Source organism: Apodemus sylvaticus, chromosome 20, assembly GCF_947179515.1.
Source record: "Apodemus sylvaticus chromosome 20, mApoSyl1.1, whole genome shotgun sequence".
NCBI classification, from domain to species: domain Eukaryota; kingdom Metazoa; phylum Chordata; class Mammalia; order Rodentia; family Muridae; genus Apodemus; species Apodemus sylvaticus.
In genome coordinates, this window is record NC_067491.1 from 52,946,538 (window position 1) to 53,018,626 (window position 72,089).

A 72,089-nucleotide genomic window follows, 5' to 3' on the forward strand; every position below is an offset into this window, starting at 1 on the left:
TCTGAGAGCTCCCAGTTCCACTGTCCAACCTCTTGGTTTCTTCAGGACCTTTGCATCCCTTTCTTGTCAGTATCAGCAACTACTTTTGTAGAAGCCGGGAATCCAGAAAGCAAGGGGTGGGGTTTTCTTACATTATCTTGACACATGTTTGGTCTTCTGTCTTCCATCTCCACTTTCAACATTAATTGTACCCCATCTCTCCAAAGGTGACGCCTGAACTAGTGTGCTGGAACATTGAGGAGGTGGGAACAAGTTTCAAATGAGTGAAGGTCAAGATCTGTCTTTTATCAGAGACTCTGAGTGAGACCACTGATGCCCTGGGAAACAACTGGCTTCTCAGTGGGATCTTGATCTGCTGTAAATAACCAACAATAAGGAACACTATTCCTCTGCCATGATGAAAACCAGGTAGACAGTGAGTCCACATAAGAAAATGGGTCTGAGGTTTACCACCTTAAAGCTTCTAATTCTGTCTTCTAGGGATCACTAACGAATCTGCATAGTCCTCCCTCTCAGAGAGTGATTCAAGGTGTTGCAGTTAGTATGACTGGTGACATGAGGCACTGAGAGGTTCACCACAAATCTGAAAGACAATATTCAGATGGTCTTTGCAGTCTTCCTTTGTCTCCTCTTAGAGACAGAACTGAAATTCACAGTGGACCTCATGTTTGACAAGCAGGTAAGATGATCACCTTAGATCCCCTGGATTTTGATGCTAAGACACTGAGATTCCCAAAAGCTATGAGAGGGGAAGGCACAAAGTACAGCTCAGTTCCCAACTCATAACACGGATAGCTGATGGACTGGGTTCCTGTTCTCAGGGGGCAGCATGGGGAAATATCTGTTTCCTGTAACAGGAAACTCCCAAGCAGTCTCAGATCTCTGTACCTAGAGCAGAGGCTTTTTGTTTGTTTGTTTGTTTCCTCTTTCCTTTTATTTTATTGTATTTATTTTTTTACCGATATATTTTTTATTTACATTTCAAATGATTTCCCCTTTTCTAGCCCCGCACTCCCTGAAAGTCTCGTAAGCCCTCTTCTCTCCCCCAGTCCTCCCACCCACCCCTTCCCACTTCCCCGTTCTGGTTTTGCTGAATACTGCTTCACTGAGTCTTTCCAGAACAAGGGGCCACTCCTCCTTTCTTCTTTTTTTTTTTTTTTATCTAGTAATTACTTGTAATCTTCAGTTTGAAATGGCAATTCTTTTTTATTATTATTATTCGATATAATTTATTTACATTTCAAATGATTTCCCCTTTTCTAGCCCCCCCACTCCCCGAAAGTCCTGCAAGCCCCCTTCTATTCCCCTGTCCTCCCACCCACCCCTTCCCACTTCCCCGTTCTGGTTTTGCTGAATACTGTTTCACTGAGTCTTTCCAGAACCAGGGGCCACTCCTCCTTTCTTCTTGTACCTCATTTGATGTGTGGATTATGTTTTGGGTATTCCAGTTTTCTAGGTTAATATCCACTTATTAGTGAGTGCATACCATGATTCACCTTTTGAGTCTGGGTTATCTCACTTAGTATGATGTTCTCTAGCTCCATCCATTTGCCTAAGAATTTCATGAATTCATTGTTTGTAATGGCTGAATAGTACTCCATTGTGTAGATATACCACATTTTTTGCATCCACTCTTCTGTTGAGGGATACCTGGGTTCTTTCCAGCATCTGGCAATTATAAATAGGGCTGCTGTGAACATAGTAGAGCATGTATCCTTATTACATGGTGGGGAATCCTCTGGGTATATGCCCAGGAGTGGTATAGCAGGATCTTCTGGAAGTGAGGTGCCCAGTTTTCAGAGGAACCGCCAGACTGATTTCCAGAGTGGTTGTACCAATTTGCAACCCCACCAGCAGTGGAGGAGTGTTCCTCTTTCTCCACACCCTCTCCAAAACCTGCTGTCTCCTGAGCAGAGGCTTTGAAAGCACCACATTCTAAAACAAGTGAGGCTAGAAATATGGTTGCATATGACAAGCACTACTATACTTGCTGCAACTGATGTAAGGGATGATCCCCATTCATGTTTATCCAATGCTATTCAAGCATGAGTGTGATACTTTTGCTAGAATAACAACTGAGTGTTTCAAGTTTGTTGATATATAGAAGGAAAGGGTATTAATTGTGTTTTGGTAAAACTACCCATGTCTGTCCATGACTGAGATAAATATACACTGTGTCCTTGTGAGAAAGGGGAAAGAAGGCTGAGGAAGTTCTCTCCTTAGGACGACTGTCCTGACAACATGGAAACCCATCAAGGCTCACAGAAAAGATCCGCATTTGAAGCCCTGCTTGACAGGCCATAGACCCAGAATCTCTCCTTTCTCCTTGCTTTCTTTGTAAAATATTCTCTGCCTCAGACACACACATTTCAGTCATTCTCACAGCTGTCACCTGGTCACATAGTCTGCATTCCATCCACCTCTTATACCTCTCCCTTTGTGTAACATGGAAAGATGGTGGTCATGTCCAGTGTCCTAAGAGCTCTAGACTCAGCCTGCCTTACTGCACATATAGACCTACCATAGCAGGCTGTGTTCTTGTGTAACATGGGCATATGTTGGACATGTCCAGTATCCTGACAGCTATAGAATGAGCCCACTTCCTTACACAAGTAGGCGGGTCACAGCAGGCTTTTCTGTGAACCATTTAGGCATCTTTATCCTTTGTATGCTTTCCTTGTAAAGTAGACCTAGGGGATATCTGAGGACATCCTTCTATCTTGTAAGTCTTCATAGCTCCTCCATCATGCCCTTGGCCTTTTTGGTGAATCAAGGCTCCAATTCCACCCCTTGCCAATGGCAGCCAAACCACACCCCATTCATTCCTCACCTGGTCCTGATCTCATCTCCAAACTACTCAGAGGACATAATCCAACTGTCAATTCTCTGAGGTCCAGATGATGAGCTGACACTTGGAGGGAAAGCAGAGGTGAAATATGATCTCTGGCATCCTTAGAGAGTTTTAGCACTTCAAAATCACATAAAGGAAGACCATGACATCATGGCCTTTGTAAACACCATATCGGACATGAAACAATGACATTGTGAGTCCTCTAAAGTGGCAGTAGCCCATAGTCTCAGAGCAGAGTGCTGTGTCTTTTTAAATCATAGGGGAGTGATAGTCTCCTTCTTCCACAGATATGAGCTGGGTTTAGTGCAGGTCATGCTGGGCAATGAGCATGTTCAATCAGAAGGTAGCATTTTTCTTCTGGCCCAACATGGAGCCATGGATCACCTGTCTGATTCTTTCTGCTGCCTGGAAATGCCAGACTCTTTTGAGCTGAACATAGGCAGCCACTGGGCTATAGGCCAGTGGGATCTCTGATGCAGAAGTTCCTCCACTTCCTGCACATTCTACCCACATACCAACCATGCTCTCTTCATTCCCAGAATGCTATAGTATCCTTTAAGACTTCCCAGTCTCTCTAGACTACTCACTCTGGCTAGTTATTAGCACTTCCTATGGAGGATGCCAATGAAAAACCACGTGTTTTTTTTGAATTGTCATTGCACACTTTTACTCTTCTGTTTGGTATTAAGTGAACATCCTTGAAAATCTACTTAAAAGTCCACATACAAGATGTTTTCAGGAGCATGTCAGTGCTGCTGCCCCAAGCTGTTATTACCCCAAGCCCTTGCTCCACCCTGAGAAGTTATCTCATCCCCGAGATTTGCTCAGTCTTTCTAGTATTTGCTCAGTTGTACCCGCCCCATGGTTCCTGGGAATGTTTCCTTCTGGTTTCTAGCATTCTGCTTTTAACTGGCAGACTACCTCATTTTTCTACGGTGATTGGTGAGTAAACCATCTCCCTTGTCTTATCTCCTGTGAAGTTACAATTATGAAACAACTTGCAAGAGAGAGGTGAAAAGACCACATGCAATGTTGTATTTATGGGCATAATTGTCAAGGTTACTCATAGACATGAGACTGCGGTGGGTCAAGAGAAACATAGTAAGGTTCTAACTCCTGTCAAATTCCCAGTGATGTGTTCAAATGTGTGATGCTTAAACTTTGGAGAACACATTTGATACTTGGGAGCCTAAATAATCCTTTTCAAAGAGCTAGGCTAGGGCCTTGCCATGCAGAATCCAAAGAATTCTACTTCACGTTTTAGGTTTACCCAGGCCTGAAAGACAAATCTACTAATAGCCTTTGGCATTTCCAAAAACATCTAGTAAAACCAGATGCTATTACTAGATGCCATGAATGAAACTTTTCTTGTAGTTTGCCACCCTTTGGCCTTTTACCTTCCTTTCTTATCATGTGTGCTTGCTGCCTCTTGGATAATACCATGCTCCCTTTTCTGCAGTACCAGCCTTCCCCAACAATCTGGGCGATTATAAAGGCTGGATGATGTTGCAATGAGGGATCTACTGGCATATGCCCTAAATAGAAGCTGAGTGAGTTGTGGGGTTTTCCCAAGTTCAGACTACTTGTGCAGAGTGAGGAGGACAGGTACCCACTTGAATCAGTGGTCATGCTTTATCCATACAGTGCTCTACTCTGGACAACCGTGCAGGATAGGAACATGACACTTAGTTGGATTTCCCCTCACTACATTCTTGCAGCTTTTCAACTTGGACTAACCTTTGTCCTGGTCACAGATGCAGTCTAGTGTGTTTTAAGTTCCAATCTATTGGTTGGTGGATGAGTTAGGATACTCGATGGATACTGTATTTTAGACCATTCTGTGCCTTCCTTGTGATCCTTGCCTTTGATATCACCATGTTATGTGATCCCTCCAGCATTCATCCCAACATTTATCATCATGAGTAAACCTTCTAACAATCTTTGAAAATTCATTTCCCAGAAAATATAATGTCTTCGGCTGGCAATAACATCTCTGTGCTCTGATAAGCCAATCCTGGTGTATGGTGGAGCTCTGTCAATCGTTGGAACAATGAGTTTAAGCTGGTCCCTGATGTACAGATGCCAGGCACCTTTGATCAAAATGTAAGGAGATAATCTCAAACCTTTGATTATTAAGTAAGTATTCAAAATTCTTCATGGACACCCCATTTGTACAAAGGAGGTAAGAAGTCTACTGAAGTCTCTTGGGGCTTTTGGATCCTGCCTGTGTGCTTCCCAAGGTCCTGGTCCGGGAGTACTTCTCTGGACAGTGGCATATCTGCATTGTCTCACCATTTCTCCATGATGCTCCTAAGAGACTGGGGAATAGAGAGGACACAGGCAAAGTAAAATGAAATTTCTGGTATATGAATTTGGGGCTGTGTACAGTACAGAGTGTGTACTCATTAGAAGTAACATGTGGACATTTTTTCAGCTATGGAAGAAGAACCATGTGGTCATCACCTTCATACCTGGATGTGTTTATATTTGCATCCTAATCTTTGAGATTTTGAGTCTCCAGAGGAAATCTTCTGCGGGGGTTGCTGCAGGATCTATGTGCGAGTCTCTTTGCTTGCCTTCTATACATGGATAAAACAGGTGATGTTTTATATAATTGGGCATGTGATCCCAGAAGGAGTAGTTGTGTCTTTTGCTCCCCTCAGAGTACTCAGGGTCTTTATATTCTCTGTGGGCACTTACACCATTCTTGAAGGTCTTGCACACCTGCTCACCAGTCATGGTCTGACCACAAGTGATTAGACTTTTGATGTGTCCAGGAGGACATCCCTGACTGCATGTTTCCATTCTTAGCCCCATTGTAGAGAGGTGAACAAAGGCATGAAGATGTCATGCTGTTCACCAGATGAGACAGTGCAGAAGAAGGGCAGGTATCCAACATCAGAACTTCTGAGTGCTAGAGCCTATCGCTTTCTAGGATACTTCTGGACAGGCAGTATGGCAGAAGTTAACTCTTTGCAAAAGAGCCTGACAGACATAGTGGAGAGTGATCCCACCAAGCCCCCGCCTCAGTCTCATTCAGCTCTTGCATATCTCCTTGGCTAACACCAGAGAGCTTCTAAATCTCCTGACAGGAGAACTCAATCAAAAACTTAGACTTTAGGTTAGGAAAACAAGTCTAGCAATGAGGGTTTCATATGCATTGGGGTTGTGCTAGGATATCTAGGATATGCAAAGCCTGGTGGGAAGGAGATGGGAACATATCTTCTGCAAGAAAACCATTCTTCTCTCAACTTACACAAGTTCCTTCATTTTGTTCTCCATATTCAGTCTCTTGATACTGAACAGACTGTTCTAGCTGATAAGCCCAGGCTTAGAAGATACTCTACAGTCAAGAAGCCTGGCCACCATAAGAACAAGTCACATCTTGTGGAAATATTGAAAAGCACTTATGCACAGGAGAAATGTGAAAGGATTAAAGGCTCATCAGACATTCCAATGTAAGAGAGTCTGACAGATTCGGATGAGAGGTCACCTTTGAAACCTAGATTAGGAAGAAGGCCCCACCTCGCAGAAGAAGCCTTTTGCTGATGCTGATGCACCCTGGACTATGATTGTGAAACTTGTTTCTTTGTGGATACCGGTGCCAGGAATCTTGGGCCCAGGTATCCACAGTCCTCCTTGCATACCTCATTTTGTGGAACTTTGCAAGTCCTGACATCATGATTTTCAAGTGCTGATGGTATCCCACGTGAAACACAGGCTCAAAAAGATTTTTATCCATTTAAAGAGCTGGAAATAGGCTGGACACACTTGATTAAAGATGCATTTCTCTACCCCGTGGCTATTGACCATTTTCAAACTTGTTTGACTGGGAACACGGCTCAGAGCCTGAAATTTTAAGATCCATCACTATGAAATTAAGAATCCCACAACTCAAAAGAGGCTTGTGGAATGAATCCAAAGACAAAGTGTCTGGTATAGGAATTTTACAGATTTATTTTTAGTTCTGGGACTTAGCAACATGAACCCTAGAGAGAATCATTCAGGGATTTCAACTTTAGAAATTGAGAGATGCCATAAAAGTAAATTGTCCATGGGAGGCTCACATAGCCACATCCTTGGTTCTGGGACCCATAGTGCTATGATGGCCATGTTTTCTGTCACCCTCAAAATGAGATCACCAGTTACAGAATAATAGTGCAGGGCAGCAGAGCAATGCAGTGTCCCTAGGGTGGTGCAGTGGGTGGATCCAGGAGATACTGCCATCACTCCATCCTCCACAATTAGGATGGAAGCAAGAGTTGAAAATGGGAGGGATGCTGTGAGGCTGAGATTTGTGGCACAAATGCAGCCTAGGTGTCAGCTACCAGGCTGGAAGAGCACAGCTGCCTCTGTATGGAGGATTTAGGTCAAGAATGTCACCAGGGACAGAGGAGTCAATGTTCTCTCTAGGAATGTACTGTACCTAACATCTTTCACCTATGACAAAACAAACACAGGATAGCTTGCCAATACAGGGACTGGCACACGACTGTCATAGGGGAATTCCTAGACTAGGGACTAGGGACAGGAGGATGTCAGATCCATAGGCACAATCTTCTGATAATTCCCATAGAGCATCAGGGAAATGTTTTAACCTTGATTTTCCTGCGCTTAGAAGCCAAATTTAACCTGTCAGTCCAGCTGACTTATCAAGGATGATACTCTAAGAGTCAACTAAACCAGACCTTACTCTCAACCCTCTCTGCTGCTATTTCCTGGTCACTCACTGCCTATGTGACAGTTGTAATGTCAAGGACCTCAAAATCAAACTAATACTCAATACTTGTGTTCACACAGGTGAGGGGCATTTAAGATTGATCTTTGAGCTACTCAAGAGTACACACTTGGGCCTCACCACAAAGAAAAATAGATCTAAGCTGACCTAGGCTATGGAGTTTGGACTCTGAGTCAAAAGTGCTTGCCCTGTGAGTATTTAACACACCCATGAATATGGGACCCCCAGGACCAGATTCAGAGTCCATAATTGAGTGGTACTATATGGTGCACAATTAATACGCAAAGGAATCTTTAGTGGCAAGCCAATCAGCTACAGGGAAAACTCTAACACAGCCTGCTGTGTGAGGCCAAGTTCCAGTTAGGAAACCTTCCAAAAGGAAACTGTCCCCAAGAGAATTACAGCTGACTAACATGGATGCTCTCAGATGATTCTTAGTGAAATTACTCATGCATTTTTTCCCTTGTGAACAGGGAACCTATATAAAATATGGGGTGAGGTGGGAACCAGGGAAGGATGGTCCTGGCTCACTCAATCTGAGAAATTACAATGTTTTCTCTGCATGGGCGTGGCCCTCAGGTGTTATCCTTAAGTGACATGATCCTCTTAGTTGAATGTCATGTTCACTTAGCCAGAATTGGAACTAATGCCTACTGTTCTCCATTCTGAGAATTCGTGAGAATTTTTTAAACATACTTCAACCTTGCAAGGTCTTCTGTCTGGTGGCAGGCTCCACTGCTCCACATAAAACTGCTCAAAAATCTATGTCATCTAATAAGTACATGGGGTAGAAAAATAAAGAGATAGTCCTCAAATAAGACATGCAAAAGCAGATACCTCTAGAAGCGTTCAGCATAATGATCATGCTGGAAATGGAATTAAAAGTGTTTTAGGTGACCTGTGCCCCCTCCTCCATGACTGGTAACAAGGAAACCAAAGACAACAAATGATGGTCAGGACAGGAAGAATCATGGATACTAACACACTGATAATAGAAAGTGAAACTAGGGCAGCCACCCTGGCTGCAAGCATGAAAGTCCCTCAGAACAAGGAAAATAGTACTGTCTGATCCACCATTATGATGCAGGGACACTCAGACATCCATGTTCACCTTTGCACTGTTTACTAAAGTTCAGAAAAGGAACCAGTCAGGAGGTATTCCAACACATGATTGGGAATAAGAAATAAGGGACAAGGAACACTGACACATCATTCGTGTTCTGTTTAGAGACTGTATGTCTGTGTGTGTCCGTGTCCATGTGTGTGTGTGTTTGCATGTGCAAGATTGTACAATTGTACATGTGTACTTGTGCTTGTAATATAATTTATTTATATTCTCTTCCCAGGGGGTCTGTTTACTTTCCCGACACTGATTTGTGGATTTCTTTCCATTCTTCACTCATACTATTTACATATTATGCCTCTGTCTCCTTGCCCACAATATCTCTTGTCTTCCCCTCTCAGAACTGATCTACTCTTTTCTTTAGGATGTGTCCCACTGCACTCTGCATATAACAAGTGGTCTGGGCTTTGTGTTCGGACAGTATTTGATTGCAGTTAGTATATGATTACATAGTTTCTGATCCTTTTCTTCACAGATATAGCAAGATTCTTCTTCCAGGAGGAACATACAATTATTAAAATAACAAAAATCGATGTCATTATGACATGGAGTATGAGTATTGAATTCAGATGCTGTTACTTTTGGAAAGCAGTAATATCAAAGCAAATGTAGTAAAAAACGCTTCTCTTTGCTTTCCAGGGTACTAGTAGTATGACTGTCAGGTCCCTGTAAGGCATGGGTAAGGTAATGTTACAAAGTCAAGCCCACAAAACTATGCTTACTCCTGAGGCTTCTCTTTTGAAGAGGCTGGCCATGAAGTGAGGTTTAGTACTTTCCTTGATGTCTGCTGACATATTCAGGGAAAATCCCAACTCATGGATTAGAAACTAAATCAAGATAGGTACATAGGACCCCTTTGGTTGCAAAAAATCAGCCCCCTGGACTATAGGGACAAAACCACAGCCCAGACCACAGACTTACATATCCGGTGCTGCATTTTCACTTATAATTTCCTCACCAATGCTCCATATGAACAAGAAATGACCAGTGCCCCTCTTACCATAGCTCCAAGTGACTGTTTCGACTTTTGCCTTCAGGGCATTTTTCTTCCTTCTAACAATGTTAAGGATCTATTTAGGGGTTTGAATGATTCTGGTTCTCATAGGATCTTGTGCTTTGGTATTTTGTTCTTTGTTGGTACATCTGTCTCATTAGGATAAAGCTATGCTTCATGGGGGAAGAGATTTATCCCTGGGGTTAGATTTACAGGTTTCAAAATTCCAAGCCACTCTCATTGATTCCCCTTCTACGTCCTAAGTGTAACCCAAGTGAGCTCTCAGCTGTTTTCTTCACTATGCCTTTGCGCTACCACAGTGGACTCCTATAAACATGAGTTTGAATTATACATAATCTTTTATAAATTTGTTGCCTTGGTCATGGAATCTTATTAAAACCAAAGAAAGGACACTAAAGACCTTAGAAGCTCTTGCATTAGTGAATCAAATTGACCCATGTTTACTCATTCAAAAGTCTAAGCCTGTAGATACTTCAGTGTCCTTTTATGTTGTGTGGATCATGTCATTTGAGACTGCTAAGGCGTAGTTTGTTGAAGAGAGGCAGTCCTCAGTCCTACCCACTTGGGATGCCTATGATCCAAATAATGACCAGCATGTCCAAATATCCAGTTGTTAGGAGCTCCAGAAATGCAGATTTTCTAAGGAGAAGCCCATCCTGGGTCAGGCATTCGGAAATCAACAGGCCTTGACTGACCCCTTTCTATAATTGACAACACATGCATACATCAGCAATGAACTCCTGTGAACCCACTGGTTGAATAAGCTGGACCTAGGTAGAATAATTCTGTGGTCTGCTGCTGGGGACCAGCTTCAACATGGGATCATTGCTCTCAACTGGAAGCAGGGATATATTGAAGATATGAAAGGCACAGACAGGCTGTGCTCCACTCTTTGTCCCTGCATTTCTTTAGAGAGGAAAAGTTGTGAGTTAATATTTTTGAGATCAGTGGGTGGCCTCATCCCTCAACCAGGGGCTATGTCTAACTTCCTGATATGGTCTCTGCAGGTTCTCTGTCCCTTTGTAGGGTACTTCAGCTAATATCATCCCTATTGGTTCCTGGGAGACTTTTGCTTTCCTCACATCTGGTACTTTTACTGGCTACCTGAGTTCCGTATCCCCCACTGCTACATACCTCCCTTCACATTCCTGATCCTCTGTACTTCTGACCATATTCCAGCCACACCATTACCTTCCCCCTTTTCTCCCTACCCTTCTTCTTCCCTCCCCTTCCAAGTTCCCTCCAGAACTCCCTCTACAATCCATGATTATTTTGTTCCCCCTTCTAAGTAGGACTGAAGCATCCACACTTTGATCTTCCTTCTCCTTAAGCTTCATATGGTCTGTGAGTTGTATTGTGGGCATTCTGAACTTTTTTCCTAATATCCACTTACCAGTAAATACATACCATGTGTGTTCTTTTGCGACTGAGTTATCTCAATCAGGGTGATGTTTTCTAGTTCCATCCATTTGCCTGTGAATTTCCTGAAGTGAATTTTTAATAGCCTGAGTAGTACTACATTGTGCAAATGTACAACATTTTCTGTATCCAATCCTCTGTTGAGGGACATCCGGGTTGTTTCTAAGATTCCCTAGAAAATTTCTGAGCATATTTCTCTTGCTTATTTTAGGGAGATAGCCTTATCTGGCTCTACTTGAAAGTTATCCTTGCCCTCTGGAGGTTGTGACTCAAATAAAGACACCAGATATCTCCTAATGAGTCTCTGGCTCTAGATACTCTTGGAACATCTGCCTTGTACTTACTCAGTTACAAGATAATCATAACAAAGTAAACTGTAAAAAGTAAACAAGATTCAGTGGGCTAAAAATGTTGGCAGCAGATCAGGTTAAAATCTTCCTACTATACATGAGGGCAATTATGTGGCATATAAGATTGGGGTCTGCATATACTATGCCTCTCCAAGGAAAGATAGAGGGACAAAGTTATACTGGCTATAGTTCTGTCCAGTTTATACTGATGGACAAATAATGGCTTGAAGAAATGATAAATGGGAGCCGTATTAGGACCTCCCTTTCTAGGAAATTTATCACATACAAGGCCATTGGAAACCTTATATGTGAAAGAGGAGCCTTAATGTCCACTCTTCAAATTAGGACATGAGAAAAGCCACTAAGTGTTGACTCTATTATATAAGCTCAAAAAAAAAAGTCACTGTTCTTGGCAAAGAAGCATTCTGGGGGACCTAGATCACTTGTTTGTTATACTGTTAAAATGGATATCCACATACAATTTGACAGTTGTAGTATGGACAATTTGAAGTGTATTACTATAACCTGCATGTTTATGATGATCTGCAGAAGAATCAGATTTTAAAAGGGAAAAATTGAGGAAACACTCATATAAACCAAATCCTTTTTGGTTTGATAAGTAGGAAAGGTTTAAGCATCTAGAAATGACACTTTGCCTTTTAGGAAGTGTTAGCCAATGACGGAGCTCAGTGGTGATGCAATGCCTGGGGCCTGCGCTCCATTGGTTAAGTGTACTGATTTTCTAGATTCACTGAGTTGTGGAGTCAGAACAGAAGGATTAATCATTATTCTCTTCTCCCCCTCCCAGCTCTCCTCTCCCCCCATCCCTCATATCCCCCCTCATATCCCTCCTCTCTTGAGTGTGAAGCAATAGCAAAGCTCAGGACACTGTTGGAATTTGCTTTCCAATAAAAGCCATCTTCGCCTCCTGCCTCCATCCCTAGTACAGCACATGTCCCAGTAGTACTACAGAGGAGGATCTAGGAGGGGGTTGGGAAGTGCGGGAGAAGAGGGAAGAGGAGGAGTTGTTCTTTACATGAAAGAGACCAACCTTGCAGGGCTGTAGCCTCTCCATGCCATCTGGGATGGGCACAGGTTCACATGACTCCAATGAATTGTTTAACAGCCACCTGCTTCTGACCATTGTTCAACCTGGGGGTTGAGCCCAAGGAGCTGGAAAAGGGAGGGGTCTGGGAACTGAATAGGAACCATCTGGGAACGGGGAAGCAACAGACCTAGGTTGGGTGTCAGGGACCAGCTCTGGCCAGCGACTGCCACTGGCCTGCTGTGTGATCTCAGGAAGGCAGAACTCCCTTTCTGAGTCTGTTTGACACATGGTTCTGGCAGGGGCTGTCAGGCACTGAGCTCAGGAGGAGCTGAGAACAGACTTGTCCTTGGGGTAGCTTTCTGTCAAACATTCCCTAAAGATTAAGGCTTTGCCTTGAGAATCCCTCCAGGATGGGAGAGGCTGTGCCCAGGGTCCACCTATAATGCTGGACCTTCCTTGTGTTGTCTGTGCTCCCTCCTCTGTACTCCACCCCACACACTGTGGAGTACAATTTCTCTAGAAACCGCTGGATGCTCTCAGAAAGATTATCTGGTTTTCCATGAACCCTCTGGTCACTGACCACTGAGTTCCTAATGTGAATGAACCAGGAGCGCTCTCTGCCTGTTCAGGCTGGGTTGTCCGAGGATAGAGAATGCCTCAATTCCTATTATACTGTAGATAGCACATTTTTGATGGTTTTCTTGTCTGTGTCTAATGAGGTATAGGTTGTTTGCTTGTTGCCCAAGGCAGAAACCCCTCCCTAACTGTCTTGAAAGGCTCCCAGTGTATGCATGTCTGCTTCAGGGGGTAAAATAAAGTGAGCACGGGTGAGCATAAATGTGCTCAATGAGAGTTCTTCTTGTTGTATTTTTCCTTTGACCAGCAAGAAGTGTCCCTCAGAGTATCTTTTGATGACATTGGGTTGAAAGTCAATTTTATCTGATATTAAAATGGCTACTCCAGCTTGTTTCCTGAGACCATTTGCTTGTAAAATTGTCTTCCAGCCTTTTACTCTAAGGTAGTGTTTGTCTTTGACCCTGAGGTGTGTTTCCTGTAAGCAGCAAAATGTAGGGTCCTGATTATGTATCCAGTCAGTTAGTCTGTGTCTTTTTATTGGGGCATTAAGTCCATTGATGTTAAGAGATATTAAGGAATAGTGATTGTTACTGCCTATCATTTTTGACGTTATTTCTTAAATTTGATTGCTTAACTTCTTTTGGGTTTGATGAAAGGTTACTATCTTGCTTTTTCCAGGGTGAAGTTTCCCTCCTTGTATTGGTGTTTTCCTCCTATTATCCTTTGTAGGGCTGGGTTTGTGGATAGATATTGGGTAAACTTGGTTTTGTCGTGAAATATCTTAGTTTCTCCATCTATGGTGATTGAGAGTTTTGCTGGATATAGTAGTTTTGGTTGGCATTTGTGTTCTCTTAGAGTCTGCATGAGATCTGCCCAGGACCTTCTAGCCTTCATAGTCTCAGGTGAAAAGTCTGCTGTGATTCTGATAGGTCTTCCTTTATATGTTACTTGGCCTTTTTCTCTTACTGCCTTTAATATTCTTTCTTTGTTTAGAACATTTGGTGTTTTGATTATTATGTGAAGGGAAGTATTTCTGTTCTGGTCCAGTCTGTTTGGAGTTCTGTAGGCTTCTTGTATATTCATGGGCATCTCTCTCTTTAGGTTAGGGAAGTTTTCTTCCATAATTTTATTGAAGTTATTTGCTGGCCCTTTAAGTTGTAAATCTTCACTCTCATCTATGCCTATAATCCTTAGGTTTGGTCTTCTCATTGTGTCCTGGATTTCCTGGATATTTTGGGTTACAAGCTTTTTGCATTTTGCATTTTCTTTAACTGTTGAGTCCATGGTTTCTATGGTATCTTCAGCATCTGAGATTCTTTCTTCTATCTCTTGTATTCTGTTGTTGATATTTGCATCTATGTCCCCTGATTTCTTCCCAAGGCTTTCTATCTCCAAAGTTGTCTCCCTTTGAGTTTTCTTAGTTGTTTCTACTTCTGATTTTAGATCCTGGATGGTTTTGCTTATCTCCTTCACTTGCTTGTTTGTGCTTTCCTGTAATTCTTTAAGAGATTTTTGTGTTTCCTCTTTCATGACCTCAGCCTGTTGACCAAAGTTCTCCTGTATTTCTTTAAGTGTTTTTTGCGTTTCCTCATTATTGGCTTTTGTATTCTCCTGGATTTCTTTCAATGATTTTTGTGTTTCCCTTGCAAGGGCTTCTAACTTTTGATCCATTTTCTCCTGAATTTCTTTAAGTATGTCCTTCATGTGTTCCTGTACCAGCATCATGACCAGTGATTTTAAATCCAAATCTTGTTTTACTGGTGTGATGGGGTATCCAGGACATGCTGGTAGAGGAGAATTGGGTTCAGATGTTGCCATATTGCCTTGATTTCTGTTAGTGACGTTCCTGTGTTTGCCTTTTGCCATCTAGTTCTCACTGGTGTTAGTTGGTCTTGTCAGTGCTGGACTCACCAGTGCAAGCTGCCCCTTCCCAGTTGGCCTCTGGTGCACAGCTTACCTCCTGCACTGCCTGGAGACAGGATGCTGTTGCTCAGGCTGTTCAGATCCCGAAGCAGGCACCCGAAGACTCCCGCTGGTGCCTGCTGGATTCACCGGAGCACACCGACTTCTCCCAGCTGGCCGCCCAGAAGCCCCTCCTGCCTCTTGCAGGACCTGGAGAAGACCTGGGTGTTGCCACCCAGGCTGATCTGGATCCAGAAGCGGAGAGAGTTGAGCTGAGGGCTCCAGCCAGAGGCCTCAGGACTGGGACCCAAGCTCTGGGCTGCAGGAGCAAGCTATGCTGCGAGCTCCCAGACTGCCTCTGGGTGCACACCAGGTCTCCCGCACTTCCTGGAGACCAAGAACTGTGGCCACCGTCGTTCAGATCCCAAAGCAGGCACCCAAAGGCTCCCTCTGGGGCCCGCTGGGTTCACTGAAGCACACCGACTTCTCCTTGCTGGCCGCCCAAAAGCCCCTCTTGCCTCTTGCAGGACCTGGAGGTGTGGTTTTGCTGCCCAGACTGATCTGGATCCAGAAGCAGAGAGAACCCAGGTATCCCTCAACAGAAGAGTGGATGCAAAAATGTGGTATATCTACACAATGGAGTACTATTCAGCCATTAGAAACAATGAATTCATGAAATTCTTAAGCAAATGGATGGAGCTAGAGAACATCATACCAGAACGGGAAGTGGGAAGGGGTGGGTGGGAGGACAGGGGAAGAGAAAGGGGCTTATGGGACTTTCGGGGAGTGGGGGGCTAGAAAAGGGGAAATCATTTGAAATGTAAATAAAAAATTATGTCGAATAAAAAAAAAGAAAAAGAAATGTGCTCAATGTTCAAATGTGAACAATATTGGAACTGCTGCTTGCTGAAAACTCTGACTTTCACCTCCTCTGAACTTCAAGACATTCTCACATCTCATACTTGCATCTCATTCTCAAGCTTTGGCAGGATCTCCATTTTAAACCCCTCACCCCAAGCAAAAGTAAAAGTTCAGATACTTCTCAGAATTTGGTCACATCAGAGAGGGCTTCCAAATGTCTTTAAGGAGAGTGGAGCCTATGAAGATTCCTCTCAATGTACTGTGTAGCCCATGGTGTCTGACACCCTGCTTGTAGGCCAGGCTTTGTTGATGAAGAACTGGCTTGTCTTTGAGCTGTCACCATTTTTTCTGAGTCTTTTGAGCACTGGCTGCTTGTGGCAAAGAGAAGTGAGCTTCAGAACCAGTGGGTGGGTTGAGGTTGATGGGTACACAATGGTTAAATAAAGGGGCATGCCACCTGTGTTCCCTGGGTGACAGGAACTTCACAGTAGTAAAGCTTTGCGTTTTCTGTGCATTCGAAGGAAAGGGCAGATTAATTGGAGTGCACAGATGTGTAATGTCAAGGTTGTCACAAGTTGAGTGACTTGCCAAAGTTCATCCATTTTAATAAGACTGATATATAAATACATCCTAGTAGACATACTGGGGTGGCAGCAGTTGCAGGGGTGGGGAACAGGACTGGAGATGGCAGCCTTGTCTGCCTTTGTTACATTCCCATTTCTTTGTCCTAAAACCATGTCCAAACTTTGATATAGGTCAGTCAGCCAGATTACTGTGGGTTGTCTGTTTTACTAACTGAGATAGCTGCAGGAGATTGGAGTTCCCTAAGTCTCAATGAAAACTCATATTCTACAGACCAGACCTCTCAACTTATGGCTGAGAAAATGCAGTACAGACTAATTGGACTGTCCCATGCATGCTGGTTATTCCATAGATGGTAAGAAATGAAGACCATGTCTTCCAGTCTTAGGTGTTTCAGACTGTATTGTTATTAGATGAGGTGTTTCTTTAGGTTAAGATGTGTAAAATGAACTTAAATATCATTTCTTCCAGGCCTCTTTGTAGTTTGAAGACAGGAATAGATTCTGTACTTGGCATTGTGACAGGTGTTTGAGGCCTCAGTGTGGCGTGAACAGCCATCATGTGAGGCCAGGTCATTGTCCTATAGAAGGCTCGGGACACAAGCCCTAATCCTTGAGGGCTGTGCCTCCACAGTGAGTAGTTTTTCCATAAGGGTGGATTGAGACCCACCCATTCTCTGCACATGTGGCTGCTGTGTATCCATGCATCTACACCAGCTCCCATCACATAGGCTTTCTGTTCTTGGTCTTTCCAACTAAGCTGCTTGTTTCCTGAGTGTGGCTTCCAAGATGTTGAACCAAATTAGGTTCTAGTTCTGTAGAATGAGGAGGCAAGTGTCAATACCTTGCACGACACCTAACATTTATAGCCAGATCTAAAACACATGAAGGCCACATTAAAAAGTGCAGACAGCAGATTCTTTGTCCAGTCCAGGTGTTTTTTTGTGAAAGCATTATTCATATATGCACAAGGTTATCACAAGAAATAAACAGTCCTCAGAAAATTGGAAATTGATCTACTTAGACATCCAGGTATACCACTCTTGGGCATATTCCCAAAAATGCCCCAGCATGCCACAGGGGCACATCTTTCACTATATTCATAGTGACCTTGTTTGTGATAGCCAAGAGCTGGAAACAATACAGATATCTTACAACAGAAGAGTGGATACAGAAAATGTGGTTCCTTTACACAGTCAGATACTACATAGCTATTAAAAATGAGTACATCCTGAATTTTCTAGACAATGGATAGAACTAGAAAATATCATTCTGATTTAGGTTACTAAGACTCAAAAGGACATACATGTTATGAACTCACTAATAAGTGGATATTCGTCAATATATGACAGAATACCCAGGCTACAATCCACAGAACTAAAAATGGTAAACTGAAGGGACCAAAAGAGGATGCCTTGATCCCACTTGGGAGGAGAAGAAAGCAATCAAATGGAAGGGAGGATGTGACCTGGTTGGGAAAGGGGACAAGGAGGGGAAGAGGGAAACAAGATCAAGTTTCAGGTGTGGAGAACAAGACTGAAGTCCTGTGGAGCAGCAGAAAAAATGGAAACAGGCAACCTTGGGAGGTAGGAAGTGGAGGGACCCTCCAGAATGTACCAGAGACCTGGAAGGTGGGAGACCCTCAGAAGTGAAAGGGAGAACCTTAGAGAAATGCCCTACAATTGGGAGAGGGAAACTGTAGAGCCCAGCTCCTGCAGAAAGACAGGGCATCAAGTAAGGACTGGAGTTACCATCCCACAGTCAAAAACTCTGACCCATAATTGTTCATCTCTAAAAAGAACTTCAGGAACAAAAATGGAGAATAGCCTGAGAAAAAGGAGGTCCAGGGACAGGCCCACATTGGCATCCAGCTCAGAGGGGAGACCCCATGGTCTGACACTATTACTGATGCTATGGTGAGGGAATATTTTTACTGCCCTTCAAAGATCCAACAAGCATCTGAAAGAGTCAGATGCAGATTTTTGTACCCAACCAATGGACATAAGCTGCTGAGAGCCCTGTAATTGAATTAGGGAAAAGCTGGAAAAAGCTGAGGAGGAGGATGACCCTGTAGAAGGACTAGTATTCTCATGTAACCTGAACCCCTGAGATATCTCAGGTACTGTGCCACCAACCAGGCAGCATACACCAACTGCTATGAGTCCCTCAACACATGTACAGCAGAGGACTGCCAGGTCTAGACTCAGAGAAGATGCACATAACTTTCAGGGAGTGGAGGACCATGGGTATAGGTAGGTCTGGTGGGGAAGGGGTTGGGGACATCCTTGTGGAACTATGCTGAGGAGGTATGTGATGGGGAACAGTCAGAGGGTAGACCTGGAGGGTGATGCAATCTGGACAGTAAAAAACATTAAATAAAATCAAAAAAATGTTTCTTCAAGAATTAAAAGATTCATTGTTGTGTGGTGTGTATCTCATATGCCAGCATATGGGGAACAGACGCAGAGAAAACTAGAATGAGGTAGCAAAGACAGTGCTCAATTGAGAGAATAGTGTGAGTGTATAAGGTATACCATGAACAAGACATTCTGCTATTATCATCCTATTCCCTATAGACACACATGTACAAAAACATATACATATATCAAAGAATGACAGGCAGGTTCTCAGGAAAGTTGTGTTTTTCAAAGCTTGGTACATCCTGCAGGAAACTTGGTGTTGAATATCTGAACTAAAACAACAGGACAGCCAGGCAGTAGTGGCACATGCCTTTAATCCCAGCACTTGGGAGGCAGAGGCAGGTAGATTTCTGAGTTTGAGGCCAGTCTGGTCTACAAAGTGAGTTCCAGGGCAGCCAGGGCTATACAGAGAAACCCTGTCTCGAAAAAAACAAAAACCAACCAACCAAACAAACAAACAAACAAAAATAAGACATGATTGAAAATGTAGACTATGGACCATATCCAAGCATCCACTTGTTTCTTGACACAGTCACACATAATTCCAAGTATACTAAGTTGTATCCTGTTTTATGGCTTCTATTCGCAAATACTGCTATCTTGGCACATTCTATCTAATTCATTTCATTCTTTCAATACGTCTCATTTTTTAACCTAATGGAAAGTCTTTATTAGCAGTCCAATGGCTCAACTGTGTTCTAGATCACACTGTAGTACTGAGCATTTCTCAAGTTGAGATTTTAAGCCTGAATACTATGCTCAGGCTTGACATACTTCAGTTAACCAGAACAGTTTCCTAGAAGTAGAGCTACAGAAGCCAAGAAGAATCATTAGCACATTTAGATATTTTTCCAGAACAAGGCACTTTGATGGATTAGATTTCGTTTATAATTAATTATTTTGTTTATTTATATCTTAAATGTTATCCTCCTCCCTGTCCCTCTCATAGAATTTGTCACCCTATGCTTCCTTACTTTAACCTCTGAGAGATTGTTCCCCCCTAGCATCCCCTTTCCTGGAGCATCAAGTCTATGCAGAATTAGACACATCCTCACCTACTTATGCCAGAAAAGACAGTCCTCTACTACATATTAGCGAGAGTCCTCAGACCAGCATACATATGCTCTTTGATTGGGGGCTCGGTCTCTGGGATCTTCCAGGAGTCTAGGGTAGTTGGCATTGTTGTTATTCCAATAGGGTTACCTATTCAGTCAGGTCCCACAACCCTTCCCTAGCACTTGCACAGAGGTTGCTGACCTCCGTCCTCTGTGTTTTAAGTATCTGTATATGTCTCAGACAGCTGCTGGTAGAGCCTCTCAGAGGACTTGCATGCTAGGCTCCCGTATGCAAGCACACAATAGTGTCAGTAATTGCTTCAGGGTTTACTGCCTGCCCATATGACATATCCCAAGTTGGGCGGATAACTAAATAGACTTTCCTTCAATCTCTGCTTCATTTTGATTCCTTTCATTTCTTTTAGACAGGACCTTCTTGGTCAAAAATTTTAAATATGTGTTGGTGACCTCCACTGGGGTTCCTGTCTATCTACGGGAGGTGGTCTCTTCAGCTTCTATTTCCTGACTATAGGACATTTTGAATACTAATGTCACTCCCATAGATTCATTGAAGCCTCCCACATCCCACCCATCCCCAGCAGCAATGTTTTTCCATTCATTCTATTGGACCTCTGGGCTTCTTTCTTATCTTTCTCCATGCCTGATTCTGCTCCCATTTCGCATATTCTCCCCTCTCCCACTCAGGTCCCTCCCTCCTTCTGCCTCCAGTAATTATTTTGCTCCTTCTAAGTGGGATTGAAGCAACCTCACTTGAGCCTTCTTGTTAAACTTCTTGAACATGGTCTGTGGTTTGTATCATAGGTATTCTGTAAGTTTTGCTGGGATATCTCTATTAAGTACCAATACAACATTATCTGACTCATGTGTCCACAATTATCATTGTTACCTCTGTTCTTCCCTTCAGCTATCTTCCAGTTTGAACCCATAAAGATAGAATCACCTGAGCTCTTGCCTGTCATTCGTGGACTTGTAATATCATCAGAAACATTTTTTCCTTCTCACTTTCATTTATGTCCTTCTCCTTCATATTTTTCTTCTAAAATTTGGTTCCTTTTTTCCATCTTTACTCAGTTAAGGACAGTATTTTCATTTATATAAATGATATCAAAGGAAACAGTCTGTTGGCATGCACCACAAACTCTCAAATTTCTTGGCAATTCAGATGAGCTTCTCCATTGACCTGAGCTTTGGAATAAAAAATATTTTGTCAAAGAGTCATTTTTATCAAACTATGAAAAATTTAAATGTTATTACATGTCCTGAAAATAATAGATATCTGAAATAATACAAGTTGTGATTAAGGTTCCAACAAAACTGATCATACAGGTTTTTTACTTGGTTGATTAGAGTTAAACCAAGGGATTATATATTATGTGTGGCTACTGTGACGAGTGCTGCTTCCCTGCTGTCTCTTTTCTCTTTCTCTTTTGTGTAACGGAGGGCTACTGTTTTGTTGATTCGACATCCATCCCAAATTCTAAAATTGTTTATCAGTTTTAGGAGAACTCTGGTAGAATTATTGGATAACTTTTGTATACAATCATATCATATGTAAATAGTGTGGCTTTGATTTCTTCTTTTTAAGTTCATATTCCCATGGTCTACTTTTGTTGCCTTATTGCTGTTGCAAGAATTCAAATATTATATTGACGACATACAGAGGGAGGTAACAGTCTTGCTTTGTCTCTGATTTTAGTAGAATTGAATTACATTTATCTTTATTTAACTCTATGTTGACTATTGGGTTTCTCTTTGCTATCATTATTGTGTTTACGTATGTGCACTGTATCCTTGATCTCTCTAAGACATTTGGCATTAATGAGTTTTGCAATTTTCGAAAGGATGTTTCAACATCTAATGAGATGATGGTTTGATTTTTTTTTTCTTTTCAGACTGTCATTATTGTGTTTACGAATGCACACTGTATTCTTGATCTCACTAAGACATTTGACATTAATGAGTTTGGGAATTTTCCAAAGGATGTTTCAGCATCTAATGAGATGACAATTTGCTTTTTTTTTTTCTTTTCAGATCATCTATTTGGTGGATTACATTGATAAATTTTAGTATGTTGAAACATTCCTCCATTTCTGGGTTGACTCCTTCTGGATCATGGAGGATGATGTTTTACATGTGTTCTTGGATTCAGTTTGCAAACATTTTATTGAGTTTATTTGTATCAATGTCCATTAAAAAATGTTCTGAAATTCTCATTCTTTGTTGTGTCTTTGTGAGGTAAAGAATGAATTTCCCAGTGCTCCTTTTTTTCTATTTTGTAGGATAGTTTGAAGAGTATAAGGTATAAGAGTACAAGGTATAAGGTATATAAGAGTATAAGGTCTTCTCAGGAAGTCTGATTGAATTCTGTGTTAAAAGCACCTGGCCCAAGACCTTTCATTGGGAGACTTTTAATAACTTCTATTTCCTTAGGGGATTGGGACAACTGAAATAGATTCCCTGATCTAGAGTTAGCTTTGGTAAGGGGACAGAGCAACCTCCATTTGTTTACATTCTCTTCATTTTGTGTACTACAGGCTTTTTAGGTGGGAAGGATTTTTTTTTAATTTTCTCCGTTTGTATTTATATCTCACTTTTCTTCTGATTTTCCTAGTATTTGTTCAGTCTCTTGACTTTTACTTAGTTTGACTAAGTGTTTGTGTTGTTGGTTTTCTAAACAAACATGTTCCTCTTTTCAATCATTATTGTTTAATTTGTTTGTAACTGACTTCAAACCTGAGTTTGATTATTTTCTGCTCTTCACTCTTCTTGGGTTGCTTCGTTTTATATAGAGCTTTCAGGTATACTTGTAAATTGTTAGTATGGGATCTTCACCTTTCTTAATGAAGAAACTGAGTGCTATGAATATTCCTCTTAGCACTGTTTTTACTATGTCCCGAAGTCTGGGTACATTGAGCATTCATTTTCACTGAGTCTGAGAAAGACAATAATGTTTTTCATTATTTCTTCTTTCACCCTGTGGAAACTAAGTCAGTTTGCATGCGTTCATAGGTTTTCTGTTGTTTCAGTTGTGGCTGAAGTTTGGTTGTAATTCATGCTGATCTGCTAAGATGCAAGGGGTTATTTCAAACTTCTTGCATTTGTTGAGCATTGCTTGTACCCACATATAGGGCAAATTTTGAAGGAGGATTCTTGTGCTGCTGAAAAAAAATACATTATTTTGTATTTCTGTGAAATATCTTAGAAACATCTGGTATGTTAATTTGACTCAAAGTTGGTTACTTGCATTATTTCTCTGTTTAGTTTGTGTTTGTTCCTTTGACATTAGTCATTAGTCAAATGAGCTATTAATCATCATTAGTCAAATGGAGGATTCATGTGTGAAGATGGGTGATTATATCTTTAGTAATGTATATTTTACAAATGGCAATGCCTTTGGATTTGGGGCCTAAGTGTTCAGAACTGAAGTATCATCTGGGTGAAGTTTTCATTGAACTTCATTTCATGCTTTGTCCTGCTACATTTTGTATTACTTTTGGTTGAAATTCTACTTTACATATTAGAATCGCAAACCCACCTAGATTCTTCAGCCCATGTGCTTTGAAAATTTTTCCCAACCTTCACTCTGAGATAGGGTCTATGCTGTTGCTGATATTTGTTGTATAGAATAGAATAATGGATTCTGTTTATAAATATTCTGTTATAGCTTGAGCCTTTTCATTGGGCAATTGAATCTAATGACATTGAGAAATAGTAACTTCCAACTATTGTGAACTCCTGTCATTTTAATGTTGATTTTTTTTTGTATGTGTGGTAAATTTATCTTTTTGGTTTATTCATATGAAGTTATTCACTTCTTTTGTTTTCGTGGATGTAGATACACTCCTTGCATTGGTGTTTTCCTTCTAGTCCTCTTTTAAAGGCTGGGTTTGTGGAAATATGTTGTTTAAATTTTGTTTTGTCATGGCACATCTTGTTTTACATATCACTGGTGATAAAAAGTTACAATAGTTTGGGCTGTTATCTCTGGTCTCTTCATGTCTGGAAAACATTGGTTAAGGCCCTTCAGGCTTTGAAACTTTCTGTGAGAACTTGGGTATACTTCTCATAGGTTTAGCTGTATATGTTACTTGGACGTGTTCATTGCAGTTTTTAATATCCTTCCTTTGTTCTGCACATTTAGCATTTTGATTAATATGCGGTAGTTTTTCTGGTCCAGTATGTTTGGTGTTCTGTAAACTTTTATGTTTATATAGCCATCTCTTTTTTGAGGTTAGGATATTTCGTCTATGATTTTGTTGAAATTATTTCCTGGGCATTTCGGGGGAGAATTTTGTCCTTCTATTGGAATTATTCTTGGATTTGGACTTTTCTTGGTATCCCAAAGCCAAAAGAGGTTTTATGAAAGAAATTTTTTAATTGGAATTTTCCATGAGCAATACAGATTTTTTGTAGCTTGTCTTTTATGACTGAGATTCTCTCTTCCATCTCTTGTATTTTGTTTGATACTTTCACCTGTATATTCTGTTCTCCTTTCTAGCTTTTCCATCTCCAGGATGGACTCTCATTGTATTTTCTTTATGCATTTATTTCCATTTTCAGGTCTTGAATAATTTTATTTCCTTCACCAGTGTGATTGTATTTTCTTCTATCACTTTATATTTATTCAGTTCTTTAATATATTCTACCTTTTTATTGTATTTTCTGTATTTGTTTAAGGGACTTACTCATTTCTATTTTAATAACCTATCATTTAATATGATTAGACTTAAGGTCATTTTCTTGTGGTTTAGGTGTGTTAGTGCATTCTGGGATTGCTGTAGTAGGATATCTGTGTTCTGGTGGTATCACATTGCCCTAGCTTTTGTTTATTGTGCTTCTGCTGGCTTTTAGCCATGTGGTTACTCCTGATGTTGGCTGGCATGGTGGTCTCTGAAAGCAACACACTTCTGTGATTGCACATAGAGGTGCTTGTCTTTGCTGGCAACTGGCTTCCAGAGATGCAGGCAAAGATGAAGGTTCCTTATGGCTTCAGGGATATCTTTGTCCCAGATGGCAGCAAGCCTCCAGTGATGAAGTGGAGTGCATAAATGGCTTCAAGGTAGAGGACAGAAGGGACAGAAATGAACCCTATAGCTTCTAGGCTTGCCAGGTGACTCTCTCAGGCACTATGGTCTGATCTGGGCATCTATGCCTGAGAGGGCCTTCAGGTCCACACATACCCCATGTCTAAACAGAAAGCTGGTCAGCCACCACCTGAGATCAGCACCTATGAGGCAAACAAAGCCATAAGGGCTCAGAAGCCAAGTGACAGTGTACAGAGCCAAACAGCAGGGGGAGACAGAGGTATAAGAAGTCCAGATCAGGTAAAAATATAAACTGACTATATGCATGCATACATACATATATATGTGTATATATATACATACTATACATATATACATATGTGTATGTGTGTGTGTGAGAGAGAGAGAGAGAGATTTCAAGATACTGAAATATGAGTAACACAAAAAATATATTTTGTGTTTTATAGGATGATATTTTGAAATGTTTGACAGGGCTAGATTTAAAGGAAATTGACATGTTTCCAGTTATCATTATTACAATATTTACTGTTTTAGTTTATCATGTCTGCTTAAAATACAGGGCTGTCATTGAAAAATTACGAGCCTGAGAAAAGGAATTTAAAGGAACACTGGAACTAAAGACACAGAATTTTATAGGTCGAAATAAGTGATAGAAGAAAGAAAATGAAATTTGGAGACAGGCGATAGAAAAGATGTAGAACAAAATGCAGAAATTCATAGATGGGATGGAATAGTAAAGTGAGATCAATATAATTTGAAAGCAGAATGTAGAGGAATATTTACTAAAGCTAGAAAGTCAAAATAAAGTAGATGCTGCAATATCAGAATGACAACATAATGAGAAATTAAAATTATGGAAGCAGGAGAATACATGAAATTATGGAAGAGGAGGAATGATAAATGGAGAAATATGAAGAGTGGGTACATCCCTCAAGGGAGGAAGTCTAAACATCAATTAGGGAAAATACTCAGGTAGAGACAGAAGATAAAATTAGAGAAAGCCAACCAAACCTTGTGTGAAAACAAACTTCAGTTTATCCAGTATTATATAACAAAGACCACTGGACAATTATCATCCACAGGATTATCTGGAATTTGAATGGCAACCTGTGGATGTTGTAGAACTAAGCCAATTTTAGGAAAGTTTCACTAATTTTGGATGGATTCATAGTGTGGAAAACAAATCCTGACATCTTGGGTTATTAAAAATAGAATAATCCCCCAGTATTGGAAGGAAATGGCAAAAGCAATATTAGGACCTGTATCACATTGACAATGGTTCTAATGGTGGAGAGAAGAGGAGGAGGAGATAGTATGACAGAATAAGGTCAGAGGTAAAGATATTTCTAAAGATTAGCTGCTTGATGAGCATCATTTTGCTGAGATAAAGGTGCATTCTCTATATGATGATGAAACCTTGACCTTGGGTTGCCTGGCAGCCTTAACATGCCTGGATCAAAGTCACAGATAAAGGCCAAGGACTTGAACCAGCTTTTCAAGTCATGTAAGCTCCAAAAGAAACATTTCCTTACTTCTTGCAAATGTTTAGTGCCAGAAGTAAAATTACATAGAAAACATCATTCAGGAGATACACATGAGTTGAAATGTTCTGTTAGTTTATAGAAAAAAGGAACCTTTTGATTTGTGAGTAGTGAAAAGTTAGGGGAAAGCAAATGCCATGCTTTTAAGTGAATTTAAGAAATGAAAGGACTCACTTACAGCTGTCAATTTGACATTTGCATCCATCTTTACCAGTTGCTCTCAGGAAACCATATAAACAGCTAAGTGTTAATGAGACTACTTGTTGGTTCTAGCAAATCAGAAAATCTTGAGAATAAAAGAAGTGTATTAACTTCCATTCCATTTGCACTTTGTAACCACTTCTGAATCATTTAGAATTAATGAAGTATAATTAATGTCTTTATTATCAGATATCCAGCCAAACATATTACAAAAGAGGACACAATTTCAAACATAAGATGGTTGAAGCATTTCTTTCTATTCAACTTAAAACTTTTAATGAAAATTCACTTATTGTGGTTCTTGTGGTTCTCAGATTCAGAGAATGGGAAGAGTAGAATCTTTCAGACAAATGAAGAATGAAGACTGATTAGAGGCTTAATGGATTCCATGTGACTGAGGTGTCCACCTGATAGCCCAATGTACATGTTTTGAAGGTTCTAAAATAATTTGAAAACTGCTTTTAAACATAATGTTTCAGAATTTTCAGTCTTTTTATTGCATAGTTTTAAAAACAAAAAGTCATCATAACCCACATTGAAATTCCCTTGCAATAAACTAAATGCACTTCTGTCCAGAAATCCACTGAACAGCAAATATGTTGTTACTTTTATCACAATAATTCTATAATATTCTGGACTTAATGTACTAAAAGTTTTGATTATGAAGTGTCAGTACTGCTAGTTCAGTAACCAATAGAGTATTTATTCAAACCTAACACCTGATGAACACAATCTGTCTGTTAAACTCTTATTATGATTGTCATTAGTTCAATACTAAATTGATCATTAATTATGGCATTTATTAAAAACATCTCTTGTTATTAAAAAAATAAATAGTGCCAAACCATAACCTCCATTATATATGAAAATGACTACCCTGTCAGAATGAATTTTTCATATTAATCAGATTGTTCTTTACTAGTGTAAGTCTGGAAAAAAAACGCTAGTATATATAGTGTCTGATATCTCATATTTGACATTTAATACACCCACTCAAACAGAAAATGTAGCTTTGAATGTATCAGCTGGCATTGTCATTACATCTATTACATCTGATTCTCAGGATTTTGATTATTTCACATGCATGCAAGGTATTTTATTACTTCTGTCACTGCTTTGAAAAATTCTACTCTAAGTCAACTACAGGAAAAGAGGGTTTCTTTGGATCACAGTTTGAGGCCTTACCATCCATCCTTATATGGAAGCTTTGATGACACAGCATAAGAAAGCTTGGAACACTGTACAAGTAGGAAGTCAACACAGTTATTTCTAATGTTCAGTTGTCAACTTCTTTTTTATTTATATTTTATTTTTTATTGGATGTTTTCTTTACTTACATTTGAAATGTTATCCCCTTTCCTGGTTTGCCCCCAGAAATACCCTATCCCACCCTCCCTGTCCCTGCTTCTATGAGGATGTTCCCCCAGCCACATACCCACTCCCCAACCCTGCCCTCGAGGACACTGGGACATCGAGACTTCAAAGGACTAAGGTCCTCTCCTCCCATTGATGCCCAACAAGGTTATACACTGCTATATATGTGGCTGGAGCCGTGGGTCCCTCCATATGTATGCCTTGGTAGGTGGTTTAATTTCTTGGAGCTCTGGGGAGGGGTGAGGTAGGTGATATTGTTCTTCCTATGGGGTTGTAAACACCTTCAGCAGTTTTATTCCTATCTCTACCTCCTCCATCGAGGTCCCCATGCTCAGTCCAATGGCTGGCTGTGAGCATCTGCCTCTGTATCTGTCAGGCTCTGGCAGAGTCTCTCAGGAGTCTGCTATATCAGGCTCCTGTTAGCATGCACTTCTTGGCATTCACAATAGTGTCTGGGTTTGGTGACTGTACATGGGGTGAATCTCCAGGTGGGGTAGTCTCTGGATGGCCTTTCCTCCAGTCTCTGCTCCACACTCTTTCTCCATATTTGCTTCCATGAGTGTTTTCTTCCTCTTTCTAAGAAGGACAGAAACACCCACACTTTGGTCTTCTTCTTGAGTTTCATGTGGTCTGTGAATTTTATCTTGGGAATTCTGAGCTTTGGGGTAAAAATCTCCAAACTTATGGGACACAATAAAAGCAGTGCTAAATGGAAAACTCATAGCTCTGGGTACCTCCAAAAAGAGCCTGGAAAGAGCATACACTAACAGCTTCACAGCACAGCTGAAGGCTCTAGAACAAAAGGAAGCAAATGCACCCAAGAGGAGTAGACAGCAGGAAATATTCAAACTCAAGGCTGAAGTCAATCAAGTAGAAACAAAAAGAACTATACAAATAGTGAACCAAACCAGGAGCTGGTTCATTGAACAAAACCAACAAGATAAATAAAGCCTTAGCTTAATGAGCCATAGGGCAAGGAGACAGTGTCCAAGTCAGCAAAATCAGAAATGAAAGGGGAAGCATAACAACAGAAACTCAGGAAATCAAAAAAAAAAAAAATCATCAGATCCTACTACAAAAGCCTATACTCAACAAAAGTGGAAAATCCAGATGAATTGGACAATTTTCCACACAGATACCAGGTACCAAAGTTAAATCACGATCACATAAATGACCTAAACAATCCCATAACCCCTAAACAAATGGAAGCAGTCAGTAATAGTCACCCAACCAAAAATAAGCACAGGACCAGATGGATTCAATGCAGAATTCTATCAGACCTTCAAAGAAGACTTAACATCAATACATTTCAAACTATTCCACAAAATAGAAACAGAAGGAACAGTACCCAATTCATTTTATGAAGCTATAATTACTCTGATACCTAAACAACACAGAGACCCAACCAAAAAAAATGAGAACTTTAGATGAACTTGCCTTATGAATATCTATGCAAAAATACTCAATAAAATTCTTACCAACCGAATCTAAGAACACATTAAAACAATCATTTACCATGATCAATTAGGCTTCATCTCAGGGATGCAGGGATGGGTCAATATATGGAAATCCATCAATGTAATCCACTATATAAACAAACTTAAAGAGAAAACCCGCATGACCATTAGATGCTGATAAAGTATTTAACAAAATCCAACACCTCTCATGATAAAAGTCTTGGAGAGATCAGGAATTCAAGGCCCATACCTAAACATTGGAAAAGCAATATACAGCAAACCAGTAGCCAACATCAACCTAAATGGAGAGAAACTTGAAGCAATCCCACTGAAATCAGGGACTAGACAAGGCTGCCTTCTCTCTCCATATTTATTCAATATAGTACTTCAAGTTCTCGCTAGAGCAATTAGACAACACAAGGAGCTCAAAGGGATACAAATTGGAAATGGAGAAGTCAAGCTATCACTCTTTGCAGATGATAGGATAGTCTACTTAAGTGACCCTAAAAACTCCACCAGAGAACTTCTAAACCTGATAAACAACTTCGGCAAAGTGGCTGGATATAAAATTAACTCAAATCAGTAGCCCTCTTCTACTCGAAGGATAAAGAGACTGAGAAAGAAATTAATGAAATGACACCCTTCACAATAGTCACAAATAATTTAAAATACCTTGGTGGGACTCTAAACAAGCAAGTGAAAGATCTGTATGACAAGAATTTCAAGTCTCTGGAGAAAGAAATTGAAGAAGATCTCAGAAGATGGAAAGATCTCCCACACTCATGGTTTGGCAGAATTAATATAGTAAAAATGGCCATCTTGCCTAAAGCAATATACAGATTCAATGCAATCCCCATCAAAATCCCAACTCAATTCTTCATAGAGGTAGAAAGGGCAATTTCCAAATTTATCTGGAATAACAAAGAACCCAGGATAGCTAAAACTGTTCTCAACAATAAAAGTATTTCTGGTGGAATTACCATCCCTGACCTCAAGCTCTACTATAGAGGAATAGTGATAAAAACTGAATGGTATTGGTACACAGACAGGCAGGTAGACCAATGGAATAGAATTGAAGACCCAGAAATGAACCTACACACCTATGGTCACTGATTTTTTACAAAGGAAATAAAACCATCCAGTGGAAAAAAAGACAGCATTTTCAGCAAATGCTGCTGGGTCAACTGGCAGTCAACATGTAGAAGCATGCCAATTGATCAATTCTTTTTTGTTGTTGTTTTGTTTTGTTTGGCTTTGACAATTACTGGGCTATAACCCCTAATCTACTTTTTTTTTTACTTTTTTTTTTATTTTCTATATTCTTTGTTTACATTCCAAATGATTTTCCCTTTCCTGGTTCCACCCTCCCCATAACTCCCATAAGCCCTCTTCCCTCTGCCCATTCCCCAATCAACCCGTCCAACTTCTCTATCCTGGTAATCCCCTACAATGCTGCATCAAGCCTTTTCATAAACAGAGCCCTCTCCTTCCTTCTTCTTGGGAATGATTTGATATGTGAGTTGTGTCTTGGGTATTCAGAACTTCTGGGCTAATATCCACTTATCAGTGACTGCATTCCATGTGTGTTCTTTTGTGAATGAGTTACCTCACTTAGGACAATATTTTCCAGTTCCAACCATTTGCCTAAGAATTTCATGAATTTGTTGTTTTTAATTGTTTTAAATGGAGTAGTATTCCACTGTGTAAATAAACCACATTTTCTGTATCCATTCCTCCATTGAGGGACATCTGGGTTCTTTCTAGCTTCTGGCTATTATAAATAAGGCTACTATTCTTATCTCCCTGTAAAAAGCTCAAGTCCAAGAGAATAAAGGACCTCCACATAAAATCAGATACACTGAATCTAATAGAAGAGAAAGTGAGGAAGAACCTGGAGCACATGGGCACAAGGGAATATTTCCTAAATAGAACACCAATAGCTTATGCTCTAAGATTAAGAATTGAAAAATGGGACCTAATAAAGTTACAAAGCTTCTGTAAGGCAATAGGACTGTCAATAGGACGAAACAGCAACCAACAGATTGGGAAAAAATCTTTACCAATCCTATATCAGATAGAGGGTTAATATCCAATACATACCAAGAAGCCAAGAAGTTAGATTCCAGAGAACCAAACAACCCTATTTAAAAAATGGGGTAGAGAGCTAAATAAAGAATTCTCAACTGAGGAATCCTGGATGGCTGAGAAACACCTATAGAAATGTTCAACATCCTTAATCATTAGGAAAACACAAATGAAAACAACCCTGAGATTCCATCCCCACCAGTCAGAATGGCCAAGATCAAAATCTCAGGGGACATCAAATGCTGGAGACATGTGAAGAATGAGGAAAACTCTTCCATTGCTGGTGGGATTGAAAGCTGGTAAAGCCACTCTGGGGGAATTCATTTTGGCGGTTTCTCAGAAAATTGGACATAGCACTACCTGAGGACCCAGCTATACCACTCCTGGGCAAATATCCAGAATATGCTCTAACATGTAATAAGGACACACACTCTGCTACATTCATAGCGGCCTTATTTATAATAACCACAAGCTGGAAAGAACCCAGATGTCCCTCAAAAGAAAAATGGATACAGAAAATGTGAAACATTTACAATGGAGTACTACTCAGCTATTAAAAACAATGAATTCATGAAATTCTTAGGCAAATGGATGGAGTTAGAAAATATCATCCTGAGTGCATTAACCCAATCACAAAAGAATACACAGGGTATGCACTCCCTAATAAGTGGATATTAGCCCAAAATTTTGGAATACCCAAGATACAACTCACAGACTACATAAAGCTCAAGAATGAGGAAGACCAAAGTGTGGCTACTTTGATCCTTATTGGAAAGTGTATCAAAATACCCATGGCTCACCACAAACCAATAGAATGAGCATAGGGTGGAACAGCTAGGGAAAGGACCTAAGGATCTGAAAAGACAATTCACAGATCAAATGAAGCTTAAGAAGAAGGAAAAACAAAGTATTGATTCTCTATTCCTTCTTAGAAGGGGGAAGAAAATACCCACAGAAGGAGATATAGAGACAAACTGTGGAGCAGAGTCTGAGGGAAAGACCATACAGAAACTTTCCCACCTACAGATCCATCCCATAAAGTTACAAAACCCAGACACTATTGTGGATGCCCACAAGTGCTTGTTGACTGGAACCTAATATTGCTGTCACCTGGGAGGCTCTACTAGTGCATGAAAAGGATACTCTAAAAAAACTGAAAAAGCTCCCCTCCAAGTCACCTCAAATTCTAAGGGACATTGTTAAATGTATACTCTCTGCCTTGGTTGGCTTTCAAATGATCTGTGTTGAATAATGGCTGCTGTCAACAGAAAAGCTCAAAGCTCTCACACAACTGGTAAAAGAGCAGATTCTTTTTTTTTTAAAGATTTATTTATTTATTATATGTAAGTACACTGTAGCTGTCTTCAGACACCAGAAGAGGGTGTCAGATCTCTTTACAGATGGTTGTGAGCCACCATGTGGGTGCTGGGATTTGAACTCATGACCTTAGGAAGAGCAGTCGGTGCTCTTTCCCACTGAGCCATCTCTCCAGCCCAAAGAGCAGATTCTAATACAATACTTTCCCTCTTCTTGCAGTCCCAAGTAGCACCCCTGTGTTCTATGTAATAAACAAGCTCAGGGTGGATGGAGACTAGTACAATATTTAAGGCCAATTAATATGAGGCTAGGGTACCCACCAAAATGGACTGCCCTATAACTCAAACGTCCCTGCCAATATCCCTCTATTGGCAATATATATTAAGGGCTGTTATTTTTTCTCTCTCCACCCTTGAGATTCTGAATACTTTGAGTTCTCAGTACCCCCAAATAATAACTCTGGGCCAACTTCAGGATATGAATGGGCAATTCTCCCTCAGGTAGTAGGTAATAGCTTGACCCTTTTCCAGGGTCTATGGCCACCATATTAAAATATTATTTAGAAAAAGGATAAATGTATATCATTATATGGATGAAATCTAAGTATGGGGAGATTCTTCCACCTCTTCCTTCCAAACTAAAGATCAATCCTATCCTATGATCAATCTCTATCCTTTTTAAGATTCAAAATAATCAACCACTCCCAAAATACTTATCTACCCATTACACTCCTTGGAACAGAAATTTCTCTCCCTTCTATGAGCTCTATTAAATGAACCATTTCTTTCCCCCACAACATAATGTTTTCTTAACTCCAATGCTTTTTAGATAATTGTAACTGGATTAGTCTCCGTTGCCCTACTGCCAAGAACCCTGCAACTCCTCTATGATTTCATAAAAGAAAATGTCCACCTCCCTATGAACATTCTCCTCTGAGGCAATCCCAGCTCTAATTTCTGTCAATATGGCTGTAAAAGACATTGTTGTGGCTAGATAGGACTCAGCATTGCCCAAACTTCTCCTTATCTTTATTTCCTTAACTACTCTGTTTCACAGCCCTATATCAGCTCCAGGGAGTGTTGGAATGGCTCCACATCCCTGCGGTCCATGCACCCAGAATTCTAAGTGATGTTAAAAACTTACTTGTGTGATTAAAATGGCAGACAGAACCCTATAAAACTTAGGGAGAGAACCTGATATTCATTTCACATTTTTCCCTCTCCAATATTCAATGGTCACTCAAAAATCACTCTCACTTTACTATTAGCTTAATAGGAGTCCAGGACAAATTGATAACCATTACCCTAGTGAAAATTGGGAAATTATTTTTCCCTCTATTTGTTGCAATGACTGCCACATCTCTTCACTCTTTCCAAAATGACCTACTACCATCAACCCCCCCATAAAAGATATCATGCATGTATATGTATGTATATTATGTATCACTAAGTAGATTATTACAAATTGATCAGTTTACATATATTATTTTGAATATGTTTTCAAGATTGATCATTTGATATTATGTAACTAATTTGCATGAGCTTCTCTTAGGAAAATTTTTTTCTCCTACTCACCATAGAAACCTGTAGTTATCTGTCTGTGTTCTTGGTTAAAATGCATAAGAAAAAGAGCAGGAAGCTACTTAAGTATGATGGGTGAATTCCCATACCTTTACCTTCAGAGGTGGATAAGTTTGATATGGCCACATGTCACATTACAGATATTAAATAAACTTCTATATTTTAACTCTAAATAGTCCCTGGACTGCTATGAAAGACTTCTACCCTTGCTCAGGTACAACAAACAGATTCTCTCTGTTTGGTTGCATTTTCAGAAGCTTATGCAGTAGAACCTTAATAAGATATACCAATATATTTTAACTTTTGCATTTATATTTTCATATTTTCTTTTATAGCAGTGCTGTCACAAGCTATTCACAAGAAAATAAGACTTAATATAGATATATTTGATTTTGACTTGTCCCCTCTTGTGAAATGAGAAAAAATAAATATTTTGCCCATAGTCTTTTATTTGAACTATTGCTTGTTAAATATTTTTTCTGGATTTGCATATATATGTGAGGTTTAACTTCTTAGAGACTTGAAGTAAGAATGGATTTCCTCATGTAGTTAAAAGAAATTCATGATCTATATATGTATCAACAATTAATTATAATGCTAATGTTTTTCTAGATTGAAAAGCATTAAAGAGATGTAACTGGAATAAATAAAAGATCTTTGGAACCATGGTACACTTGATTTTTGATTTGGTAATATATTTGCATTCTAGCTAAGTAGCACTTATTATGGAACTCTAAAGTATGATCTAATAAATATTATTTTTGATTGTACTCAAATAATGTTTCTAAAATTATGCCATTGTCTTCAATCTATTCTGCAATGCTGATGACTAATAATTTGAAAATATCCCTATCATATGTCATTATTTTGACCATATTACTTCATTATAAATTATGAGCCTTCAAAATGTATTGATAATACACAAAAACATCATTAAGATAAATTATACTCTTACATTCTGTATATTTTTATGAGGGTATAACTTAGTATCTGTTGGATAATCAGAGGAAACACTGATACCATCCTACAGAAAACAAATTGTTAAAAAAATTAAAATTGCTAAGATTTGAGGTTTGCTAGGGGAGACTGCTCTTCTAAATGGTGCCAGAATATGTTTCCCTTCCCAGGCTTTCTTAAAAACTGTGAAGATTTAACTAATAATGTGAACTTATAACTTCACAGGTCCTTAGGCTAAATTAGTGTTAAATAATATAATATAATTATATAATTGTTGTGGATGAAATAATGGTATTTGAACTAAGTAATAATTTCTAAGTGTTTTAAAGACAAATTTAACTGAAGGAATAGTACAACAGAGTAACTTAATTTAACCATATTCTTCCATAAACTCACATTGCTTAAAATTAAACAAGATGGAGAGTTCTCATCAGCCAAGCATCTCCACATTGAATAACAATGATGTAATTCTAGAAAGAGAGTGTTCGTGCTGTTAGGGACTCTTATGAAACAAATTTACATTTAAAACTAATTGTTTGCTTAGAATGAATAGCTGATTAGAAACTATAAGTCAGAATTTTGGATTTGTGAATATGTATAAAAACATTATATAAAGTAAACATGTAAAATGAGAACTTGGATAACTGTGTGGTATCCAATCCATTCACTCTTTGAAATGATATTTAATGTCACTTTTTGTATGATTTTAAATAAGGAAAGCGTGATTAGATTGATAAAAACATCTGAACTTATGTTCCATAGACAAGAATATCTGCTTTAATGAGTTTTTAGATATAATATGGTGATTGCTATAGAGGTATTTAAACAAATAATACTATCTAACAGGGGTTAAGCACTAATGGAACTTTAATTTATAGTATTATCTGTTGTGTTTATATACATTCATTATAATTTATTATGGGTAATCATATAGATGTGACGTTCCATATTTTACAATATTAAATAATTTTCATCTACTTTAATGTGATTTAAAAATTCTATTGTTTAGGGAATCTTATAAGCTCGATGGAAGAATAACCTGTCAATTAAAAAACTAGGGCTTCAACTGTAACACCCTGAGCCTTAGATTGTCCTGCCCAGGAAGCTGTGGAAGGAGAGAAGCCCTGCAGCCAAACTCGCTGTCTGCAGGGACACAAAAGGATCACTAGGTAATGTAACACCCTGAGCTTTAGATTTCTGGTGGTGCAAACCACCAGGGGTCTGCCTGCACTCAGGAACTGAGCACATAGGCGGTTTATCTTCAAGCCAGTCTATCGCAGGACCTGTGTCCTATGTGAGAATCAACAGAGGGAGTGACCCCCACCACAACTTCTTCCCTCCATAATAGAGCAGACAGAGAACACCTGGTTGACCTTGACAACCTAAGTATAGCATTGCTTGAGGCGAGATTGAGAAGGGCTCCAAAGACACAAAAGAGGAAGCCAGCATATCAGTAATCTGTGCCAGAAGAAACCCAGTCATCCAGTGTTGCAGAAATAACCTTAAAGATCCACAGTAGGTTGAAGCTCCAGCCAGTGACAATAAGACCATCTAACTCCTGGGAGAACCAGATAGCTAAAGGCAAACGTAGGAACGTTACTAACAGAAACCAAGGCATTATGGCAGCATCTGAACCCAATTCTCAAACACTAGCAAGTCCTGGATACCCCAACACACCAGAAAAACAAGATTTGGATTTAAAATCACTGGTCATGATGCTAGTACAGGAACACATGAAGGACATACTTAAAGAAATTCAGGAGAAAATGGATCAAAAATTAGAAGCCCTTACAAGGGAAACACAAAAATCATTGAAAGAAATTCAGGAGAATACAAAAGCCAATAAGGAGGAAATGCAAAAATCACTTAAAGAAATACAGGAGAACCTTGATCAACAGGCAGAAGTCATGAAAGAGGAAACACAAAAATCGCTTAAAGAATTAGAGGAAAACACAAACAAGCAAATGACAGAACTAAGCAAAAATTTCCAGGATCTAAAAACAGAAGTAGAAACAACTAAGAAAGCACAAAGGGAGACAACTTTGGAGATAGAAAACCTTGGGAAGAAATCAGGGACCATAGATGCAAATATTAACAACAGAATACAAGAGATAGAAGAAAGAATCTCAGATGCTGAAGATTCTACAGAAACCAAGGACTCAACAGTTAAAGAAAATGCAAAATGCAAAAAGGTTGTAACCCAAAATATCCAGGAAATCCAAGACACAATGAGAAGACCAAACCTAAGAATTATAGGTATAAATGAGAGTGAAGATTTACAACTTAAAGGGCCAGCAAATTTCTTCAATAAAATTATGGAAGAAAACTTCCCTAACCTAAAGAGAGAGATGCCCATGAATATACAAGAAGCCTACAGAACTCCAAACAGACTGGACCAGAACAGAAATACTTCCCTTCACATAATAATCAAAACACCAAATGTTCTAAACAAAGAAAGAATATTAAAGGCAGTAAGAGAAAAAGGCCAAGTAACATATAAAGGAAGACCTATCAGAATCACAGCAGACTTTTCACCTGAGACTATGAAGGCTAGAAGGTCCTGGGCAGATCTCATGCAGACTCTAAGAGAACACAAATGCCAAACAAAACTACTATATCCAGCAAAACTCTCAATCACCATAGATGGAGAAACTAAGATATTTCATGACAAAACCAAGTTTACCCAATATCTATCCAGAAACCCAGCCCTACAAAGGATAATAGGAGGAAAACACCAATACAAGGAGGGAAACTTCACCCTGGAAAAAGCAAGATAGGGAAACTTCACCCTGGAAAAAGCAAGATAGTAAGCTTTCATCAAACCCAAAAGAAGTTAAGCAATCAAATTTAAAAAATAACGTCAAAAATGATAGGAAGTAAAAAAAAAAAATGATAGGAAGTGACAATCGCTATTCCTTAATATCTCTTAACATCAATGGACTTAATGCCCCAATAAAAAGACACAGACTAACTGACTGGATACGTAAACAGGACCCTACATTTTGCTGCTTACAGGAAACACACCTCAGGGTCAAAGACAAACACTACCTTAGAGTAAAAGGCTGGAAGACAATTTTACAAGCAAATGGTCTCAGGAAACAAGCTGGAGTAGCCATTTTAATATCAGATAAAATTGACTTTCAACCCAAAGTCATCAAAAGAGACTCTGAGGGACACTTCTTGCTGGTCAAAGTAAAAATACAACAAGAAGAACTCTCAATCCTAAACATCTATGCTCCAAATGCAAGGGCACCCTCTTTCGTAAAAGAAACTTTATTAAAACTCAAAGCACACATTGCACCTAACACAATAATTGTGGGTGACTTCAACACTGCACTTTCCTCAATGGACCAATCAGGAAAACAGAAACTAAACAGGGACACAATGAAACTAATTGAAGCTTTGGACCAATTAGATTTAACAGATATATATACAACATTCTATCCTAAAACAAAAGAATATACCTTTTTCTCAGCACCTCATGGCACCTTCTCCAAAATCGACCATATAATTGGTCACAAGACAGACCTCAACAAATATAAGAAGATCGAACTAATCCCATGCCTCCTATCAGATCACTTTGGAGTAAAAGTGGTCTTCAATAGCAACAAAAACAACAGAAAACCCACATACACGTGGAAACTGAACAATATTCTACTCAATGATACCTTGGTCAAGGAAGAAATAAAGAAATAAATTAAAGACTTTTTAGAACACAATGAAAATGAAAACACAACATACCCAAATCTATGGGACACAATGAAAGCAGTGCTAAGAGGAAAACTCATAGCCCTGAGTGCCTCCAAAAAGAAAATGGAGAGAGCATACACTACCTGCTTAATGACACACCTGAAAGCCCTGGAACAAAAAGAAGCTATTTCACCCAGGAGGAGTAGAAGGCAGGAAATCATCAAACTCAGGGCCGAAATCAATCAAGTAGAAACAAAGAGAACCATACAAAAAATCAACAAAACCAGGAGCTGGTTCTTTGAGAAAGGAGTGGCCCCTGGTTTGGAAAGACTCAGTGAAGCAGTATTCGGCAAAACCAGAACAGGGAAGTGGGAAGGGGTGGGTGGGAGGACAGGGGAAGAGAAGGGGGCTTACGGGACTTTTGGGGAGTGGGGGGCTAGAAAAGGGGAAATCATTTGAAATGTAAATAAATTATATTGAATAAAAAAAAAACCTTCTAACCCAAAACATCCAGGAAATCTAAGACACAATGATAAGAGCAAACCAAAGACTAATAGAAATAAAAGATTCCCCACTCAAAAGACCAGAAAATATACTGGGGAAATCAGTATCCTTGACCTCAAGCAATACTACAGAGCAATAGTGTTAAAGACTGCATGGTATTGGTACAGTGACAGGCAGGAGGATCAATGGAACAGGATTGAAGATCCAGAAATGAACCCACACACCTATAGCCACTTGATCCTCGACAAAGAGGCTGAAAGCATCCAATGGAAAAAAGATAGCCAACAAATGGTGCTGGTTCAACTGGAGGTCAGCATGCAGAAGAATGCGAATTGATTCATCCTTGTCTCCTTGTACTAAGCTCAAATCCAAATGGATCAAGGACCTCCACATAAAGCCAGACACTCTGAAGCTAATAGAAAAGAAACTGGGGAAGACCCTTGAGGACATCGGTACAGGGAGAAAGTTCCTGAACAGAACACCAATAGCGTATGCTCTAAGAGCAAGAATTGACAAATGGGACCTCATAAGGTTACAGAGTTTCTGTAAGGCAAAGGACACCATCAAGAGGACAGATCGGCAACCAACAAATTGGGAAAAGATCTTCACCAATCCTACATCAGATAGAGGGCTAATATCCAATATATATAAAGAACTCAAGAAGTTAGACTCCAGAAAACCAAACAACCCTATTAAAAAATGGGGTACAGAGTTAAACAAAGAATTCTCACCTGAAGAACTTCGGATGGCAGAGAAGCATCTTAAAAAATGCTCAACTTCATTAGTCATTAGGGAAATGCAAATCAAAACAACCCTAAGATTTCATCTTACACCAGTCAGAATGGCTAAGATTAAAAAATCAGGAGACAGCAGGTATTGGAGAGGGTGTGGAGAAAGAGGAACACTCCTCCACTGCTGGTGGGGTTGCAAATTGGTACAACCACTCTGGAAATCAGTCTGGCGGTTCCTCAGAAAACTGGGCACCTCACTTCCAGAAGATCCTGCTATACCACTCCTGGGCATATACCCAGAGGATTCCCCACCATGTAATAAGGATACATGCTCTACTATGTTCATAGCAGCCCTATTTATAATTGCCAGATGCTGGAAAGAACCCAGGTATCCCTCAACAGAAGAGTGGATGCAAAAAATGTGGTATATCTACACAATGGAGTACTATTCAGCCATTACAAACAATGAATTCATGACATTCTTAGGCAAATGGATGGAGCTAGAGAACATCATACTAAGTGAGGTAACCCAGACTCAAAAGGTGAATCATGGTATGCACTCACTAATAAGTGGTTATTAACCTAGAAAACTGGAATACCCAAAACATAATCCATACATCAAATGAGATACAAGAAGAAAGGAGGAGTGGTCCCTGGTTCTGGAAAGACTCAGTGAAACAGTATTCGGCAAAACCAGAACGGAGAACTGGGAAGGGGTGGGAGGGAGGACAGGGGAAGAGAAGGGGGCTTACGGGACTTTCGGGGAGTGGGGGGGGGGGCTAGAAAAGGGGAAATCATTTGAAATGTAAATAAATTATATCGAATAAAAAAAATTAAAAAAAGGGCAAGGTGCGAATTGATCCATCCTTGTCTCCTTGTACTAAGCTCAAATCCAAATGGATCAAGGACCTCCACATAAAGCCAGACACTCTGAAGCTAATAGAAAAGAAACTGGGGAAGACCCTTGAGGACATCGGTACAGGGAGAAAGTTTCTGAACAGAACACCAATAGCGTATGCTCTAAGAGCAAGAATTGACAAATGGGACCTCATAAGGTTACAGAGTTTCTGTAAGGCAAAGGACACCATCAAGAGGACAGATCGGCAACCAACAAATTGGGAAAAGATCTTCACCAATCCTACATCAGATAGAGGGCTAATATCCAATATATATAAAGAACTCAAGAAGTTAGACTCCAGAAAACCGAACAACCCTATTAAAAAATGGGGTACAGAGTTAAACAAAGAATTCTCACCTGAAGAACTTCGGATGGCGGAGAAGCATCTTAAAAAATGCTCAACTTCATTAGTCATTAGGGAAATGCAAATCAAAACAACCCTAAGATTTCATCTTACACCAGTCAGAATGGCTAAGATTAAAAATTCAGGAGACAGCAGGTGTTGGAGAGGGTGCGGAGAAAGAGGAACACTCCTCCACTGCTGGTGGGGTTGCAAATTGGTACAACCACTCTGGAAAGCAGTCTGGCGGTTCCTCCGAAAACTGGGCACCTCACTTCCAGAAGATCCTGCTATACCACTCCTGGGCATATACCCAGAGGATTCCCCACCATGTAATAAGGATACATGCTCTACTATGTTCATAGCAGCCCTATTTATAATTGCCAGATGCTGGAAAGAACCCAGGTATCCCTCAACAGAAGAGTGGATGCAAAAAATGTGGTATATCTACACAATGGAGTACTATTCAGCCATTACAAACAATGAATTCATGACATTCTTAGGCAAATGGATGGAGCTAGAGAACATCATACTAAGTGAGGTAACCCAGACTCAAAAGGTGAATCATGGTATGCACTCACTAATAAGTGGTTATTAACCTAGAAAACTGGAATACCCAAAACATAATCCACACATCAAATGAGATACAAGAAGAAAGCAGGAGTGGTCCCTGGTTCTGGAAAGACTCAGTGAAACAGTATTTGGCAAAACCAGAACAGGGAACTGGGAAGGGGTGGGAGGGAGGACAGGGGAAGAGAAGGGGGCTTACGGGACTTTCGGGGAGTGGGGGGGGGCTAGAAAAGGGGAAATCATTTGAAATGTAAATAAATTATATCGAATAAAAAAAATTAAAAAAAAAAGAAAATATCTTCAACAAAATCATAGAGGAAAATTTCCCCAACTTAAAGAAGGGGCTGGCCATAAATATACAAGAAGCCTGTAGAGCACCAACTAGATTGTACCAGAAAAGAAAATCCTCTCCTCCCCAGTAATCAAAAGAGTAAATGCACAGAACAAAGAAAGAATATTAAAAGATGTGATGGAAAAATGGCCAAAGTTACATATAAAGGAAGTCCTATAGAGTTACACTAAACTTCTCAACAGAGATCCTAAAAGACAGAAGAGCCTGGACAGAAGTCATGAAGACCCTAAAATAACATAAATTCCAGACCAGGCTACTATTCCCTGCAAAACTCTTAGTTGTTTTAGATGGAAAATAAAAACAAACTGGGGTAAAACCAAATTTAAATAATATCTATCTACCACTGTGCGCCTACAGGGTATTCTAGAGGGAAAGCTCCAACCCAAGGAGGGTAGCCACACCAAAGAAAAAACAAGAAATTAATCATCTCACAACAAAAACCATAAGAGAGAATCACATACACATAATTCCACCTACAGCAACAAAAATAACTGGAACTAACAATAATCTGTCCTTAATCTCTCAATTTCAAAAGTTTCAATTCCCAAATAAAAAGACATAAGTTACTATATTGAAATTCAAGCAGGAAACAGATATTGCTACATATGAGTGACATAACTCAATGATGAAGACAGACACTACCTCAGAGTAAAAGGCTTCAAAATTGTCTTTTAAGGAAATGGTCCCAAGACAGAACCAAGAGTTACCATTCAAATATCCAATAAAATAGACTTTCAACCAAAAGTTATCAAGCAAGATAGAGAAGGACACTTCATATTCATAAAAGGAAAAATCAAGCAAGAGAAAGTTTCACTTTGGAACATCTATGCTCTAAATGCAAGGGCACACACATTCTTAAAAGAAATATTACTAAATTTCAGAACACATATTGAAACCTACAGGATAATAGTTGTAGACAATAATAAACCACTCTTATCACTAATCAGGCCATTGAATCAGAAACTAAACAGAGATACAGTAAAACTAATAGAGGTTATGAACTAAATGGACTTAAGAGAGATATAAAGAACATCTAAGCCTAAGTAAAAGAATAAACCTTCTCAGCACCCCATGGTCCTTCTCAAAAAAAGGTTACAAAACAAGCATCATCAGATACAAGACTACTGAAATAATCACACGAATCTATCATATCAATATGGACTAAGGCTAGATTTCAGTAACAAAGCGCAGAAAGTCTACATACCTATAGAAATTGAATAACTTGCTACTCAATGATAACTTAGGGAAGAAATAAAGAAAAATCTAGAGTTCCTGAAACTCAATGAAAATGCTGACATAGCATACCCAAATATATAGGATATAATGAAATTAGTGCTAAGAGGAAAATTCATAGAACTATGTGCCCTTGCAAAGAAATTGGAGAGATCCTACACTAGCAACATAACAGCAGACCTGAAAGACCTAGAAAATCAAAAAACAAACAAACAAACAAACAAACAAACAAACAAAAAAACACCCAAGAGGAGTAGAGTGCCAGAAATAGTCAAAATCTGGGCTGATATCAAACAAATAGTAACAAAGATAATGATACAAAGAATTAACAAAACCAAAAGCTGTTTCTTTGAGAAAATCAACAAGATAGAAAAACCACTAGCCGAATTAACTAAAGGGCACAGAAATAGTATCCAAAGGTACAAAATCAGAAATCAAAGAGGGAGACGTAACAAAAGAAACAGGACATTCAAAAAATCAGAGCCCACTATAAAAGATGGTACTCAACAAACTGGAAAATCTTGATGAAATGGATGATTTTCTAAACAGCTACCACTTGCCCAAGTTAAATCAAGTGCTGAAAAACTAAACAGCCCCATTTCCTCTAAGGAAATAGAAGAATTCATGAATTCACTAAAAAGCTACCAACCAAAAAAAAAAAAAAAAGACCAGGGCCAGCTGGCTTTAGTGCAGAATTCTATCAGACCTTCAAAGAAGAACTAATACCAGCAGTCCTCAAAATATTCCATAAAAAGAAACAAAAGAAACACTCCCTAACTCATTCTAAGAAGCCACTATTACTCTGATACCTACACCATAAAAAGACCCAAAAAAGAGACCTTCAGACCAATGAATATTAATGCAAAAATAATCAATTAAACTCAAGCAAATTGATCCAAGAACACATCAAAATGATCATGCATCATAATTACATATGCTTTATCTTAGGGATGCAAGGCGGTCTCATCATATGAACATCATTTACATAATGCACTATATAAATGAACTCAAATTAAAAATTACACAAACATCTCATTAGAATCTGAAAAAATCCTTTGAAAAATACACAACACTGCTTCATGTTAAAAGTATTGGAGAGATCATGAATCCAAGGCCCATATTTAAACCTAATGCAAGCAGTATATAGCAAACTAACAGTCAATATCAAATTAAATGTAGAAATACTTGAAACAATCCCACTAAACTCAGACACAAGACAATGCTGTCCTCTCTCCCCATAGCTATACAATGTACTTATCAAAGTTCTAGCAGGAGCAAAAAGAAAACAAAAGGAGATCAAGGAGATACAAATTGGCAGAGATGAAGTCAAAGTAAAACTATTTGCAAATGATATATTAGTATATATAAGCGATTTCCAAACTTCTACAGCAAACTAGTTGGTATAAAATTAACTTAAAGAAATCTGAAGCCTTCCTTTCTACAAATAACAAATGGGCTGAGAAATAAAATAGGCAAACTACTCCCTTCATAATAGTCACAAATAATATAAAATATCTTCAGGTAACTAACCAAACAAGAGAAAGGTATGTATGACATGAACTTCAAGTCTCAAGACAGAAATTGAAGAACTGAGAAAATGGGCAGATTTCTCATGCTCATGTATTGGTAGGATTAACATAGCAAAAATGGCCATCCTACCAAAAGCAATCTATGAATTCAGTTCAATCCCCATCAAAATCTCAACACAATTCTTCACAGACATGTAAAGAGCAATTCTCAAACAAAGAAAAAACCCAGGATGGTGAAAAAAATCTTAGTAATAAAAGGACATCTAGGGAAATTACCATCCCTGACAGCAAGCTGTGCTACAGAGCAGTATTGACAAAAATCACATGGTATTGGTACAGAGACAGAGAGGTCAATCAATGCAATATAATTGACCCAGAAATAAACCCACACATTCATGGACACTTGATCTTTGACAAAGAAGCCAAAAATATCCAATGGAAAAAAGAAAGCATCTTCAATAAATGGTGCTGGTCTCACTGGCATTCTGTGTGTGAAAAATGAAAATAGAACTGTATTTGTCACCTTACACAAAGCTAAAGTCCAAGGGAATCAAGGACCTCAATATAAAAACCAGATACACTGAATCTAATAAAAGAGAAAGTAGGAAGGAGCCTTGAACTCACTTGCATGGGGGGAAATTTTCTGAACAAAACTCCAAAGGCTCAGGCTCAAGAATTGATAAATGGGACCTCATGAAGCTGAAAAACTGTAATGCAAAGGATACAATCAATAAGACAAATCTGCAACACACAGATTGGGAAAAAAATTTCACTAACCACATATCAGGTAGACAGCTGATATCCAAAATATATAAGCAGCAGCCAAACTCAAAAAAAAAAAAAATCAAACAAGATAATCCCATATGGGGTAAAGAGCAACACAGAGAATTCACAAAAGAAGAACATGGAAACGCCTGAGAATCACTTAAAGAAATGTTTAAAGTCTTTAGTGATAAGGAAAATGCAAATCAAACTGACCCTGAGATTCCTCCTCATAGCAATTAGAACGGCTAAGATCAAAAGTTCAGGTGACAGCACATGTTGGTGAGGATGTAGAGAAACAAGAACACTTTCATTGCTGGTGGGATTGCAAACTCATACAATCACTCTGGAAATTGATCTGGAGATTCCTCAGAAAAACAGAAATAGATCTATATGAAGACCCAGCTTTAACACTCTTGTATATATACCCCTCAAAAATGTTCCACAATACCACAGGGGCACATACTCCATTGTGTCCATAGCATCTTTTTCTCTGGTAGCTAGAAGCTGGAAATAACCCAAATGTCCCACAAAGGAAGAATGGATACAGAACATGTAGTTCATTTCCAGAATGGAATACTATTCAGCTGTTAAGAATGAGTTCATCATGAGTTTTGCAGGCAAATTGATAGAATTGGAAAATATTATCCTGAGTGAGGTAACTCTAACCCCAAAAGACATGCATGGTATACACTAGCTAATAAGCTGACATTAGTGAACAAATTACAGAATACATAGGATACAATCCACAGAACTCAAGAATGTTAACAAGGAGAAGGACCCAAATGATAATGCTTCAATCCCACTTGTGAGAGAAATGAAAAAAGTCATGGGATACAAAGGAAGGGATGGATCTGACAGGAAAAGAAAGTTGGCCTAGGGAAAAAGGGGAGATCTGTGCTGTCCAGCCATTGGTTGTTGGCAACTTTCTTTACCAACTGACTAAAGGCTTCCAGTAGCTACTTTTGTAGATTTTCTCTTGCAAAAGTTTTTCCAGGAATGTAATTAGCATTCGTAATACAAGCAGTCACAAAACACTACCATATGACAAGCACTAAACTGTATGTAAGTGATTAAAAAAATGAAGAGGACTTTCTAGGTACATTATTTCCAAACTCACCCATACAAATCTATAATAGTATCATTATTTTACTTGTTTAGGCCATATTACCTCAAACAATTATCCCCTAAACTTATTTTACTTATTGTGGTAGGGTTTTATTAGAAGAGATGGCTTTTCTGAAACCAACATTGTAGTCTGCCTCAGAGTCATTGATACCTGCATGTCTCTCCAGAATGCCAAGATTAATTGTGCAGACCACCATGAAAAGCTTACAAAACTAAACTAAACTACTTTGATGACGCCTGAGAGATACGCTAAACTCAGGCAGAGAGATAAAATTTGAAAGAATACTTTGAGAATTTACCATCATGTTCCTTTAATGTGTGAATACTAATTTTCCTTAGGCTTTGGAATACGACAAAATTGGGCTAATCTCACAAGTCAAGCTTTGAGGACCACAGAGCCCACTATTTAACTGTGAATTTACAGTCCTAAAAAAACACAGGCTCCGTACAAAATAATAAATGTGAAATGGAATTTCTCCCAATAAGACAAATAAAATTATGGATATGAATTTTAAGTATTTTCATTGTTATATTGAAAATTGTTTATCTTAATGTTTTGATCATAAATGCCTCTCAACACTTAAGCTATGAAGCATGTCCAAATACATTATCTTTGATAGCACAGGTTAAGTTCAAAAGAATCTGTAGAGCTGTACCTGCTGCTTCCTCTACTATTATAAATAAAGTATACCAAACCAATAATTAAAAGTTATCGAAGATCAGGTAAGTTGAAAATTGTTAAGATTTCATGGCAAAGTCTCTTAGCATTGTCAAGTGCTTGTTGATAAGAAGACCATGAAATCTTTAGAGAAAACATTGGGTTGGCCAAGCCTATCTTGTTCTACTTGAACACCAACACGATGGACATCATTGTGTGCTACTGAGTCAAGTTACTTTTCTGTGTCAGTGACTAGCAGGCATATTACAGCAGCACTATGAAATAGCCAAAAGGATGGAAAACATGGCCATAGCTATGATTCAGGGGACTCAAAATTACTCCCTTTGAATTGATCTAGCAGGTCAAATCATTAACTCAATAGTTTTCTGAGGCCAGGAGGACTAATTAAACAGGCTTTTATATCAGACATTGTTGGCAGTCTGTTGGCTTAAAAATTGAAATATGGATATCTCTTAATCAATGTTGATGCTCTTATGTTGGCGAACATTGCATTTCCCATGCCTGTTAGTGAGGACATTAATATTGGAGCTGCTTGGGCCATCTGGGATTGGTGTAGAAATCCCAAGTGTTCCCAATCTCCTTCTCCAGAATAATAGTAGACCTGAGGGAATAGATGTATGAGAAACAAAAGTCAGAAGTTTAAATAAGCACAAAGGGTCTAATAGAGAGTCTCAATGATTAAGCAAACCAAGTGCACTTTGGAGTTACTAAATAGTAAGAGGAAAGTCCTGCTTTTAACATCTATAAGTCATAGTATTAAAGGTACTGAGACTCTGATATCTTATATGATCCTGTATATAAGCAGAGGCCATATCCTTGCTATTTCAGGGAGAGGGTTTAACATTTTTTTTATTTCCTTTTTTTAAATTAATTAATTGATTTATGTTTTTACACTGCAGATTTTATTCTCCCCTCCAGTCCACCCTCTAAGTTCCACATCCCATACATTCTCTCCACCTCCTGTCTCCATGAGGATGTCCTCATCCCCACTCCACCTAACCTCTAAACTCCCTGGGGCCTCCAGTCTCTTGAGGGATAGCTGTATCATCAATAGTGTTTGAAAGATATTGGAGGTTAAGATTAATTGAGACTGCAGGACCTCCTACAGGGTTGCCCTCCTCCTCAGCTTCTTACAGCCCTTCTCTAATTCAACCACAGGTGTGAGCAGCTTCTGTTCATTGGTTGGATGAAAATATCTGCATCTGACTCTTTCAGCTGCTTGTTGAGTTTTCAGGAGAGTAGTCATGCTAGGTCTCTTTTTGTGAGTGCTCTGTAACTCCAGTGATCAAATAAGCTGTGATGACACTAAAATTTATATGCCCACAATATATATATATATATATTGTATGACAAGAGGATCTTTATAGAGCCACAAGCATTCTCTCAAATTGCAAAGATGCTAGAGAAAATGCCTAACAAACACTGGTTTCTTACAAGTCATTAAACTATCCAATATTCACATTAAAAGACATCAACAGTCAATAGAAACATGAATTTTGGACAGCAATGTGCTTTTTGAAACTTAAGTACTACAGATTATATTGTTGCAAAACAACAACAACAACCAAAAAAAAAATCCTCCTATCATCCATCACCTCAGATTGCAGAGTTTCCTTACAATGTTTAGCTACAAAAATCTGTGATCAAAACCCATAAAACCCCCAATGCATTTTTAAAATATCCAAATAATTCATAAAAATCCATGAGACCCTTGACTTAGTCTGGGTTTCTATTCCTGCACAAACATCATGACCAAGAAGCAAATTGGGGAGGAAAGGGTTTATTCAGCTTACACTTCCACATTGCTGTTCATTACCAATGGAAGTCAGGATTGGAACTCAAGCAGGTCAGGAAGCAGGAGCTGATGCAGAAGCCATGGGGAGATGTTACTTACTGGCTTGCTTCCCCTGGCTTGCTCAGCCTGCTCTCTTATAGAACCCAAGAATACCAGCCCAGAGTTGGTACCACCCACAAGGGGCCCTCCCCACTTCATCACTAATTGAGAAAATGCCCACATCTGGATCTCATGGAAGTACTTCCCCAACTGAAGCTTCTTTCTCTGTGATAACTCCATCCTGTGTCAAGTTGACACACAAAACCTACAACTGACCCTTTGTCAACTTGACACACAAACACATCACCCTTAAGCCTCAACCCTTACTTTCTTATTCATTCCCAAGATCTAAATAATGTTAAAAGTCCCACAATCTTTACATATTAAAAGTTCAATCCCTTTCAAATGTCCAATATTTATCATTTAAAATTCAGTCTCTTAACTATAGGCTCCACTAGAATACTTTCTTCCTTCAAGAGGGAAAAATATCAAGGCACAGTCACAATCAAAAGCAAAGCTCAAACTCCAAAGGTTCAATGTCTAGGATCCAGCTTACGATCTTCTGGACTCCTGCAAGGGTCACTTCTCCAGCTCTGCCCCTTGTAGCACACACCTGGTCTTCTAGGCTCCAGCTGCCTGTGTTCCACTGCTGCTGCTGTTCTTGATGGTCATCTCATGGCACTGGCATCTCCAAAACACTGCTATCTTCCACTGTAACTAGGCTTCACCAATAGCCTCTCATAGGCTCTCTTCATGGTGCCAAGCCTCAGCTCTTTTGCATGACCCACTTAAGTCCTGGGCCATCAATTGTAACTGAGGCTGCACCTTCACCAACAGCCTTCTGCAGCCTCTCACAGTGCCAAGAGCCTCAGATGCTCTTCATGATCCCCTCATGCCTTCAAAACCAGTGCCACCTGGGTGACTCTTACACAGTACCAAGTCCAGCCACAGCAGAAAATAAAACCAGGGCTATCTCTGAAACACAGCCTCTGTGCTCTCAGAAAACACTTCCCAGAAGATTTCACCTCAGTGATGTTGGTTTCTTCTTAACCATAGGTATTTTCTTAGCTCCAGCTAACCAGCATCAATAATCCCAATAACACAAAGGTTCGCTTTAGTGGTTCTGGTATCTTGTTAATCACAGCTGATTCTACAGCCCCAGCTAACCAAATCCACAGAATCTTCATAATCGAAACATGGCCCTGATAAGAATCTTTAGTCTTCCCTCTGAAATTTCACAAGCCAGGCCTCCATCTTCTATGCTGCTTTCAACATTATCTTCCAACCTCCTACACAACATCCCACAGAGGTCTCAACACTGAATGCACCATCTAGCCCAAAGTTCCAAAGTCCTCCCACAGTCCTCCCCAAAACATGGTCAGGTTGTCACAGGAATACCCCCACTACACTGGCACCAATTTATTTTAGTCAGGGTTTCTATTCCTGCACAAACATCATGACCAAGAAGCAAGTTGGGGAGGAAAGGGTTTATTCCGCTTACACTTCCACACAGCTGTTCATCACCAATGGAAGTCAGGACTGGAACTCAAGCAGGTCAGGAAGCAGGAACTAATACAGAAGCCATGGGGAGATGTTACTTACTGGCTTGCTTCCCCTGACTTGCCCAACCTGCTCTCTTAGAACCCAAGAATACCATCCCAGAGATGGCACCACCCACAAGGGGCCCTCCCCCCTTGATCACTAATTGAGAAAATGCCCCACAGCTGGATCTCATGGAGGCACTTCCCCAATTGAAGCTCCTTTCTCTGTGATAACTCCAGCCTGTGTCAAGTGGACACACAAAACCAGCTGGTACAACCCTCTCATCACTTCCAGGACTAGATACTTCAGAATTCAGCATTCCAAAATAGAATACTGTTTCCTAAACTGGACTCGAGATGATCTCTAAGAGATCTTCCCTAAATCAGTGAAACAAACACAATCTTATACTTTCTCTTCAAAATAACCCCAAGGCCCAAGAAATTTATTTACCAATACACAACAGAAAGAATCTGATCAATATTACCCCAAATGAGAGATGTTTTAATAACACATATAATTCATCACAATCCCTTTCTCAGCTGCTTTTAAAATATTTAAAAATGTGTTGCTCTGGTTTTAACTGTAAACTACCTCTGTCTTAGTAAACAAAAACACATCTTCATAACCATATTGTGTACCATACTGTTTTATAAAAACTATTTTAGAGATCATCATGTTTATCTCAGTCTTAATATTCAATATATTATTTCCATATGCTATTAATGAATCCTATTAACAGTACCTAGAGCTTCACTCAAAAATGGCTATATCCTATATTTTAATAGCTAAATTTTCTTATTTATTTAACATAAATATCTTTTGGGGGGTTGGTTGCTTGTTCGTTTGTTTTTGAAACAGGGTTTCTCTGTGCAGCCCTGGCTCTCCTGGAACTCACTCTGTAGACCAGACTGACCTCAAACTCAGAAATCCTCCTGCTTCTGCCTCTCAAATGCTGGGATTAAAGGCATGCACCACCACTGCCTGACTTCATTAATACCTTTTGAGGTGCTTCCAATATAATAATATTCCAGTTCTCAGTTCTGAGACTAGCACATACTCATGCTTCCCCACATTACTTACCCATAGATATAATGTTCCCTTATTCCATTCATCAGCTTGTGGTCTTTTATTTTATTTTTAAATGTTGGGTCATCTTTGGCTTTTTTTCTCTCCCTCCACTAAATTTATTTCATTGCTCTAAATTTTGAGGCCAGACTTCAATATCGATTTAAACAAATTTTAAAGCACTCAGGAGATTAAACTAAAAATGATTGTGAATGACTTTGAATTCTGTTGCTTCCCTAGACACACTTTTAGTTGGAATAATTCTTCTTTGATTCCTTTATTACTTAAGATTCTAGTGCAAGTACTATACAGAAATTTAAAGTTTATTGAGTGCCTTGTGATATTGTTTTAGTGTATTAACGAGGATCATCAGGTTTAATCCCTACCACCCATAACTGGCCTTCTCACTCCCTCTACATGATGTCAAAGCATTCTAACTCATGTGAGAGACACTCCAGTGCTTATAAAAGGCTCTTAAATCTTCCTATGTTTTAAAATCATGCAAACATGCCATGCCTGATCTGTTTTTCTCCTCTCCATGTATGATGCATACTGGCATGGGAGTAAAGAAAGCCTCACTGGGAGTCTCCATCATTTAGAATTCTCTGTTTAGCTTTCTATGCCATTATGTTTTGGTGGGTGTTTGAATTGTTGACATCTAATTTCTTGAGTTCTATATAAGTCCTGGATATTATCCATCTATTGGATGTAGAATTGGTGAAGATCCTTGCATCAGTAAGCTGCTGATTTGTCTTATTGACAGTGTTCTTTGTCTTGCAGAAGCTGTTCGGTTTCACGATGTCCTGTTTTCAATTATTTATCTGAGAACCTTAGCCATTTGTGTTCTGTTCAGGAAGAGCTCTCCTGTACCAATTCGCTCAAGGACATTCCCTGATTTCTCTTCTGTTTGATTAGATTTGTCTGGTTTTACGGTGAAGTCTTTGAGTTATTTAGACTAGAGTTTTGTTCAGGGTCATTAATGTGGTTCTATTTGTACTCTTCTACATGAAGATATGCAGCTCAACCTGTACCATTTTGTTGAAGCTATTTTTTTCTTTCCTAATATATGTTTCCTGTTTGACTTCTTTGTCAAAATTAGGTGTCCACGTCAGTGTGGATTGATTTCTGGGTCTTCAATTCCACTCCATTGATCAATATTTCTGTTTCTATACCAATTTCTCTATAGTACCCAGCTGAAGATCAGAGATGGTGACATCTCCAGAAATATGTACTCTTTGGTTTGTGGTTTAGTTGGGATGGATCCCCAGGTGGGGCAGTCTCTGGATGGTCTTTCCTTAATTCTTTGCTGCACATTTTGTCTCTGTATCCCCTCCCATGGGTGTTTTGTGCCCCCTTCTAAGAAGGTCGAAAGTATCCATACTTTGGTCTTCCTTCTTCTTGAGCTTCATGTTATCTTTGAATTGTATCTTGGGTATTCTGAGCTTTGGGGCTAATATCCACTTATCAGTGAATGCATACCATGTGTCTTCTTTTGTGATTGGGTTACCTCACTCAGAATATTTTCTAGTTCCATCTAGTTGCCCAAGAATTTCATGAAGTCATTGTTTTCTATACCTGAGTAGTACTCTGAACAAAACACCAACGGCTTATGCTTTAAGATAAAGAACTGATAAATGGGACCTCATAAAATTCCAAAGCTTTTGTAAGGCAAAGGACACAGCTAATAGGACAAAACAGCAACCAACAGATTGGGAAAAGATCTTTACCCATCTTCATCCAGTAGAGGGCTAATAACTAATATATGCAAAGAACTCAAGAAGTTAGACTCTAGAGAATCAAATACCTTATTAAAAATGGGGTAAAGAGTTAAACAAAGAATTCTCAATTGAGGAATATCGAATGCCTGAAAAGAACCTAAAGGAATGTTCAACATCCTTAGTCATTAGGAAAATATGAATCAAAATATCCCCAAGATTCCACCTCACATAAGTCAGAATGTGTAAGATCAAAAACTCAGGTGACAGAAGATACTGGCAAGGATGTAGAGAAAGAGGAACACTCCTTTCTATTGCTGGTGGGATCTCAAGCTGGTACATCCATTCTATAAATCTGTCTGGTGTTTTCTCATAAAATTGGACACAGTACTACCTGAGGACCCATCTGTACCACTCCTGGGCATATACCCAGAAAATGCTCCAACATGTAATAAGGACTCATGCTCCATCATGTTCATAGCAGCTTTTTTTTTTTTTTTTTGGTTTTTTGGATTTGGTTTTTTTGAGACAGGGTTTCTCTGTATAGCCCTGGCTGTCCTGGAACTCACTCTGTAGACCAGGCTGGCCTCGAACTCAGAAATCTGCCTGCCTCTGCATCCCAGAGCAGCTATATTTATAATAACCAGAATCTGGAAAGAGCCCAGATGTCCCTCAACAGAGGACAGGATACAGGAAATGTAGTACATTTGTACAATGGAAATCTTTGCATCTTATGATATCTTCTTCAATTTCTCCTTCAGAGACTTGAAGTTCTTGCCATACATGTCTTTCAATTGCTTTTTTAAAGTCACACCATGATATTTTATATTATTTTTGGCTGTTGGGAAGGGCATTTATGAGCTGTAGGTGTTCTGTGGCAGAGTTTTTGTGGTTGCTTATATACTGTCAGATCATTTGAGAATAGTGATATTTTAACTTTCCCTTTATAATTTGTATTACCTTGTTGACATTTACCTGTCTCACTTCTCTAGCTAGAACATCAAGAACTACCTTGAACAGATAGGGAGACAATAGAGAAGCTTATCTTGTTATCAGTTTTAGTGGAATTGCCTTAAATTTCCCTCCATTTAATTTGATGTTGGCTATTCACTTCTTGTATAATGCCCTTATGTTTAGTTATGTGACTTGATTCCCTGCTCTCTCCAAAACTTTAAAAGAGAAGGGTTGTTGGATTTTTTTCAAAGGCATTTTCAGCATAAAATGAGATGCTCATGTGATTTTTTTCTTCAGTTTATTTATACGGTAGAGTATGTTGATAGATTTTTTTTTAATATTAAAACATCCGTACATCACTGGGATGAAGACTACTTGATTACAGTGGAAGCTGTCTTTGATGTGTTCTTGGATTTATCGAGTATTTTTGCATGAATATACTTAAGACAAATTGCTGAAAAATTCTATGTTGAGTCTTGTATGGTTTTATTATCAGAGTGAGTACGACTCATAGAATGAGTTGGATGGAGTTTTTCTGGTTTTGTTTTTTCATTTCTTTCTCCTTTATTTTTTGTAATATGTTGAAGAATACGAATGTTACAACTTCTTTGAGAGTCTGGAATAATTCTGCCCTAAAATAACCTGTCCCTGGACTTTTGTTAGATCAGAAACCTTAATGACTACTTCTATTACCTTAGTGATTAAAAGACTGTTAAAGTCTTTTATATTATCTTGATTTAAATTTGGTAAGTGGTATCTGTCTAGAAAATCAACCATTTCATTATATTTTCAATTTTTGTGGTGTAATCCCTTTTGAAGTAACACTTAATGATTTTTGACTTTCTGCATTGTCTATGTCTCCTTTTTCATTTTTAGGATTTGTTTATTTGGATAGTATCTGTTTGTCTTTTAATTAGTTTGGCTAAGGTTTTGTCTATCTTATTGATTTTCTCAAAAAAAAAAAAACCCAAATCTTTCGTTCAATTATTTTGTTTACTAGATTTTTTGTTTGTTTTTGGTGTATTTATTTCATACCTTAATTTTAATATTTACAGCCATCTACTTTTGGGAGTTTTGCCTCTCATTTTCTAGGGCTTTCTGATATATATTTATTTATTCATGCATTCATTCACTCACTCATTTTTACTGATGAAAGAAATTGACATATTTAATAACTTTAGAATTAGTTTGGAACTAACAGAATAGAAACAAATACGTTCTCAAGTTATTTTCATGCAAAAATTTAAAGTGATGTGTCTCAAATTGGAGCAGTCACTTTAAGGCTGTTCCCTCAGACTGTGCTCCATCTTTATCCCTGCATAATTTGTAAGTAAGACAAATTTTGTATGAAAGGTTTCTGTGGGTAGATTGATACCTCTTCCCTCCACTGGAATTCCTGCCTAGTTACAGGTGGTGGGCATTTTAATCCCTATATCTTCCTCTGGTAGGAATCTAGGCTATGGTCACCCCTATACTCCCATTTTTCTCTCTAGACTCAGGGAAAGAGTTAATCACCAGAGATGTCCCACTTGCAGATTTCTATTCTCACTCTGAACTCACTCACGTTGCCTCTCTCTTCACATGATCACCATCCCTGTTCGTCATTTATCTACCCTCTACTCATTTTACTCTGTCCTTTGATGAATATTCAGTTCTCCCCTTTTGAATGAGATTAATGAATCTTCCTATGGATTTTTTTTACACAGTTTCTCTGGGTCTGTGGATTATATAAGGTTGTTCTGCCCTTAATACACACTTATAAATGAGCACATACCATACAACTTTCCTAGCTCTGGGTTATACCACTAAGGATAATATTCTCAAGTTTCATCCATTTTCATGAAATATACATAAGGTCCTTTTTATAATAGCTGAATAGCAATCCATTGTGTAGATATATAACATTTTCTTTGTTGATTCTTCATTTGAAGGTCACCTAGAATTTTCTAGATTCCGGGTATTAAACCAGATGCAAACATATTTTAGCAAGTGTCCCTGGGCTATAGTCGGGAAGCTTTTTGGAATCCACCCAAGAGTAATATATCTGGTTCTTGAAGTAAAACTATTCCCAGATTTCTGATAAGCCGCCAAAATGATTTCCAGAGGGGTGGTACCAGTTTACAATATTACCAGCAATAGAAGAGTGTTCCTTTAGCTCCGTATTCTTGTAAAAATGTGGTATCACTTGAATTTTTGATCTTTGACATTCAGATAGATGTAAGATTAAATCTTAGGTTTGTTTGAATTTGTATTGCCATGATGTCTAAGGATTTAGAAACACTTCTTTAAATGCCTCTCAGCCATTTGAGATTCCTCATTAGAGAACTCTCTGTTTAGCCTTGTACCTCATTTTTTAATTGTGTTGTCTGGATTGCTAGTATCTACTTTCTTGAGGGCTTTATCAATTTTTATATTTGTCCTCTATTAGATGTAGGGTTGGTGAGGAACCTTTCTCAATCTGTATGGTTCTGGTTCTTCCTATTGACAGTGTCCTTTAACTTATAGAAACTTTTCAGTTTCATGAGGTATTTTGGATAGTAACCCTCTGTCAGATGTAAGATTTGAGAATACTTTTTCTCAGTCTATAGTATTTCTTTTGTCCTATTGATAATGTCCTTTGCCTTACAGAAACTTTTCAGTAGCATGAAGTCTCATTAATCAATTGTTGATCTTAGTGCCTGATCTATTGGTGGTCTGTCTGTTCAGGATGTTTTCTCCTGTAGCAATGAGTTTAAGGATATTCTCCATTATCTGTTTTATTAGATATAGTGTAACTTATTTTATGATGAGATTTTTCATCCACTTGGAATTTTGAGTTTTGTGCAAGGTGATAGATATGTATCTATTTGCCTTCTTCTTCATACTGATATCTAGTTTGACCAGCAGTATTTGTTGAAAATGCATGGGCGGCGGCAGCTGGTCCAGCGGAAGGGCTATCAGCAGTGGAATCAAGGTGACAGGGTCCTGGCAGGCCTTGTGCCCGCTACCACTGACACTCGCTGGCCAGCCAGGCTGCAAGCGGTGGCAGATTTACAGCGCCTTTCACCGCACAGGAGCCACATCAGAACTCTGCCTCCTGCCAGTCAGTTATGAGAGTCTCTCAGCCATCTTGGATCTCAGGCACCAGAGAAATCAGACAGACTGAGGTACGCAAATATAACCCAAGGCCAACATCGTGGGGCTCTAAGCCCAATGGGCGTTGGCCTATACCCAGGACCAGGGCTGTTGGGGGGGGGGGGCATCGGTATGCCAACCCAGCCAGGAGGGTGTTTGCCTGGCCCAGCGCATGCCGCCATTTTGACTAAGGGATGCCAGAGAGTTCCAGCAGGCAAAGTCAGCTAAGAGTCATAGCCCGAGGCTAACATAGCAGGGGTCTAAGCCGGATAGGCCTTGTACTGACCCCAGGCTGTGGGCAGCTCGGTGGGCTATCTGTTTGCCAACCTGGCCAGGAGGTTGTTAGCCTAGCAGACTCTCCAGGCACTTTTAGGGAGGGAGCACTCGCGCGCACACTCCTCCATCCTGGCCACCTGACAGAACCAATTAACAGTCATAGCCAGAGGGGAACTTTGCTCAGGCCTTAGCCTGCCAAGCTTTTGCCTAGACTCAGGGCCTCAGCAGGTAGGCTAGCCTTATGTGCAACAACCCGGTTGGGAGATCGGCTGCCCAGCGGAGTGACCAGCACTCAGAAAAGGTCCCGCAGCATAGACCATCAGCATTCACTGAAGGAGCAAACAGGCACTACCTGGTTTACACAGACAACCTGGGGCAAGACACACTAGGGCTGCAAGGACACCAAAGAGGAGGGCAGCGCATTAGCAATCTGTAACAGGGGAAACCCAGCCATCCAGTGTTGCAGAAATAGCCCTATAGCCTCACAGGAGGTACAAATACCAGCCAGAAACAAGACCAACTAACGCCAGAAATAACAAGATGGCAAAGGGCAAACGCAGGAATGCTACTAACAGAAACCTAGGCAATATGGCAGTGTCTGAACCAAACTCTCCAACATCAGCAAGTCCTGATTACGCAAACACACCAGAAAAACAAGATTTGGATTTAAAATCACTGTTCATGATGCTGCTAGAGGAACACAAAAAGGACATAAATGAATCTCTTAAAGAAATACAGGGGAACATGAATAAGCTAGAAACCCGTATAATGGAAACACAAAAATCACTTAAAGAAATTCAGGAGAATAAGGCTCAAGAGATAGGAGCCAATAAAGAAGAAACACAAACACACACACACAGAGATACACACACAAAACTTAAAGAAATGCAGGAGAAAGTGAGTCAAACAGCAGAAGTCATGAAAGAGGAAACACAAAAATCTCTTAAAGAATTACAGCAAAACACAAACAAGCAAGTGAAGGAGCTAAGCAAAACCATCCAGGATCTAAAATCAGAAGTAGAAACAACTAAGAAATCACAAAGGGAGACAACTTTGGAGATAGAAAACCTTGAGAAGAAATCAGGGGCCATAGATGCAAATATCAACAACAGAATAAAGAGATGGAAGAAAGAATCTCAGATGCTGAAGATACCATAGAAACCATTGACTCAACAGTCAAAGAAACTGCAAAATGCAAAAAGCTTCTATCCCAGAACATCCAGGAAATCCGGGACACAATGAGAAGACCAAACCTAAGAATGATAGGTATAGATGAGAGTGAAGATTTACAGCTGAAAGGGCCAGCAAATATCTTCAACAAAATTATGGAAGAAAACTTTCCCAACTTAAAAAGAGAGATGTCCATGAATATACAAGAAGCATACAGAACTCCAAACAGACTGGACCTGAGCAGAAATACCTCTTGTCAGATAATAATTAAAATCCCAAATGTACTAAACAAAGAAAGAATATTAAGGGCAGCAAGAGAAAAAGGCCAAGTAACATATAAAGGAAGACCTGTCAGAATCACACCAGACTTCTCACCAGAGACCATGAAAGCTAGATCCTGGGCAAATCTCATGCAGACTCTAAGAGAACACAAATGTCAGCCAAGACTACTATACCCAGCAAAACTCTCAATCACAATAGATGGAGAAACCAAGATATTCCATGACAAAACCAAATTTACACAATATCTTTCTACAAACCCAGCTCTACAAAGAATAATAGGAGGAAAACTCCAAGACAAGGAGGGAAACTACACCCTGGAAAAAGCAAGATAGTTACCTTCTTTCATCAAACCCAAAAGAAGATAACCACTCAAATATAAAAATGACATATAAAATGACAGGAAGTAACAATCACTATTCCTTAATATCTCTTAATGCCAATGGACTCAACTCCCCAATGAAAAGACATAGACTAACAGACTGGATAAGGAAACAGGACCCTACATTTTGCTGCATACAGGGAACACACCTCAATGTCAAAGACAAAAACTGCCTTAGAGTAAAAGGCTGGAAAACAATTTTACAAGCCAATGGTCTCAGGAAACGAGCTGGAGTAGCCATTCTAACATCAGATAAAAGTGACTTTCAACCTAAAGTCATCAAAAGAGATACAGAAGGATACTTCTTGCTGGTCAAAGGAAACATCCACCAAGAAGAACTTTCAATTCTGAACATCTATGTGCCAAATGCAAGGGCACCCTCATTCGTAAAAGAAACTTTACTAAAGCTCAAAGCACACATTGCACCTAACACAATAATTGTAGGTGACTTCAACACTCCACTCTCCTCAATGGACCGATCAGGAAAACAGAAACTAAACAGGGACACAGTAAAACTAATTGAAGCTTTGGACCAATTGGACTTGACTGATATTTATAGAACATTTCACCCTAAAACAAAAGAATATACCTTTTTCTCAGCACCTCATGGTACCTTCTCCAAAATCGACCATATAAGGTCACAAGACAGACCTCAACAAATATAAGAAGATCAAACTAATCCCATGCCTCCTATCGGATCACTGTGGAGTAAGAGTGGTTTTCAATGGCAACAAAAACAACAGAAAGCCCACATACAAATGGAGGCTGAACAATAATCTACTCAATGGCACTTTGGCCAAAGAAGAAATACAAAAAGAAATCAGAGAGTTTTTAGAATTTAATGAAAATGAAGGCACAACATACCCAAATCTTTGGGACACAATGAAAGCAGTGCTAAGAGGAAAACTCATAGCCCTGAGTGCCTCCAAAAAGAAAATGGAGAGTGCATACACTAGCAGCTTAAGGACACACCTGAAAGCCCTGGAACAAAAAGAAGCCAATTTACCCAGGAGGAGTAGAAGACAGGAAATCATCAAACTCAGGGCTGAAATCAGTCAAGTGGAAACATAGAGAACTATACAAAGAATCAACAAAACCAGGAGCTGGTTTTTTGAGAAAATCAATAAGATAGATAAACCCTTAGCCAGACTGACCAAAGGGCAGAAAGAAAGTATCCAAATTAACAAAATTAGAAATGAAAAGGGAGATATAACAACGGAAACTGAGGAAATCAAAAAATCATCAGATCCTACTACAAAAGCCTATACTCAACACAACTGGAGAATCTGAAGGAAATGGACAATTTCCTAGACAGATACCAAATACCAAAATTAAATCAGGACCAAATAGATCATCTAAGCAGTCCCATAACCCCTAAAGAAATAGAAGGGGTCATAGAAAGTCTTCCAACCAAAAAGAGCACAGGACCGGATGGCTTCAGTGCAGAATTCTATCAGACCTTCAAAGAAGACCTAACACCAGTACTCTTCAAACTATTCCACAAAATAGAAACAGAAGGAACACTACCCAATTCCTTCTATGAAGCCACAATTACGCTGATACCAAAGCCACACAAACATCCAGCAAAGAAAGAGAACTTCAGACCAATTTCCCTTATGAACATCGATGCAAAAATACTCAATAAAATTCTTGCCAACCGAATTCAAGAACACATAAAAACCATCATCCCCCATGATCAAGTAGGCTTCATCCCAGGGATGCAGGGTTGGTTCAATATACGGAAATCCATCAATGCAATCCACTAGATAAACAAACTCAAAGAAAAAAACCACATGGTCCTTTCATTGGATGCTGAAAAAGCATTTGACAAAATTCAGCATCCTTTCATGCTTAAAGTCTTGGAAAGAATAGGAATTCAAGGCCCATACCTAAACTTAGTAAAAGCAAGATACAGCAAACCAGTAGCCAGCATCAAACTAAATGAAGAGAAACTTGAAACAATCCCACTAAAATCAGGCACTAGACAGGGCTGCCCCCTTTCTCCTTATCTTTTCAATATTGTACTTGCTAGCTCGGGCAATTTGACAACATAAAGAGGTCAAAGGGATACAAATTGGAAAGGAAGAAGTCAAACTATCATCATTTGCAGATGACATGATAGTCTACCTAAGTGACCCAAAAAACTCCACTAGAGAACTCCTACAGCTGATAAACAACTTCAGCAAAGTGGCAGGTTATAAAATCAACTCAAGCAAATCAGTGGCCTTCCTATACTCAAAGGATAAGCAGGCCGAGAAAGAAATTATGGAAATGACCCCCTTCACAATAGCCACAAATAGTATAAAGTATCTTGGGGTGACTCTTACCAAACATGTGAAAGATCTGTATGACAAGAACTTCAAGACTCTGAAGAAGGAAAAGGAAGAAGACCTCAAAAAATGGGAAAACCTCCCATGCTCATGGATCGGTAGAATCAATATAATTAAAATGGCCATTTTGCCAAAAGCAATCTACAGATTCAATGCAATACCCATCAAAATCCCAACTCAATTCTTCACAGAGTTAGAAAGAGCAATTATCAAATTCATCTGGAATAACAAAAAACCCAGGATAGCTAAAACTATTCTCAGCAACAAAAGAAATTCTGGGGGAATCAGTATCCCTGACCTCAAGCAATACTACAGAGCAATAGTGTTAAAAACTGCATGATATTGGTACAGTGACAGGCAGGAGGATCAATGGAACAGGATTGAAGATCCAGAAATGAACCCACACACCTATGGCCACTTGATCCTCGACAAAGAGGCTGAAAACATCCAATGGAAAAAAGAAAGCCTTTTCAACAAATGGTGCTGGTTCAGCTGGAGGTCAGCATGCAGAACAATGCGAACTGATCCATCCTTGTCTCCTTGTACTAAGCTCAAATCCAATTGGATCAAGGACCTCCACATAAAACCAGACACTCTGAAGCTAATAGAAAAGAAACTGGGGAAGACCCTTGAGGACATCGGTACAGGGAGAAAGTTTTTGAACAGAACACCAATAGCATATGCTCTAAGATCAAGAATTGACAAATGGGACCTCATAAAATTACAAAGTTTCTGTAAGGCAAAGGACACCATCAAGAGGACAAATCGGCAACCAACAAATTGGGAAAAGATCTTCACCAATCCTACATCAGATAGAGGGCTAATATGCAATATATATAAAGAACTCAAGAAGTTAGACTCCAGAAAACCAAGCAACCCTATTAAAAAATGGGGTACAGAGTTAAACAAAGAATTCTCACCTGAAGAACTTCGGATGGCGGAGAAGCATCTTAAAAAAATGCTCAACTTCATTAGTCATTAGGGAAATGCAAATCAAAACAACCCTGAGATTTCACCTTACACCAGTCAACATGGCTAAGATTAAAAATTCAGGAGACAACAGGTGTTGGAGAGGGTGTGGATAAAGAGGAACACTCCTCCACTGCTGGTGGGGTTGCAAATTGGTACAACCACTCTGGAAAGCAGTCTGGCGGTTCCTCCGAAAACTGGGCACCTCACTTCCAGAAGATCCTGCTATACCACTCCTGGGCATATACCCAGAGGATTCCCCACCATGTAATAAGGATACATGCTCTACTATGTTCATAGCAGCCCTATTTATAATTGCCAGATGCTGGAAAGAACCCAGGTATCCCTCAACAGAAGAGTGGATGCAAAAAATGTGGTATATCTACACAATGGAGTACTATTCAGCCATTAGAAATAATGAATTCATGAAATTCTTAGGCAAATGGATGGAGCTAGAGAACATCATTCTAAGTGAGGTAACCCAGACTCAAAAGGTGAATCATGGTATGCACTCACTAATAAGTGGATATTAACCTAGAAAACTGGAATACCCAAAACATAATCCACACATCAAATGAGGTACAAGAAGAAAGGAGGAGTGGCCCCTTGTTCTGGAAAGACTCAGTGAAGCAGTATTCGGCAAAACCAGAATGGGGAAGTGGGAAGGGGTAGCTGGGAGGACAGGGGGAGAGAAGGGGGCTTACAGGACTTTCGGGGAGTGGGGGGCTAGAAAAGGGGAAATCATTTGAAATGTAAATAAAAAACATATCGAATAAAAAAAAAGGAAAAAAAAGAATGGCAATAACACTCTAAGCATTGGTATTCTTTTTATCACAGTTTATAGTTTTTTCTTTTTTAATTATACTGTGATTTAAGCCATCTAGGTTGTTAAAATTCATTTAACATATTGCCAACACTCAACATGCAGAATCTAAATAAAATCATTCATAACGAATAAGCATATGTTCCCTTATTAGTCTACAAATTTGGTCAAGTTTCATGACTTATCAAAATATGTATTTGAGTGATTTGCTATGAATTCAGAGTTATGGAACTTTTTGCCTTTCTATTTTAGTATTAGACTGCTCTGCTGCTTAATTCCCAATATAATTAATTAATGTATAAATAATGTATAGTCAATCGTTTCCCAAGGAAGGGTTTAAGAAGATTGAAGTAACTAGGAATGTACCATAAACTTATAATGAGATAGATTTCATATTTTTTCCTTAGCATGGGCGGTCACTTCTCTGCTTAGGAAAAACAGAGCAAAAGCCTCTTCTTCCTTTGTCTGTACACTTCTATTTTTATCCACTTGTTATCCTTTGGTAATCTTATTGCTCTATCTAGAATTTCAAATGTTACACTAAACAGATAATGAGAGATTAGGCAGTGTTGTCTTAACCGTTTAATTTGATATTGCTTATTGGCTTGCTGTATATAATTTTTATTATGTTTAAATATGAACTTTGTATGCCTAATTTGTGTAAGATTTTTAACATTAAGAGATGTTGGGTGTTTTCAGATGCTTTTCAGAATCTAATGACATAGTCATGTAATTTTTTTCAGTTTAATATACTGAATAATTTTAAGGGATTTCCACATATTGAAGCATCCCTTCACCTCTTGAATAAAATCTGCTTGAACAAGATAGATGATGTTTTTGATGTGTTCCTGCATTCAGTTTGTGAATATTTTATTGTTTTTCATAGATGATTTTAAGAGAAATTGATCTGAAATTCCCGTTCTTGGATCTTTGTGAGGCTTTGACATCAGTGTGAGTGTGGCCTCATAAAATGTGTTTGGCAGTATTCCTTCTGTTTTTATTTTGTGGAATAGTTTGAGTAGTATTGATATTAGCGCTTTTTTTAATTCAGGTAGAATTCTATGCTAAAACATACTATCCCTAGACATTTTTTGGTTGGGAGAATTTTAATGACGGCTTGTATTAACTTAAGGGTTATATGGCTGTTTAAATTATTTCCTTGATCTTTATTTAACTTTTCTAAGTGTTATACATGTAAGAAATTATTCATATTATTAATAACTTTCAATTTTGTATAGTGATATATTTGAAGTAAAACCTAATGATTTTTTACTTTGCTTCTTGTCTATAATTATGTCTTCCTTTTCTGGAGGTTTATATTTGGATACTGTCACTCAATCTTCATTCAGTGTGCCCAAGTGTTTGTTTGCCTTGTTGATTTTCTCAAAGAACAAGCTAGGTTTTTGATTCTTTGTATTGTTTTCTTTTTTTCTAATTGATTGATTTCTTCCCCGATTTTCACTATATCCTGTCCTCTTCTCCTCTTTGGTGTGTTTTCTTCTTTTTTCCCTAGAACTTTCCGATATATTTTAAATTGAAGGTAGAGAAAGTCCTAATTTCTTTATGGTGGCATTTAGTGCCATGAAATTTCCTCTTAGAACTCTTTTCACTTTGTTCCCTAAGTTTTGGTATATTACACTTTCATTTTCATTGAATTCTGGACTGTTTAATTTCTTTATTTCTTTCTTTCTTTATTGACAAACAGATTATTCATTAAAATGTCTATGAGTTTGTAGGATTTTCATGTTTCTGTTTTTGTTGACATCCAGATTTAATCATTGGTGGTCTCATAGGATAGAAGATGTTATATCCATTTCCTTGTATCTGTTGCTTGCTTTGTGACTGAATGTATGATCAATTTTGGAAAAGGATCCATGATGTGCTAAGAAAAAGGTATATTCTTTTGTGTTTAGGTAAAATATTCTATAGATGTCTATTAGGTTCATATGATTCATAAGGTCTTTTACTTTCATTATTCTCTGTTTACTGTTTGTCTTGAAGTCCTATAAATTGTTTAGAATGGGTTGTTAGAGTCTCCTACTATTAATGTGTGAGTATAGATGCACAATTTAAGCTTTATCAATGTTTATTTTATAAATGTAGGTGCCTTTGTGTTTGTGACATAAATGTTCAGAATTGAGATATTATCTTTGTAAATTTTTTCTGATAAGTATGAAAAATCTATCAGTCTTCACCCCCACCCCATCATGAAAAGGTAATCTTACAGAAGTTCATCACCATATACAAGTATAGTACAATGCATGTTTTTAAAACATAACATATTCAGCAGCATAAACTGTAATTTGTTAGAAAACAAATACTTTAACAAATATAAAATTACAATGACATGATATTCTTTCAGACAAGAAATGAAACAGCTGAATTTACTGAGGAAATATTAATAATATAATGCAAATTTAACCCAAAATAGAGATTAAAGCACATATTCAGAATATTACATATATGCATAAACTTGTATAAACAAAATTTTCAGCAAGCAAGTTAAAGTATATTAAATAGTAGAGAGGGAAAATGATTTAGCATTGAAAACAAGCTACTTAATATTCATATGGAATGAGATAGAAAGAGATCTAAATTAAAGCAAGCATATATTTTACATCATATATACTTCCTTGGATGAGAAATAAAGGAATTTTTGTATAAATTTTTGCCACTAAACTTCTTCAGGTAAGAAGGCTATGGAAGATAAATAACCCTTCCCCTGGCTTCACACTATGTTCTTTTCTTACTATTACTAATCTGTTGTCCATGTCCTGATTAAATTCACTAGTCATTCATCTAAAAAATTAAAGCAGGTTACAGTTTGTTTCAAAAAAGGAAAGTATGTAGTATTCAAGTAATTCATTGTTATATGCCTTCAGCTAATGTTTCTGAAAATTGTTTACAATGACAGTTTTCTCAATTCTCTTGGAATGATTAGCTTTACTCACCCTGCCCCCATTTCCAGAGTTAGATAGAATGTAAACAAACCCTTGGGTGATAGGGATTAAGGAATCTTCTTCAGTTGTAAAGAATCCCTTGTCTCTAAGCCTGGGCACACATCATCCCTACTATGACTTGTTTCCTCCTAAAAAGATTCATTGTTATTTTTGGTAAGTGATATTCCTTGGATGGAACACAAATAAAATAAGTTTTATTATGATTAATTTTAAATTCATAATAATATTTTCTTAGAAAATACCTAAAAGCAAAGGAAGGAAAATAGAATATGTGAAGATAGTAGAAATTACCTGATAAATACAAAGACAGTTCCCTCGTGTGTTCACGAAAAACCTGAAAAAGTACAAATTAAAATAAAAAGAAAGAAAAAATTGAACTATTTTCCAGTTTTGTTCTCTTTATTTTCTAAATTGTATGACTTTCAGGGTCATATCTTGGGAAAATTAATTTTACAACATTCTAATTTTACCACAACTAAAATAAGCACATTTTCTTTTTATTAGTTTCTGTTTGAAAAAAGAACAAAATGCTATATAGCCTTATAACTGAATTATGGTAAAGGTTTATATTCAGTTGTGTTGGGAAAAGAAGGAAACTTATACAACTTCAGTGTGTGAAATAGAAGAATATCTTCCTAGCTGCTGGTATCATTTTCATTCTTTCTTACTGCTTGCTACAGCAGTCATCTGCCTGGAACCACATTTGTCCCTTAACATTAATGGTCAAAGCCTGGTATCTCAAAGGATAAGTGCTCAAATTGGCCACTTACAGTTTCTAGGCAAGGAGAAATCAGAACAAAACAAAACAAAGGAAAAATGCTAGTCTGAAAAGCCAAAAGGGAAGATTCCGGTAATTCATTGTGATGAAAACCAAGTCGATTTGTGAGTAAATACTTGGCATGAAGATTATGCAGTATAAGAGGGTTTACTATTCCATACTCCTGTAAAAGACATGTGCTGCCTATTGCAAAAAATTGTCATTTCCTAGACTGTATTCTGTTCTACAAGGTGGTCTGAAATTCTATTAGAGTTGTATGCATTACCTTACTGATAGCCAAGTCTTTTTTTTTTCTAATAATTGGGCTGCAACCTTTTCTTTCATATGTCTATCACATTGAGATATGATAGCCAGTGGGAAATCTGAATCATTTGCAGTAATGTGTATTATAACATGAATTTTCTTCATTGAACCTTGAATTCAATTTAATTTCTTTCATATTGGTGTATTTTATGTGTATAAATGTTTGTCTGCTATGATTCCTATGGAAATTTCTTATTTATACAAGTTTTCAATTATATTTTTACATTTATTTGGTATTTTGTAGGCTTTTATTTTATGATATCTGTTATTGTGAAGGCCTGTAAGAAGAATTCTGACTCTCTAGTACAATTTGATATCGGGGATGGTTAAATGAACATCAGTTCTTTTATTATTCACGACTATTTATTGACCCAGAACTTTTATGTTTCCACATCAGTTAGAATTTGACCTTTCATGATCTTTGAGAAACTGTGTTGTTGCTTTGAAGTGGAGTGTGTAGAATCTGTAGGTTGCTTTGGTAGAATGGGCATTTTTACCATAAAAATCATGAGTCCATGAGCATTAGATATATTTTAGAATTCTGATATTTTCCTTCATTTCTTCCATCAGTATCCTAACAGTTTTTTATACAGGTTCTTCACTTGCTTGTTTAGATTTATCCATATGTTATTTTGATATATAATATATCCAAATATATTTTTGAGGATAATGCACAAGGTAGTTATTCCCTGATGTCTTCCTCAGTTTGTCATTTGTATGTAAGAGGATGATTGATTGTGTGAGTTTATTTTGTATCTTGAAATTTGTCAAAAGTGTTTATCATTTATAGAAGATTCCTGAATGAAGTTTAGTGTTCAAAACTGTTGATTAAAGACACATGGTCAATCATTTTGGGAGTGGTGCAATCTCCAGTGAATTGGGCTCAAGTTGTATATGAAAAGTATTGGACTGCTCTCTTCTCCCTCCCAAGGCATCCTCACTTGGGCCCTTCAGCTTGTTGACCTTTTTGAGTACTGTGGACTGTATTTTAGGTATTCTGTACTTTTATTGGTAACTTTCACTTATTAGTGAAGACATACCATGCATGTCATTTTGGGTCTGAGTTAAATCACTCAGAATGATATTTTCTATTTCCATCCATTTGCCTGCAAAACTCAGGATGTCCTCATTCTTAATAACTGAGTAGTATTCCATTGTACACATTTTCTGTATCCATTTTTCTGTCATGGGACATCTGGGTTATTTCCAGCTTTTGGATATCACAAATAAGACCACTATGAACATAGTGGAACATGTGCCCCTGCGACATGGTGGAGCACCTTTTGGGTATATTCCCAAGTGTGGTATTGCTGGGTTTTCAGGTAGATCTATTTCCAATTTTCTGAGGAACCTCCAGATTAACTTCCAGAGTGGTTATATGAGTTTGCAATCCCCCCAGCAATGGAAGAGTGTTTGAGTGTTCATCTTTCTCCACATCCTCAACAGCACATGCTATCATCAGAGGTCTTGACCTTATCCACTCTGATTGGTGTAAGGTGGAATATCAGGGTCATTTTGATTTGCATTTCTCTTATCACTAAGGACTTTGAACATTTCTTTCGGTGCTTCTCAACCATTTGAGATTCCTCTGTTGTGAATTCTTTGTTTAGTTCTATACCCCATTTTTTATTGGGTTGTTTGGTTTTTTGGTGCTTGGCTTCTTTATATATATATATTCGATATTAACTTTCTATCAGTTGTGGGGTTAGTAAAGATTTTTATCCCAATCTATAAGTTGCCAATTTGTCTTATTGACTATGTCCTTTGCCTTACAGAAGCTATCTAGAGTCATGAGGTCCCTGAAAGACTTGGGAGGAAAAGTGGTTGGGGTTTGGGCTGGGGAAAGGAGAAACCTGATCTGATATTTAGTGAGGGAAAAGGACTGAAGCCCTGAGGGCCATCAGAAAGAATGGAAACCAGCAACCTTGGGAGGCGGGAGGTTGGGGGACCCTCCAGAATGTACCAGAGACATGGGAGGTGAGAGACTCTCGGGACTCAAAGGGAAGGACCTTAGATGAACTGACCAACATTAGGGAGAGAGAACTTAGAGAACCTACCTCCAGCAAGAAAACAGGGCATCAAATGAGGGAGGGTGTTGCCATCCCACAGTCAAAACTCTGCCCCATAATTGTTCATGTCTGAAAGAACTACAGGGATGGAAATGGAGAGGGTCTTGAGGAAAAAAGGTCTAGCAACAGGCCCAAAGTTGGATACAGCTTAAGGTGAGGTCCCAAGGCCTTATACTATTACTGAGGCTATGGAGAATTCACAAAAACAGACCTAGCATGACCATACTCTGAAAGACCCAACAAGCAGCTGAAAGTGTCAGATGCAGATATTTGCACTCAACCAATGGACAGAAGCTGCTGGCCCCTGTGGTTAAATTAGGGAAAGGCTAAAAGACACTAAAGAGGAGGGTAACCCTGCCTAAGGACCAGGAGAATCAATTAACCTGGACCTTTGTGATCTCTCAAACACTGGACAACAAAATTGGCAGCATACACTAGCTGATATGAGGCCCCCAACACAGATACAGCAGCGAACTTCTGTGTCTGTGTTCAGTCAGAGATGATGTACCTAACCCTCAAAAGACAGGAGGTCCCAGGGAGTTTAGAGGTCAGATGGGGTAGGGGTTGTGAGGTAGAGACATCCTTATGGAGACAGGGTTGTGGAGGAGGTATAGGAAGTGGAACAGTCAGAGGGTGGATGGGAAGGAATCTGTAGTGTAAATAAATAAATAAGTTTAAAAAAGAAATGGAGTGTAAAATTCAATATGACACTTCACTGCTTCTGTTCTGAATTGTATTCTAACTGTATAGTGTCCATTAAATTGTATATACTTTGGTTAATTTTTGTGTGTTATGATTTTATGTGCATTCTTATAATAAAGTTTATGAAAATTAAGAAAGAGAGAGAGAGAGAGGCTGGAGAGAAAGGAGGAGGAAGTCTTGCCTTAGTTCCATTTCTCAGAAAGGCCTGGAACACCACACTACAGGTCATACAAATCAAACTTTCATGACCAAAGTTTCAAAGGTATCATTCACATTCGTAAGGAAATATATGAGAATTGTCTTCCAAAGTTTCTGTTTTCTCACTTACAATGATTGTTTTCCACTTTTTCTATTTATATTTAAATCTCATGATTTATTTTATAGTATTCCTTTTGTCATTTTACATTTATAGTGTCTGTTTTTTCTGGTGATCAACATCTAGTGTCTGCATTTTGAGGCAAGTGGAAAAGAAAATCAATGACCGTTGATGAGTAAGCACCTCTTTCCTAAGATGCAGATTCCTTATGTAAGTGTCCCCAAGGGTATTTTGTGTGGTAAGTAACCTTAGAAAAAACTATTTTCCCTCTGTCAGTCATCTTACATGCTTGGAACATCATGTTTTCTCAATCAACTGCTGGTGATTAACAAGAGACAGGTTAGTCCAGTTTTAGTGAGTACAGGGCACAGTAGAAATGGCAGTGAGCCTGGTAATACTTGAGGAAAAACAAAATTTATGAGGTTTTATTCAATTTTATTTTTATTGAATATAAGATCATGTGTACTGTCACACTGAAAACAGATTTATGTATTTTTGTGCTAACAAATAAATTCTAAATGGGAAATAACAAAAGATTGTGACATAATAGTCCCATACTATGCACAATATTATGT